This window comes from Ochotona curzoniae, unplaced genomic scaffold (genome assembly GCF_017591425.1).
Source record: "Ochotona curzoniae isolate NIBS_2020 unplaced genomic scaffold, NIBS_Ocur_1.0 contig_3190, whole genome shotgun sequence".
In the NCBI taxonomy this organism is placed as follows: domain Eukaryota; kingdom Metazoa; phylum Chordata; class Mammalia; order Lagomorpha; family Ochotonidae; genus Ochotona; species Ochotona curzoniae.
The window spans coordinates 20,852,236-20,924,324 of record NW_024465751.1 but is presented as its reverse complement, the minus strand read 5'-3'; the positions used below and the strand labels follow the sequence as shown (position 1 = coordinate 20,924,324).

Below are 72,089 nucleotides of genomic sequence, written 5' to 3'. Positions count from 1 at the left end.
ACATACTGCCAAATCGGTTTTCTAAAGTATTATTTGACATGTCCCCAGTCACACAAAACTGTTGTATTTGCTTGATGCCTTTCTGTGCTTGCGGGATTTTCAGTCTGTTTTCTGCCATGCTCATCCGTGAGCAGTGCATCCCAAACATAATCTCATGCTTTTTGTTTTGTTTTTGCCATCTGTATGCCTTCATTGGGTAACTGCCGGTTCAAAGCCTTTGCCAGAGCAAGCATTTGGTCTAGTGGCTAAAATGTGGTTTGGGACATTCACACTCTATTTGAGAGTGCCTGGGTTTAAATTCAAGCTGCACTCCCAGATCCAATTTCTTGCTAATGCAAGCCTCAGGTGGCAGCATGATGGCTCAGACAGTTAGGTCCCTGCCACCCACGGGAGATCCAGGCTGAGTTTTAGGCTCCTGAATTTGAGCACACCTAGTCCTGGATTTGGTGGGCATTTGGGAAATGAACTAGCAGATGGGAACTCTGTTTATTTCTGTCTCTTCCTCCCCATTTCCTCTCTGTCTCAAATATCTGTTTCAACAAAAAAAGATTTATATTTGAATAGGACTCACTGTAATTCCACTAATTCATACCTGTTTCATCACCTTTGTGATTAACTTAAAAATCATTCAATTAATAGAAAAACATGTTTTGGGGGAAGCTCAATAACCAATTCAAATGAATTCATGGTAATTTTTTATCTTCCCCAAACCACACCTTTCTAAATTTCCTTATATTTTAAATAGTTACAGACATTCCTCAGAGTAATATATTAAATATCTTAATTATTATTTTTTCTTAATCAAAAGAAGTTATTATGGTTCATGAAATTATGGGAATTTCAGGAGATGGTATAAAATGCTTTCCAGATGTCCTTTAAAATTGATGATTGCCTCAAATACTCATGCTGACTTGAGACAAACAAAATAGGGCTCAAGAAATGATTCAAGCATCTAAGCTATTAAAATTCAATTGCCTATTGACCCTAGAATGTTACATGCCAAGAGAAATGAGTTGGAAAATGCCCAATAACCATCGTCTTTCTGGAGGTTCCAAACATTATGACTAAGTTATTTCTGTAAGTCCAGCACCAATTTCTGCTTTTTCCATAATGTTTAAAATATGTCACCACTGTACGAGATTCCAAAGGATTCATCTGTATTTTAAGCTATGGGTATAATTATTTAAATCTGACTTAATAAAATAAAGATGGTAGAATATAAGGTCCTTAGGAATATTACTGAATTTCTACTTCTTTTACTAATGAAAACTTTTTTCACAAGTAGAAATTTAGTTTTATGTTCTCTAAAATAGGATTAGTTTTCCCACCTCTGTATCATGTTTTAAATACCTGTGTGCTGCTTTTAAAAAACCTGTCTTTAATACAGCACCCAAACTTAAGGCAATCCAACATATTCCAGTTTAAATGATGGATTATATTATCCTATCTGAAAAGCAAATAATAAAAAATCAAACATTCAACAGAGCAAGTAAATCCATGCCAATTGTGAGACAGGAGAAAGCCCTGTGTCATCATCTAAGCATGAAGTAACAAGATGGAATTTTTTTTTTAAATTTTATGATATAATTCCATAGGGTCTGGGATTTCCCCATCCATAACCCCAAGGATGGAATTTTCTAAAGTACCATTACTTACAAGCTTAAAGGGTATTGCTGGAATAAAATTATTTGTGAGCTAGTCTTTCATCAGTACAAAAACCAGAAGTATACATGTTTTGCTCTAGCTTCATTCTTATTTCTTAGCACAGTACTAAGATACAAGAGATACTCAATAAATATTCCTCAATTGGCTCAAAGTCAATCTATCATCAAGTCCACAGGCTTGGGAGTCAAACAAGTGTGGATCAAAATTCTACCTCACAGAGGTAGAACTGTACTGAGAATATGATTACAGGCTATATTAGCCACATTATTTCATCTTTTAAACTATTATAAGGCACAAAATTAATAAACTACTTGTTCCACAAATCAAATTTACTTTCAAAAGTTAAAATTACCACCAATGAAGGTATGTGAGCTGAATGGTTATGCTTTAGCCTTTGGAAAATCATAAAGAAAAGTTTGGGTACTTGGGACAAGATAGATTAAGTTTATCTGTGTGAAATGAACACATTAAGGGGGCAATATGCTAATATTTGCTTAAATTCAAATTCACTAATTAAACTAAATTGAATCGAAAGTGTAATGATTTATCAAAAGTATTATTATAAATGTTTGTATATATCATTAGTTCAACTTCTGTAACATTATCCTAAATCAAAATTCAGCGAAAGCCATTGACTTTCTTGAAATGATTACAACTGCAAAAGGAATAACCTGCTTCCAAAGTTACAGCAGTTTCGGTACAATTCTTGTACACCAACATCATTCACTACAATTTTGAGAAGAGTTTTGGCAAAGAAAACTGTTTTGTCACATTATAAAATCAAAAGCATAAAATGAAATTTATGCATGTTCTACTAACCCAACTATATTATATATATGTGTGTATGTATATATATATATGTATGTGTGTATATATATATATATATGTAATACACACACACACACACACTGAAACAACTTGAAGTGAAGACTGCCAGAAATAAAAAAGAAATTTTTTGAGGGGGGTTACTTTTTGAAAGGCACCGTGACAGAAACGGGAAGGGAGAAGAGAATCTTTATCCCCAGTGGTTGCAGTGGTGAGGGCTGGGCCTCGGCTAGTGGGCTCTCAAGGCCAAGCACTGAGCCATCTTCTGTTGCTTTCCAAGGCACACTAACTACAGGAAGCTGGATGGGAAGTGGAGCAGCTGGGACTACAGCTGCTGGCAACGGACACTAGCATTGCAGGTAGTGGTTCACTGAGCCACAACACTGACCCCAAAAAGTGCAATCTAAAGGGACAAATAAAAAATAGCAGACTAGTTAAAAATTAACAGTTGGGTGGAGGCACTGTGGGTCAATGGGATAAGCTGCCTCTTCCAACAGCCGCATCCCAAATTGGGAGTTCCAATCCAAGTCCCAGCACCTCTGCTTCCAAGCCTGCTTTCCATGGATGTATGCGGGAAGTTGCAGATGAGGCACCGCCCACATGGGAGACCTGGCTGGAATTCCAGGTCCTGGCTTCAGCCTGTCCCAGCCCTGGCTGTGATGGCTTTTGAGCAGTGAGCCAGGAGATGAAAGATCTCCTCTCCCTCCTCCTTCCCCTTCCTCCTTCCCCTTCCTCCACTCCCCTCCTTTTCTCTCTTTCAGGTAGATGAAAATAAATTCTCTCTTGCCTTTCAAGTTGATAAAAATAAACAAATATATTTTAAAAAATTAATAGGTGGTTTAAAATACAGGCAAATAAACATGAAGATATTAATAAAAGGAAAATTCAAAGAAGAAATCACTAAATGGGAAAAAGATACTTTCACACGCATGTTTGTATGACATAAGATACTATAAAAAACAAAAATAACTATAAAAGTCTTTGTATAAAATTACACAGTGGTGAAATACAGAAGTAGAATCTGTTAGAATGTGTGAGAAATGTGTAGATGGAAAATTTTAACATGCGGCTATAGACTTTGTCATATCAAATAGAAAAATAAAGTCACATATGACCTCACATCTGTGAAATCTAAAACAAACAAACAAAAAAGCTAAACTCCACAAAGAGTACAATGGTGGTTATCATGGGCTGAGGGAAGGGAGAGAATGAGATGATGGTGTTGCTCAAAGTGTAGCAAGCTTCTGTTAGGATGAATCATTTCTGTAAATTTATAGTACAGCACCGTGAAGGCAACTAGCCTTCGTGTCCTTGGAAACTGCTGAGAATAAATCTTGAATGTTCTCATGACAAACCCACAGTAACTATGTAAGGTGATGGACTGCTGCTCAGATTAATTGGGAGAAATCATTCCACAGCATATGCATACCTACATCAAAACTCCACACTGAATACCCTCAATATCTACAGTATGTTGTCATTTACACCTCAGAGAAAGCTCTCACAAATAATTAAATTGCCTGTACATTCTGCAAACGTTTCATACCATTTTTCAAAAGCAACCAAATAATATCCATGTTCTGACCTTCAAATAGCCAAAAAGAACATATATATATGTATTCTACCAAAATGAGTTACAGCAGGGAAATTTTTAAATTACACAGCAACATATTTTTAAATTATACTAGAAATTTAAATAAATTTTGAAAACTATAAGAAAAAGGTTTTTAAAAAAAGTTCAGTTGAATTAAAGTTTATTGAATATAGTCAACATTTTCCAAAGCGACAAACTCATCACTTTTAATAATAAAAATACACACAGACACCTACAATGAATAAAAGTAGACGAACTTTCAATTCAAGCAGTTACAAAAATAAGGTTTCCTTCTCTACCTAAATTATTATGGGAGTTACTCAGGACTGTATACTCTTCCTAATCTATTTCCAGGCAATTTCATCCATTTTTTTTTCCAGTTTCATTTGTCATTTAAATAACAGGTGAGGGGGCAGTCCTTGACCTAGCAGTTAGGTTCCCAGTGTCCCATATTAGAGTGCAGTTTTTCAAGTTACTCTGCTTCTAGGCCTGCTTCCTGCTAATGCACACCCTGGGAGGCCATATACGGTGGTTCAAGTAATTGAATCCTTGTCACCGACATGGAGACCCAGACCCGGTTCCCAGCTCCAGGCTTCAGCATGGCTGACTGCTATCGTGGGCATTTGGTGAGTGAACTGCAAGCCTGGAAAGTGTCTCTGCCATTCTATCCTTCACATATATACACACAGATACAATCACTTGAGAAGATTTTTGGTATTACATAGTAAACATAATTATTCAGGAAGACTATCACCTACCAACTGTCCTAATAAGCATAAACTAAGGCATCAGGAGACAAAAATATTTACAGTGGCATTATACATCATAGTAAGAATCTGATAGTAATTTAAATAATTACTAATTAAATCATCTAAATGTCCATGTAAGTTGTGGGATATTTTGTGGGATATTTACACAGGGAATCACCCTACACAATGACAGACAGTAAGCCACGGGTATATGTATCCATGTGAACAAACCTCAAAAATGCAGTGTTTAAGCAAGAGAAGTACATGCAGTGTGGTTCCATTCATAGAAATTTCATAAACAGGCAAGACCTAAAAACATATTGTTTAGTGGTGCATATTATTTAGCAGTTAAAAAAAAAAAAAAACTAAAGAAAAGCATGCAGGAGAAGACTAGCACGGCAGAAATGCTGAAGCATCTGGGCTAGTAGAGTGGAAAACTTCCCAGCTGTAGTACCAATCTTAAAACTGCACACATGGGCCCGTCACGAGAGCGTAATGGTTAACGTCCTTACCTTGAACGCACCAGGATTCCATATGGGTGCCGGTTCTAATCCCAGCACCAACACTTCCCATCCAGCTTCTTGCTTTTGGACTGGGAAAGCAGTAGAGGACGGCCCAAAGTCTGGGGATCCTGCACTCATGTGGGAGACCTGGAAAGAAGTTCCTGGTACCTGGCTTCAGATCGGCATAGTACCGGCCATTGCAGTCACTTGGGGAGTGAATCATTGCACAGAAGATTTTCCTCTCTGTCTCTCCTCCTCTCTGTACATCTGCCTTTCCAATAAAATAAATAAATTTTATTTTAAAAAATGGCACACATGCATTTTCATATATTTTTTCTTAGTTGGATATATACTACATTTTACAAATACTTGCCAAGAAATACTTTCCCAAAAAGCAAACGCTCTGAACATACCAGTGTATACAACAGAGCTTTTACTCTTTGTGGCAAACAGAAGAATTCACTCTCACTCAAGCAAAAAAACAAATTTCATAAAATAATGAATATACTCACTGAATTTTTCACGGGTCCAGATATCCTAATTTGACCTATGCAGACAGAAGTGATGTTCTGATTATTCTGCCATGGAAAGCTCAGTGCGGCTGCTCGGAGTAACTACTCTAGCTGGGTCCATTGGAATTGGGAATTGTCGCCAGAGTTCCTGGACACTGTGTGACTCCAGTCCCCCCGCCAGGGTAAAATGCCTGCAATACCTGCCTGCTTGAGACCACAGATTCAAATGATTGAAAATAATGGGTCAAGCTCCTTTGCTGGACTTCTTGGTACAAACTTCTTTGAGGATCCCTTCTTGCGGTAGCTTCAAAGGCGAATGCTGTCTTCTGAAGGGATGCAGAACAAACATGAGAGTCTACAAAACACTGTTTCAAGATTATCTCTTCCAAACATGTACATTTTTTCTTCTTTATACATATATATATATAATAATCTTACTTAGTTGATTAGGGTACAAAGGTCAAGGGAAAGTGGGTAATTTCATTGTTTCCACACTAATATAATCACTTTTCCCCTCTGTATCTGGGGTCAGAGGAGAAACAAAGGGAAGAGCCCCACCCAGCCTCCCACCCATCCCAGGTCTGCGATGTGAGGCACGATCCGATGGTCCTGCTCAAGCAGTTTTGATAGTTCAACAGTTCTGAATTGCTGCCAGTCTCACCGTTTCAATTGCGATGAAACCTATTCAGAATCCACTGGCTGACATAGTCTCTTCATGGTTGGGGTTCTGAGATCAGCAGTTCATTAGGAGTGATCTCCAAAGAAACTTCTTCTGAGATGATCCCAAACCTGATTCTTGTGTGAGTTCGCCAGTGCAAGGTCCAACATCGTCCATTGCCCCAATCAGCTTATGTACATGTCGGCACTGCAATTTCTGGGTCAGTTCTGTTTCCAACCCTGTCTTCCACTTGAACTAATGGGTGTTGTAGTCCAGCTCGATCCTACCCATGTCATACTCGGTCCTCAGGCAAACCGATGGGAGCTGAAGCCTAGTTGGGGTGACTCCCCATTACCCCCACCAGGCCTGACCCTACCCTGGTTCCCATGCATGCCAGTATGTACCGCAGGCTTGTTCAGTCTGTCCGACATCCCATTTAGCTCCTGTGCTTGTCAATGGGCATTGAAACCTAGTTCAACTCAACCAACCTACTACCCAGCTCACACATAGGTGTGAGCAGGTGCCTTTCTGTCTAGCCACTCCTGCCTCTGTTCTGGTTTTCATGCTCTCCAAAACATGTACATGTTTTGAAAAAAAAATGTTAAGATTCATTTATGTTTTTATTCTAAAAGTCAGGTTTACAAAGAGGAGAGACAAAGAAAAAGATTTTCCATCCTCTGGTTTACACCCCAAGCGGCTGCAACGTTCTGAGCTGAGCTGAGCTGATCCAAAGCCAGGAGCCAGGAGCTTCTGCTCTTGCAGGCCAAAGACTTCAGCCATTATGTTACCACGCTGGGACCTACAAGTAAGATTTATAAGTACTTTCTAAAATTATTGACTGCTATTATGGATTAAATTGTGTGTCCTTAAATCTTTTTAAAACTAGCAATACAGATGAAAAATGGGGGGAAATGTAAACAGGCATATTCAAAAATCTTTTAACTAGTCATTATATATATACTATCAAAATGGTATCTCTGATTAAAAAATGTAAATTAAAAATTTTAATATGCATGCTTCATCTACGAAATGTAATTTAATGAAGGATACTATTTTGTGTTCTGGATGTTCTACTTCCAATCCAGCTCTCTCTCTGGTCGTGGCGTGGGAAAGCAGGAGAGGATGGCCCAGATCACTGGGACCGCGCACCCTCATAAGAGGCCTGGAGGAAGTTCCTGGCTCCCAGCTTCATGTCAGATCTGGCTGTTGTGGGCATTTGGGAAATGAACCAGCAGATGGATGATATTTTCTATCTCTCCTTTTCCTGTAAAGATACATCTTTCAAATATGAATGAATAAATAAATCTTTAGAAAGATAAACAAAAAAAAACCTAAGATCTAATATTACAGATTAAGAAAGGAAAGTGATACATGTAGACATATCAAGGAGCTTGATGAAAATGATTAACTCTGCTTCCAGAAACCTAACTAAGAACACAATTAACACTAGGAAAATGTCCATTGCACTGTTACCTATACTAACAAACCATTGCATGGGGTATTTATTTATGAAAACATTTGTTTAAAAATATAAAATATTCATAACAGCAGAAAGAGCTGTAAGTATGCATGAAATATCACACATTGGAAATATTATAATCAAGTAATATATGTATATAATACCATGTGAAAATTGTGGCCTACCAAATTTATAAAGTATATTTTTAAATTCTAAATTTAACTAAATACAAAATAAGGATAATAAGGGATTAGAAGAAAAAAGATTATAATGTCCATGATAATAATATGGGGGATTATGTTTTTTGAAATTTGTTTTACTTCTCTTACATATGTTTTTGTCATTAAATCTATTTTATATTTAAGCACTATATATTAATCATATAATCATAAAAATCTGGTATTAATATAACAAATATTTGCCACTAAATGGTGGGATTAGGGGCAGGTTTCAAGTTTTACAGAATCTCTAATTTTGCAACCATATTTTACACACAGAAAAGGTACTTTTCACATGATAGTCTCGTTTCAGAGGTCAAGTGAAGACATTGAAGGTCTTTTGCTCTCACAAAAACACGAGCTACCTTTCCTTTCAGAGACAGAGACCTCCGGGTGAGAGTTGGAAGATGAAATAGTTTAAACACTGATTAGTTTCATCATTATTTTTCAGAATGTGATTTTACAAGGTGCCACAACTCTGCTTACTAGAGCATTTGCAGCTAATTGCTTGTAATCAATTATTCTAATTGTGTCCTCTTGGACCACACAGAGTGTATCTAATCCTTCCTTCACATCCTTTCTTCAAATATTTGAAACTTTTTTTTTTTTTTCATTTTCCCTAGGGTCTTCTCCAGGCTAACTATCTCCAGATTCCTCAACTATGTCTCACGATCCTGTGTCTCCTCTACTCAGATGCTATCTCTCACATTCCCCTGTTTCAGACAACCAGCAACGAGGAAGCGCGATTGACCTCCCATGATAAAGGAAGAAACATTGATTGTCAGATCCATTTTCAGCATCACCACTGTTTCTTAGCAGAGTTGATTAGTTTTCTTCCTTTGAAAGGTGAATGTATAGGAAATTTTCTTTCAGTAACCTCAACAAAGTTTAGGGAATGCACTTTCCTCAATTACTTAGGCTATCTCCTGAAGTGGTGCAAGTTTTGATCCTTTTGTGTGCTTTTCTTGCTTTATCACCTTCGTTATGACTCAGTATTTACTTTCTGCTCTGGAACCCCATGATAATAGTGGTAAGCAGCTCACAGGTTATTCAGAATTAAATACAGAACACAATTCAGTCACAGTGCTGGAACAGGGAAAAGTCCTGATAACTTTTTAAGTGTGAGAGTTTACGTGCATTTAGAGTCACTGAAAAATATACTTCAAAATAAATCTATTTATGAAGGTAGCAACTTGATGTTATCAGACAGCAAAAGAATACAACAATTACTAACAGAAGTTTTTACAATGATTGATTTCTAAATTCTGTTGGATGATTTAATTTAAAACAAATGTCCATCTTTAGGAATTCAAGTTAATGGTCATAGAATCGTATTGTAAAGAACAGAGAAAAATATGATGTGCAGATCCACTTGATAGCTTGATGGGGGCAAGGAAGATGCAGTTTTATAACCATGTATTGTTTACCTGCACATAACACAAGCAGGAAGAGGCTGCTGAAGAACAAGTGGGAGAAAGGTAAGAGAGAATGAGTGCTGGCCAACTTTTGTTCAGAGCAGGCACTGTGTGCTTGTTTTATGAATTGTCTTCTTTACTCCCATGACGTGGGACCTGGAAACACTCATTTTGGAGGTAAAGTAACTTTCTGAAGGCCACATTGTTTAAAGAGAGGAGGAGCTCAACCTAGTTCTTAATATCGCCAAGTCATTGTTGACCAAATAGTGCTTGCAACCATTAGATAGGGTGAACAAAAGGATGGGGAAAGAGCAAGGTCTTATGTCACGGTAAATGATTACAAACATGGAGTGGGTATAGAAGGTAGAATTAAAAGTGAAATCTTTGGTGTTTGTACTTTGTAAGACAATATCCACAACATGTTAAGTTCAGAAAATTGGGAAATCTAGATTATACTAAATCAATTTCATATTACAAAGGAATTGAACCCTGAAGGTCAACAGTAACAGTTACAACACTATGTGGCATTCTCAGTCCTTTTACTTCTGATTTTTTTGAGAAAGCTTAACAAAACAAAAAGATAACAAAAACTTTGCACTTCTTTCTTATTTTATACCACCACGGTGATTTTTTTAAAATCTGATTTCAGACAGGCTTGCTTGCCTTAATTTGATGAAATTTAGAAATGCGAAATGATATTAGCCATTATTTCCTTAAATTCTTGCACCGAAGGAGACCTTTCCAGACCCAGCAGCACACATGCGCCTTGCCACGTTCACTTTCAGAGATTGTGGAGTCTGGCTGGTGATACCGCCTTGCCACTGCTTTCTTCTTGTTGATACACACCTGATTAAAGGCTACAGGATCAAAGAGCAAAGCACTTACTGCAAAGTGCTGCAGACCCAAAAGCTCATCAGTGAATGGAATCACTTAAAACTATTTTAAAGGGTCATCACAGTGAGGGTACTTATTTTTAGAAACAAGTTTTCTTTTGATACCAAGAAAAATGTTGGCCATCTCCCTTATGTTTATAACAGCATTCCAATTTAATCTTCAGTTTAAAAATTCTTTAATTATTGCACAACAGTGCTTTGTTGATTGCACAATACCCATATCTCTGTTTGACACGAAAATCTAGACTTTTCCACAAGTGAGGGTGGTATGTATGTGTTTTGGCAGTGGGATGCTTGGGAGTACATATGTGATTATAATTTATAACAATGATGTATGTTAAAGTTATGGTTTTTGTTATAAATGTAAATGTAAAAATGTCTGCCATAAAACATTATATATTTACCAATTGCCTAGATCCTTTTCTAGAAATGTTAAAGCTGGAAAGAAACAAAATATTGTGTAGGTATTATTTGAATCTGTTCCAAAATTTATTCTGCTGGACTAATGCCCTTTTTAATCTACCACTAAAAGTCATCAACATGAGATGAATAGGTGTTGGAGCTATTCATAGGGAAATGATTAGAACCAAACAGAAAAAGATCTTCAAATCTAAATTTCCTTTGATGGATATCATGAGTATCCCTGAGAAATCTGGGCAAACAGATGCCAAAACACATACCCACAGGTTTTTGTTTTTGTCTAATCCTGTATAAGAACCCAGCATAATTATTCTTTATTTAAAAACAAAAGCGAGGTTGTAAGAAGAAATATGTGGTTTAAATATTGCCGCTTTATCATTTGTGCAGCAAATAACAATCATTGCATTTGTTTCACTTTTGTTTGTGATAAAATTAAAAAGTTAAAAAATAAAAGAGATGCCATCTATTTAAATTAACTGTGTGTGAAAGGGAAATCTATTGCAGACAACTCTAAATCTTTATGTGCTTTAGGTATACCTCTTTTGAGGAAACACATTGTAGTAATAAAGTGTTAACTTTTTAATCTTCTCTTGGCATATTATTTTACATAATTTAAGGGTGAACTCTAGGAACAAGCAAGCAAACAAACAAAAAACAAAAGGACTTTGTTGGTTCTAGAAGACAAAACAAGGGGGCGAAAAACCCAGAGTGAATTAAAACACACACACACACACACACACACACGTCTTGCTTCTCTACAATTTAGTCATTACAGTAGAATATATGTTTCAAATGCACAAAACCTCGAGTCTCCTGGTACAGCTTGTGTTACCATCTCTTGTTCCACTGGCATTCCTACATTGGAGCAGAGTGTTCTTGGGGATAATTTCGCTGAAAAAAAAAAAAAAAGAAAGCAAAGAAAAACTACAGTTCATCCTTGTTGTCTATTCAAATATCTTAAACAAATCCTTCAACTTTTCTCCTTAAATGCTCTAAAAGGAAACAATCATTTTTAAAACTTTCATGAATGACAATTCACCTGAACTTTTCTAATAAAAGAATGTGGCGTCTTCTAAAGTAAAAAACATTGTTACTATTGAACAATGCTTTTTGTTTTCACTTCCTAGAAAATGCACCCATCTCAGAATTCCTTAGATCACTTATGCGTAGACAAGGAAAGGTTGTTAAATGACCTTGTATGTAAATCTGAAGACTAACACCCAATAGACATTTCAAGGCTGTTCTGAAACTTATTTAAAATAATATAGGTGAATGTTGAGTAAAAGTGAATATATTAAATGGATTTAGAACATTATTATTAATTAGCTTTCATTGGAGTCCTACAAATCTTGAAGAACTAGGCACAAATCCTAGGTCAAAACAGCTATTACTACACAAGTAAGCATGTTGTCTAATTATGTCATCTAAAACATGATGCATACTTCTCTTGGTGATTTCTAAATCGGTAAAATCATCCACATTCCACCACCATCTGCAAGGACTGGATATATTCACTAGCAGAAATTTGAACTTTTACACAGAAATGCTACCAAAGTTTCAAAATTCAGGCTAATTCCAGCATCCCAAGTTTGATGCTTTGACGGTTAGAGCTGTGCATGTAGTACCAATATACTGATCTTTGAACACAAAGCTTCTGATCTGCCATTAAGATTCATGCTTTATGCTCTGTGATGTGCTTTAAGCTCATCTGCACTCTTCTCAGATCTCCCTCACATCCAATGGCATGCACTTAAGAAACAGTTGGCAAAAGTTCAAGGTGCAAGAGTGGTTAGGAGTGAAGAAACACGAACTGGTTTATGCAGAGATGGACCAACAGGCCAGGCCTCATTGGTCAAGTGAACAGATACACAGCTAATTCCTGTGCTTCCTTTTTATGCAGTGCATATTCTCACAGGAGTGGAAGCCAGAGTGAATCTCTGCAATATTTTTTTCTGCCAGACTGTTTTAATGGTTTAAGAAATCATTCGCCTACCCAAATGAATGAATGGACAGCAAGCGAATCATCTTCTAGTATATATCTATTATGTTCCCTGGGAGGGAACAAATTATGACTGCCTGAGGGACAATGTAGATAGAATCAAGATAACAAGTGTTCAAATTTAATGTAACCCAGTAGTATTTATTCCTCTAGGGAAGCTGCCAGACTGCAATACTGACTGACTTTCTGTGCATAAGCCATGCCTCTAGTCTTCTAACAGCTGCCTTCTAGCTCCCTTCAATGTGGAAATCATAGAGGTATACCTTTAAGCATTAGGTCTACTTAAGTGTATTGACACACTTAAATATGTTTGGTTTATTTACCTGGAATGGTGCTTAAGTGCTCAAGCTGTTTCCCAGTTCAAACTTCAAACAACAGTCTCCTCGCTCCCCAATTGTCTTCACAACACTTAAAAACAAAATGAATCAATCTGGCATTGTTCTTCCAGTCTCATCAGACTAAATGGAAGCCAGCAGCAGAGTCACAGTTTTAGAACCAAAATAGGAGATGCCTTAGATTAATGTTATTTCTTGCAGATTCTAACAGTCAAACAGTTTATTAAATACATGAGATGAAAAATTAACAAAACATAACAGTGTTTGTGCTACCTCTCCAGGAAGTTAGCGCTTTTTTGGGGGATGTCTTGATCTCCCAGAGAATTAAAAACGAATGGGAATAAATTATGCATGGGAAACACACGAAACAGTTTAACAGAGGGATGCTTTTTAAGAGTCTAATTGAAGCCTCCCTGAAAGCTTTAAACATTTCAGTCCAACAGATCCTTTGGCCCTGACCTTGACTACTTCTCTTGCTGTTGGTCTTTACTGCTTGGTATTTACTACTGGCCTTTACTGCTAGGGCAAAACTGTTCAATTGCTCTCAAAAAGTTTACTTCACAAGTGACCTCTTCAAAGTACTTGAGGGTATTTGAGGACACCAGTACCACTTTCCTTTGTTCACACTTGCACCAGCACTAAAGTCAGCACAGAGATCCTATCTGAGGATCAACAGCAGGTGAAAAAGAAGACAAGTTTAGAAGATTGTAAATTTGGAAGTCCTAATAGGTTTGTCCAGCTGCTTTTCTGAACGCTGGGAAGGTGACAGAAAGGAGAATATCTGAGACCACTGTTGTATCTGCCTCTCAATTTTTAATCCAATCTACCAAGAAAAACAGGTTAGACTTTTCCCAAATTGTGCTACTTGATGACAGCAATGCTGCATGTCTACGTATACTCACATTGTACTTTCTATATTGCCTTATGTTTTACCATTTAGATTTAAATTGTGAACTGCTGGAGTTACCAAAATTTTCTAATTTTTATTATACTGTGCAGTTATTTGAAAGAGACTGATTTTCCATTTTCTGATTCACTCAAAATACTGCCAGGGACAGGCCAGTACAAATCCAGGAGCCTGGAAGCCCATCTGGGTTCCCCATGTGATAGTCCATATGTCACCACTTGCTGCCTTCCAGGCACATTATCAAGGAGCTTGGTTGGAAGCTAAGAGTAGCTGGGATTCAAGCCCTCCAATATGGATGAAGATATCCTGAACAATGCCTTGGCTTGGCCTGTTACGCCAGTCCCAGTATTGGTTTTATCCAGTTATTTAGGTCAGTAATCCAAATAGTCAGGCCATCTGAGGTTAAGGCCAGCTCTGTGCTGATGTGTGCCGTGGGAGGCAGCAGCTGATGGCTCAAGCAGTACCCGCCAGCTATGTAGGAGCCTTGGAATGAGTTCTTGCCTTTGACCTGGCTGGGCAGCTGTTGTAGCAGGTATACTGGGAATAAATCAAAGGATGGTAGACCTCTATCTGTGGCTTTCAAATAAATATAATCAATGCATTTTTAAAAAAGAGTGACATTGTAGAATATGCATTAACCATTAACCAACTAGGTATAAACATCAATCATGTAATTAGAAGAGTAAATGATATGGAGACTGAGGCTTTAACAGAAAAATCTAACATAGTCTGAGTTAAGGGAAAATGTCCTGAAGAAAGGAAAAGTCATGTTTTCCTTGATATTTGAGAAGAATCTGATGGAAAAGTGAAGCAGAGAAGAAACATACACATGAATGGGAAGGGACAAATGCTGGGGCAAACAACGCATTCCTAGGGAGGGGGAGCAGTGCAGCAAACACCAAAGCAGCAGCAACAGTGGCACTGTAGAACAGTACTTTTCAAAGATGGACTGGTACCAGACTGTGGATTATAAAATCCATTCATGGGCACAATCATTACACAGACCAGAGCTTTAAAAAAGAGCTCATCACATATAAGGACTAGTAGGTGGCACTGAATGAGGCTGAGGCAGCTAGCATATGTCAGGCAGTGGAAGCCATGCTAAGGATCTGTTCCTTAGAATAATGTGTAGTCACTGAAAGGTTTAGGCAGGAGAAAAGACAATCAGGTTTAAAGTTGAAAACATCACTGAGATTTAAAAATTCATGCAAGACAAAACTTTTTTCCAACCAGTATTAATAAAATTCATACTTTTGACTATTAGTGATAATGCCTGCAAAATACCAATGAAAGAGTGATACTAAAAGCTTAAATAAGTCTAACAATAGAAGACATGGGTAAGAAAAATATAATTGTACAAAATAATGTCTAATTTTTATTCTATAACAAAAATATGACTATGGCAAAAATAAGTTATGATAAATACTGAAATGAAGAAGTTCCTCACATTCTTGAGGGTGGGATAGCAGAGACACAATTTTAAGATTTTAAGTTAAAAACATGCCAAAATGTCTAGGACACCATTAAATAGAAGTGAGCATTTATCCATTTAACCATTATGAGGAAGAAAAAATGAAGCTGAGGGCAGGATCAACCCATAAGGCAGTGAGAAACTGGCAAAAGGAAGAAAGGGATAAAAAACAAAGGCAAGGTAGAGAAAGGAAAAGCAAATCCCTAACGAATCAGTAATCACCACGTGTGAAAGCACTAATTCTGCTTAACAAACCAGAATCATCAAGCTAATTCCAAAAATCAGCAAATTATGACATATTAAAAATGAAATGTCAACAGTGAAACAGAATAAAATACATCAATACGGATGAATCTTAGCATTGAGAAGTTACTGAATACTGAGAACGGTTTACTATCTAGGTTGAAAATAAACATTTTTTGTTAAGGATACATGCACATGGTACATACATACATAAAAGGGATTACTAACACTAAAGTCACAATAGTTACTTTTCAAAGACTGAAAGGAAAATGCTACCAAAGGTTTCAAAGTTGATAAGACCATTCTATTTCTTAAGCTGAATAGTTAGTACAAGTTATTAGGTAAAAAGCATGTTGGTTTTTCTTTACACTGGACATCAACTTTTTTGTATTACTCACAGTGGTAAAGAAAAAATGCAGAAATGCACATGCCAAGAATGCATAAAGCATTTAAGACATGGCAAACAATGTGAGCTTCAGGAACGTCTGCTCTTTGATGTGGCTGCAGACATAAATGTGTAGAAGGGTCTACTACTGGTGAAAGTTATAAACAATAATCACTTATATTAGCTTGTTCTGTGTTCAGAATCTTACTGGAGCACTTTACCTATCAAAAAGAAAGATTAAATAACTCCCATGCAAATGTCAAGAAGGCATTTTTATAATGAAAAACTGTTAGTTGTAACACTAAAAATACATTATACACACTGCCTTTCAAAATGGTACTAGTAAACCATTAGGTTCAAAGGGCAGCAATGTAAAAAGCAAAAAGGCATAGAAAAGGTGAGCATTAATTATTCATATGATGGAAAACCTTGAAGGAATAGTCTAAGCAGAACAAAGTCAGAGATGCTCAGCAGAGCTTTGTTATGTTCCAGTAACACTTTGTGTGGGGCTATCACCAATGACTTTACTTACAGGAACAGATGCAACGCTCTTTTATTGGAAGAAAATGGTGCCAAGAAATTTGAAGTTTTATGGATCAGGGCCTAATCACAACCTACTAATACCCCTTTGGACCTTTGTAGTAGGGTACAGTGTAATACAATCTAAGTCTTATTTACCACTCGGTACTACCAATAATCTTCCCCCAACTCCAATTACGTACTTTCACGATGATGAATAAAACAGCAGCACTTGGTTTACTCTCACCAGTCTCTTAGCCTGTTCCAGGACCTTAGTTACAGCGCAAGTACCTACCTATACTACAGTCAAGGGTCAGAAACCACAGCACATGCCGCTAGGATCTCTGTGATCACAGCAGTTCTACTAGAATGCAGCCACAGCATTTACTTATGAAGAAAGGCTGTTTTGTGCTACAAGACAGTTGGGGTAATCACAACAGGGAACATATGGCCTGTAAAGATTAAAATATTTACTATCTGGCCTTTTTACAGAAAACTTGTAGATGTCCTTCAAATCAAAGTTTAGTATTTAGGGAGATCTTCACACAGAAGCAATTAACTTCTTGTCTCTAATCTCAACTGAGTTTTGAGATTGACCTGATTAAATGTCAAAATAAAAAAAGAACTATGCACACATTTCCACATGTATATAAATTAAAAAAAAAAAAAAAACCTTTTATTTTGAAAGGGAGATTCACAAAGATCTTCTATCAGTTGGCTCACCCCTGCCACCTGGCCACAATGGCCAGAGCTGAACTGATTCTGAAGTCAGGGGCTTCCTCTGAGTTTCCCACATGGGTGCAGGGTCCCAAGGACTTGAGTCATCCTCTGTTTTGTTAAGCAGGAGAAAGGATACGATGCCCATATGGGATGCCAGTGCTTGAAGGCAGAGAGTTAGCTTGTTGCGCCATTGTGCTAGCCCCTTATTTTTGTATTTTATCTCTTACTGCAACAGCAAACAAATTTCCATTGATTGGGTTTTAATTCAAAGTGAAAAATCAAACTACTTCTATGTAATGAGACCCACCAAGGACTTCACAGCTCTCCAAACACTTTGTGTATCTAATACAGTATGTGCACTGTACGTAACAATCAGCGGAGCATTTATAACATTCAACCTGTTCTCCAACTTAGTCTACAGAGGTGAAGCTTGGGAAACTAAGGAGGCACTTTAACTAAGAAATAAAGGAACAGCTTTACTTGTAGTTCCCTAAAACATCCTTTTGTAGTTAAATGCTTAAATAATGTGCACTATCAAATATTATTCAACAGTAAAGTCACAAACTACTGGTACGTACAACTCAGACAGATCTCAAAGGTGCTATGAGTGAAAAAGAAAAGCTAAGCTCAAAAGTTAATATGCTAGCTACAGTTGTCGCTTAATCCCTGAGCAACTGATCCCAGGAGCCCTCAGATATCAACATATGCAAGCATTCAAGTCTCCTACATAAATAGTATAGTTATCTGCATCTAATTTACTGTATACTTTATATTTCTGGATTGCTTAGAATAACCCAATCCATTGCAAATGTCACACAGGTATAGCTGTTCTCCTGTGCAGTTAAAGGACTAATGATAAGAAAAACAAATTCAGGACATGATTAGTAGAGATGGCACAATTTTTTCCCTTGAATATATTTAATCTGGGGTTGATTTGATCTGATGTAAAGCTTGATGAAAGAGAGGGTTGGCTCATGTCCAGTCATGTAACATTCTCCTAAGGATGAAACTGCAGAAATAGAGAATAGATTACTGGTTGTCGAAGGTTGTTGCAAGTGGAATGAGTGCGCAGCAAGGGCATGTCTGCGACATCAGGTCTGTATCTTGACTGCAGTTAATAATCACACAAATGCACACACTGTGAAATGGAACAGAGCTATTCACATGCCGTGAACTAATGTCAATATTGTGGTTGCTGTTACATAAATAACATAAGATGAACAAACTGAATGATCATGCTACCAGTTTAGCAACTTGGTGTAAATATGTTACTGTTCTAAAATAGAGAATGTACTAACAGCACAAAAAAATTCACAAGATAAATATGACCAATTTTATTCAAATTCTCCAAAAATTTTTACTCAACAAGTTGTTTTGAAAATGTATGTCACTCTTCATACAATGGTTTCATTATTTCATTTTTATTTTATGCCTTTTCATCTTTTCTTTACAGTTCTTCAGTAGAAGCCAGAATCTTGAGTTGCCCAGTTAGGAGCCTAGAAGTGAGGAAATCGACAGCATGAAAAGAAAAATACTTTCTGAAACAGTCAACAGGAAAAGGGAGGTAACATTTACTTCAGCACTACTACTGCCAAACGGCTGTTAAAACTTTGACTTCTGTAATCATTGAACATGATTTCCACAGCAAAATATGACCTGAACTGTGGAATTAGTGAGTATCCAAAATGGGTGCAGTTTATACCCTGGCAGCCTCCCTTCTGATACAGTTCCCTGTGAATGCCCAGGGAAAAGCAGAAGGTGGTCCTAGTGCTGGGGACTCCATCACACATGTACAAGACCCACAAAAAGCTTCCGGCTTTGGCCTAGCTCAGCAGAGGCTGCTGTGGCCACATGGGGAGTGAACCAGTGATGGAAGATATCTTTTTCCTCTGTCTCTCCCTCTCTCAAATTAATAAATGCTTAAAAAAAAAAGAAGAAAAATCAACTGATGTTTGGCCAATTAAGAGAACAGAACTACCAACACTGAAACAATAATCACAATCCATAAAATTTAATCAATGAAGGTCCTATTCCTCAATGACAACTTCCTCTCTAGCTGTGTACAATTATGTCCAAAGGGAATTAAAGATGGCTTTAGACTGAAAATCACATGTGCATTCCAAGTGCCTTCAATATTTAATGTGTTATATTGCTCCTCATACAAGGATCAGTTATTATTACTGGACTTTTTATTTTTACTTGAAAGGCAGAACACACAGACTGAGAGGCACGTGCTGGCTTACTACTCAACAGCTAAACATGGCGCAGATAGACTTAGGCCCAGTGGGCCACGGAGAAAGGACCCAAGGAGCAGAGCAGCTCAGTGCTGCCTTCCATGGTAAATACCAGCAGAAAGCCAAACTGAAACACATGCAGGACTCCATCCCAGGAATCCCAACAGGGAAGTGGTCAGCTGCAGCAGCAGCTTAACATGCTATGCCAAAACAAAGATTCCCCGGAACTATCCTTGAGATTTATAAAGGACACGAATTTCAAAGACCCAGGAGAGGACTATGCATGTAAACTATCATTTGCCAGTGTAAAATGATGTCTTGAAATCCCAGAGGAAACTAGTTCATAAAGGCATGAGTAAAAGAAAAGAAAAATATTTAAACTAGGAATATAGTTTTTTTCTAGTTTCCTTGAGTAAGGAATATAACAAATGCAGGAAAAACATTCAGTAGTTTCTTACAAAAAATGCTCATTCTCTTAAGTAGAAATATAAAGTCAAGTACAACTGATAAGATTTTCAAATAGTATTCAAATAACAATTATGTCACGTTGTTGCTAAACTCCAGACAAAGTAGAAATCCTGCGATTCTTACCTCAGACCTACTATTCTGATTAAGTTTCTTCTCAATATTCATGGCCAACATCTGGCTTCTGAAAGAAAGGCTTTTGGTCTTTTCAATCACCTGCTGATAGGGTGAGACTGCATTGTTACCCATAACCACATGACCCTAAAATGAAAACAGGCAAATTAGTACATTTTTAAGGGTTCACATGCTATTTGCTTATTTGAAAGGCACAGTGATACAGAGAGCTTCCACACCTACTTCTTTGTCTCTCAATATTACTAGGTCATGGTGAGGATGACCTAACAACATGGTCACACATTTTTTTTTTAATCATATGACACAGTTTTATATGTACTGGGATTACCACCACCCCTCCCACAACCCTCCCCCCCATGGTAAATTCCTCCACTGGGTCACACATATTTTAATGTATCTGTAGAGGGATGACAGTATTTATGCAGTTGAGGAAAAACAGGTTATTGCTATTGCCTACTATATTACACATAACCAAGTGAAAAGAAAGTGTTCTAATGAAAAATTCCCAGGGTGAAGTAGGAAAACACAATACTCACTAATTTAGAATCGATCTTGGCATCCAGTCTTGCATTCCTGATCAAATTCACAATCCACCGCTCGGCTTCTTCTGGAGTCATATTCAATTTATCTGCCAACATGCTAATTTTTGTTTTAAAGAGTGAAAACAGTATTTCAGTTCAATGGTCACGCAAGAGGTTTCTATGTGCACAGTATTTGACCCTCACTTTAATTTGGACTTACAGATAATTTCCAGGTAACCTCCAAATTGCGACTGTGTGTATTGCTCATATTTATGCCTATTGCTTTAAATTATTCCATTTCACTAAAATACACAATGGGATCCCTATAAGGAAAGTACCATAATCTACCTACAGAAAACTTTCCAGCTTCTAAAATAGTACCTTACACTTGGCAGGTGCTCAGTAAGTAATCTAAGGAAGTAAAATATGATGTGCAATGATTATAGAAAGTAAACCCTAAAATAAGAAGCATCAGCAATATGCAGAATCAAGCGAAAAACCTCACCCAAACTACTAATGTCTGTAGCATAAACTTTTCTCTATAACTTAGGGCTCCTGCGTTGGAGAAAAGAGACATACTTATCATATACACAGACAGAGGACAGGAGACCAAGAAGGGGAAAGAAGAGGCCAAAAGCCACCAGAGTCAAATAGGCCCTGATTGAAAATGGCTTCTGTTCTCACTCCATCTATACTCTGTAATTTTCCATTTTATAATCAAGTTTGAAGAGGCCCTTATGCAAAAGTCAGAAGACCGCTGGTCAGTATTTAACATCCAAGGGTAGAAAGTGTTAGCAAACGCATGTGTGAGTATTTATACACAGTTATTATCTGCCTTGTCTTCCCCGAAGACACTATGTTCATCCTTTCAACATAACGACTGCTTTGATTACAACAATCAAAATATCATTAAAATAATTTCTTGGAATATTATAAACTAAAATTCTTGATCTCTGGAATGTACTTATCCAGACCACTGGTAAATATGTGCTGAATTCCCTAATCACAGAGGTTTCAAAGGTAACCAATTTAGTTAAGACAATGTCTTAGTGGAAATGTAACTTTACTATCTTTATCTGTTTACTGATACAGAATTAGCAAATTTCATTTGAAATAAAATTCGGGGTTATCAACATGATATTCTAAATATATGAACAGATAACCATTTAAAAATTTTCCTTGGATGGCTCAGAGTTAAAAAAAATATCACTACTAAAGAATACAGCCAGCTAAACCACACCATCCTCTGGAGTTATGTATTAAAAATTTGTTACTTATATCTTATATTTTTGAATTTTGCTATAACCACACACTCACAACAACTACAAAAAATGGTAAGGAATGACTATTATTCCACATGGACTTAATAGCACATCATACATCTATCCTGATGTAGGAACCTGGTGTGGACTTCAACTCGAGTGATCTGCCCAGTTTTTAATGCCTGACACTTTAGAGGTGTCCACTGTTTGAATCTTGCCCATAGCCACCCTCTACCCCACATTTAAAAAACTTAAAATTTGCAAAAAGGGCATGGGGGTACAGTGTTTCTCATGTCTCATTACTAACTTCTTCAAGTAATCTGGCATCCAAGCACAATTTATTAGAAATACTGCTGATTTGGGCCCAGCGCAGTAACCTAGCAGTTAAAGTCTTTGCTTTAACTCGCGGGATCTCATATGGACCGGTTCCAATCCTGGTGGCCCCACTTCCCATCCAGCTCTCTGCCTGTGGCCTGAGAAAGCAGTCGAGGACGGCCCAAAGCTTTGGGACCCTACACCCGCATCGGAGATCTGGAAGAAGCTCCAGGCTCCTGGCTTCGGATTGGCTCAGTTCCAACCGTTGAGGCCGCTTGGGGAGTGACTCATTGAACAGAAGATCTTCCTCTCTGTCTCTCCTCCTCTCTGTGTATCTGCCTTTCCAATAAAAATAAATAAATTAAATAAATAAAAATAAACTAAAAAGAAAAAAAAAACCCTGCTGATTTAAGCACCAGGATCTGCAAACTTCTGGCCAGGTTTTTTACTTAACAGCATACTCAATTATTCAGCATATTCAAAGAAGATTACCAAGTCTTTTCTAATAGTATGCCATAACAACAAACACAAAAAGATTGAGTTTCAATGTAAGAGTGGGAAAAATGGGGAACAAGAAAAAAAAAAGACAAAGAAAATAAAAACTAAATGCTTTGTGTGAAAATGGAAAACTTTCACTAAAATTCCTAACGTCTGTAGCAGTCAACAATAAGTTAATTCAGAAATACAAGTTTAGTCACCGAAATCATTTTGAGAACAATTTACTTCCATGATACAATTTTCCTATAGCATAAATGAGCATAATTCTAAATACAAATTTTGCAAGAACAAGAACTTAAAGATAATACTATAATGTAAAATATTACTTTAAAAAGTAAGCAAAAAAGAATGACTTCATAAAGAAATACAAGAGCAATTGGAAAATACCATCTTTTAATAAAAAGCGTTATCTTACTATAGGAAAATTATATTAATGAATGCTCCAACATATTTATCATACACATTCAAAATATTACTTCCATACTTTGTTTTATCTGTAATTGAAAACTGGTCCAAGGATTATTTAAAACAGCTCTTAAATTTAGACATACACCATGTCTAATAAATTATTCAGCAATAAATTCAACTACATTAAACCACATTGTAGTAATCTTTTTTGACAGACGTTACATACTTTTTGGTAAACAGATTTGAGTCCTTATTCTACAAATCTCCAGGGCTGTATATAAACTGATAAAAACATTCTTAATAAGTATTCTTACAAAAATGTGACTATCACATGTGTTAATAGGCATTTAATAAAAAAAAAATCTATTAACAGAAAATGTTCCAAATCTCAAATGGAAGGAATTGTTATATAAACAACCATAGACTTTAAAATTGTGCTATTCCATTCAAAATTTAAAATGCGTCCTTTGGGGAAAGGAAAAAAGGCAACACACATTTTTCACTTCCTCCCCCCCAAAAGGCAGAACATCAAATAACTGGAGGTTAATTAGAGGCAAATGGATCCGTGTAAGCCTATGAATGCAGTAATTTGCCATAACAGATATTCCACGTGTATGGAGTCTGAATTAGGATGTCTGTTGCATTTATAAAAGCCTAATGTACATACATTATTTTCAATTTCAATTGCAGTAATTTTACCCTTTTAAAACAGCTTTAAAATTGAAGACTACTGTTTCTAATGCATTATACTTGAACTATTAAATCACTGATTTTTTCACTCCACTGCTCTAAGAGTCTGCATTTCAATGCCAAAGTCATGGTGACCAAATAAAATCTTTTGTGAGTCTGGCCGTACACTGGAATAGCCACCCCCAAGTCAGGCACAGCAGTACTGCTCTTCATCACACTCTTACCACACTCAATAAATCAGTGTCAAAATTTTAGGATGGGCAGGTCCCAATCCCCAAGCAAAGGGCAAACAAATAAAGCTGGAAGATTTATGAAAAAACCAGGAACTCTGGATTTCCAGGATAAAGTATTCTTCAGGGCTCCTTCACAGCAGAGGCCATGCTGGAACTAAAGGACGCAGATGTTCCCCAAGATTGTTAGAATTTTCTAGTGGGAGTCACGTTTTAGTATACCCACTTGGGGTAATACAGACTTGACTTTTGCACTGAAACAACAACTTCAGAGCCTTTGGAACCATGCTATTTATATGATCCCTCAGAAAAGGCAAATGGAATGACTGGATGAGAGAAACTAGGTGGGGACTGCCGAGTAAACTATATGAAAGGACGATGCTGATAGGCAGCATTACCAAAATGCCTGAAAAGTGGTGAAGAAGACCACACACAATAAAGGGTCAGAGCAATGTATAAATTAAGTCTTTGAGGAGATTTTTTAAAGTTTTAAAACAAGAATAACAAAATAAAGCTTGTTAATGCCTATGAACTGTTGTGAACAGTTTTATAGCCACATTACTGAAGTGCTGACTGAGAACACAGAGCAGGCCAAGCCATTTGGCAAATCACTTTTTTCTTTCTAGAATGTAGTCAACCAACACAAAAATTAATTCAGAAAAATTCTGGTAGTAACTAAAGATTAGAAGTGATACCATCACTAAAATTCATCAAAGGAAAAACTGCAACTCATATAACATCCTGGTGTATGTAGGGTACAATCACTTTTGCAGGGGGAATGGATGCCATGGTACTCTGGGCTACTCAGGGCATGAGGGCCTACTTAGGGTCAAACAGGCTTGCCCCTCATCTCTGCGTCTCTGTTTCCTTAGTTTCCAACGTGAGTGGAATCCTCTGATGTTCAGTATAGCTGTGAGGCTGGCAGCTGAAGCTCACTTTCTCAAGCGCAGAACAGTGCTCAGTAAAAGCCAATGCTTGGGCACAGGCAGTCTGTGTAAGATAAAATTCTACATAGACTCAAACACAGAGCTAGACACTTAGAGGGGATTTTAGCGACTGGCTCAATGGATAACAAGGTACAAGGAAAATACAGACCTGGTAAGATAGTTTCTGTTATAAATAAAATACATTGATCAATGTCTATGAGTAGAAGTTCCTCAGCTAAAACACAATAAAGCTGTGCTCTGTGATCACAGAAATATTAGTAACAAGAACAGGGCTCTGCTTTGATCTAATTATACACACCCAAATGTGCATGTTCATAGATCACACACCGGAGTTGAAAGCCATGATTCTCTAATCCGAAATGTGAACGACTTCTGAGGGGTTAATACTGGACAATGCAGATACAACATTTCTATTTACTGACCAAGTTCTATGGAAGTTCTACTCTAGATGATTCCATAGTGGTATTAGTGGATCAGAAACTTAAGATTCTACCCTAATTTTAGAAGAACACACATTGATTTATGTATTTTCAATTGTCTAAGTTAGTAAAGCACCCCGTAAGTATCCTCAAAAATGCATTAAAATAGAATTCTATTATTGGAAAAAAATAATTTTTTTTGATTTTGCAAAGCCATTAGTTATTTAAAGTTAAAGTAGTTTAGAGAATTCTGCATGGTCAAAATTGCAAGAATCAAAGAAAAATCCAAACATTTACATTACATATATCTAGAAATGTCTTACAGAATGACGTCATACAAATGGTTATGATGCTTCTAGTCCATAACCTTCTTGAGATGCATGTGCAACCCTTAAGTAGGCAGCACAAAAAATTTTACTGTTAATAATCATTTCATTTAGTGGCTACAAAGCCACTTGAAAAACCTAGATCCCAAAACAGAATGCTTGAGAGACAATTCCAGCTTTCTGGTAGGGTAGCAGGTGACATCAAGTACTGTGGTTCTTGACACCTCCATGGGCGACTAGGATTATGTTCTGGGCTCCTAGCATCAGCCTGGCCCAGAACTGGCTGCTACAAGCATTTGGCAAATGAAATGGGATAGGAGCTCTCTGTCTCTCAAAGAAAAGCCAAAAATAAACAAATGCTATAAACCGAGTCCTAAAAAGTAAAGTAAGACTCAATAAAAGGCAAGAATTAGAAGGAATCATATTCACTCTACTGGAGAAGTAAATACTTAAAGCATTATCATGGACAAAAACGCAAGTTTGGCTAGCACATTTTTTTCATGTTACAAATACTTACACTGCACTGGCACTAAACTATACAAAGAAACCTAATATGTTAGATGTTCAAGAGCCCCACATATGATGTTGTTTCACAACAACTTTATGTTAGGAATTTGAAAGCATTCTTTAAAAAAGGAAAAGAACTTTTACATTGTCTGCAAGCTAGAGAAAAGTACTAATAAAACTGAAGTCAAGGATTCAATTGCCACAGAAAAATCCAAACACTCGCCCTATGCTTCTAACTGTGGACAACCACTTCAGTAACAACCCACTAAAATTAGGGAAATATGGATCCTCCAGCAAAAACAGATGACATTAAAGAAGAAGAATTTGGTCTACACAATTCCTTAGAGGCAAACATTAAAGTAGGAAGCTTTTTTTTTTTAAATTTATGTCTGGCTTCATCTGTGGCCAATCGGCAGTGGTTATTTTTCAAACTGTAATACATAAAATTAGTTTCTAATAGGTTATGTATATTTCACAACTTTTCCCAATAATATTTTACACAACACAGAGAATTTCAACTAAAAGTCACCATAATTTTTCCATGTTTCAACATTTTAGGAAGTCACAGCAGTTTACTATATAAGCACTCAAATGTAATTAAATAAAACAAACTCAATTAACAGAAATGATTACCAAATGTAGTGGTCTTTCAACAAAATTTCTGATTTACTAAGAGCTAACTCTTGAACTGTTGAAAACCATTTTTAAAAGTGGTTACTTCATTTCTTCTCCCCGTATAATGGTTTAATGGTATTTACTCTTCTTCAAAAAGGTAGTTAACTGTCAAGTAACATCTTTTAGAAAAATGATATGCCACACATCATGTAAGCTAAAGATATCTGAGTCTGTAACTCCTTAAAAGGACTGTTAAAAATAAATTATCAATATTTTTTTCCTTTTTCTAAAAGCACAGGAAAATCAAATTAACTGGAATAATATTAAATACAACTAAACAGTAAATAGAAATTTCCAGGCCTTTAAAACAACAGAATACAAATCAACACAGGGCTTACTTACTTAATGCTGATACATTGGTGAATACGACAGAAAGTCTCAAAAATGAAAAGACGGGCATTTTCAATGAAATCTTCAAGACAAGCCACCAAAAAGAAGTCATTCACAAGCACCTGTGTTATAATAAAAGAAAAATATTAGTATGCCAACACACATTTTTAAAAACTTGACTCAAGATTTTTACTGTTCTCATTCACTACCATCTAATGATAGCTTTATGCCACAATACTTTTGCAAACAAGATCTATGCGTGTTTCTAAACAACTTAAATAAGCACTGAAAGAATACTGCCAAAAAAAGACATGTTTCCTTGTTTCATGGATGCCTTGGAGTCAAAGCACCTTTTTGACAAAATAGCATTGCCCTGTCTATATCCTAGTTAAGAACCCTAAAAATGACTTAACTTCTCCAAATACTTAAAAGGCTGTAAAAAAAGAAAAGAAAAAAAAAGATTATAAAAGGAAGCTCAAATTCTACCTTTAGTATAATTAAAATAATTAACTTTAACTATTCAAATGCCCTCACTGCTGGGTCCACAATCAGCCCGAGATACTCAGCATGAAGAACAGACACTGACACTTACATTAATAAAAAAAGAAATATCACATGCATCCATAACATGGATTTTCATATTGAACTCTACTCATGTTTTAGTGCTTCAGAAAATCACTCCTCAGTGAATTTACATATTTTTCCTTTACATAAATAATAACTCAACCTGTCAAATTTACTTATTTTGTGCCAAAATTTGGATTCAATAGATGGATGTGATGACTGGTAATGTATGAATCTGGTAAAAAGGAATTAAAATTTAGCAAGTAAGCTGTTACTTTAATTTCCTAAATCTTGCAAACTAACATATTCAAAACAACCATGATCTAAATCTTCCATTTGCTTAAGGAATTCTAGTTTCTACCAAACAAGGCATCAGTTATAAAAGCTATAACTACAATAACTGGCCTCACAGCAAATATTAAATGCAATCATGTGAACATTTCTCAATAAGCACAATTAACCTTAAAGCAAAATTAAGGATCACAGTTTTGATGAGCAATTCAAAGTAATCACCCTGCATATATGAAATATATACATATTTACAGTATCTTCAATGTCTCAACAAACCCTTTTAATGAAACAAACGTCTACTTGGCAATATGTCATCATGAAGCATTGAAAAATAAACACAAGGGCTTACCACGGTGGTCTAGTGCTGAAGTTCTCCCCTAGTACACACTGGGATCCCATATGGGGTCGGTTCTAATCCCAGAAGAACCACTTCCCACCCAGGCCCTGCCTGTGGCCTGGGAAAGCATTAAAGGACGGCCCAAAGCCTTGGGACTCTGCACCCATGTGGGAGACCTGGAAGGGGCCTCTGGCTCATGGCTTAGGATTGGTTCAGCTCTGGCCTTTGTGCCTACTTGGGGAGTGAGTCATCAAACAAAAGATCTTCCTCTCTGTCTCTTCTACTCTGTCTATCTGCCTTTCCAAGAAAAAGAAAAAGAAATAAAGCTTAAATAAATAAATAATTAATGTTTAAAAATATATAAGCACAACTATTTATAATAATCACTTTATTATGTTAATTAAGATGCAACTCTACAACATCCAAATAACTAAGAAAGCTATTAGTTTAATAAAGTAAAACTCTGTACTTACCGATTCACATTCCCTCAGCTTTTTCTGAGCCCCGTCAAAGTCAAAGTTGACATATAAGCATTCAACAAATTCTGTAATTGGGTCTTTATAGGTGTAAGATTCCTACCAAATTAAGTCATAGGTCAGGTTGCATCTGTTTCAACATTATTTAGCATATACTGCCCCTAGATTATCCCAATTTTCCTATTTTCTCCACAGTTCCCATCAATTTCTAGTAAATTACTATCATATTCAAGTAATAGCTTCTATACTGATTCTAAGGGCATGTCTTCCAAGCCATGTTTTCTACAATCTCATTCTAGAAAAATTCCACAAGCTTTTGACCAATTGTCCATTAGTCAGTAAACAATGGTAAACTTCCCCAAGTACAAAGATAACCTTGCCTTATGTGAATGGTAGTAACTTCTTTGTGCTTAATTTATTCTTAGATCAAATAAGGATTTAAGTTCTTTTTCCAATTATTGCTGAAACACTAAAAAACAACTTATAAGGCTGCAGTTTTAATCAATTTGGGGACTTTCAATAACTGCAATTTATATATGTCATCCTCTGAAATGAGGCTAATAATGACTCCTCTATAAGCAGTTCCACACACCAGATCTTTCACTTTGTGGTAACACAACACAGGAAGTAATGTATTTTAAATTTCCTCTTAGATAGTAATAGTCATTCAGATCACACCTGATGTAAGTTTTACACTTAAAGACAGTAAATGTCCATGAGAGTCTTCCTCCTTTTAAATTTCACCTTAGTACTTCCCTGCTTTCTAACATTTCTCTCAAGGAGTTTTACTTTAAAAAAGGAGAGCAGCTCTAAAGGTTAGGCATTTGAAGAAGGGATTAAGGATGAATTTTTACCTGTTGAATAACTTTGACCAGGTCTTTCAGCACCTGCCGGCGTTTTCGAACATCTTTGTTTGTTATGACTGCCGTGGTAAGATAGCGGAGAATATGTGGACACATTGTCTGAATTGCATTAAGATATCTAAGGTGAAAATACAAGTTACGTAATAGTAACTTCACTTCTAGATCTACAAACCAATGAGTTAAAGCAAATTCTCACACAGCCTAGTGCACTGCACTATTTCAACAGTCTAAGACCTACAATACTTTAGGGCATTTCCTTGAAGGAGAAAAAGAAACAAATCCAACTTCAGAAATCTAAATGATGAAATGCAGAGAGTAGTCCCCAGTTTGGAGATGGGACACTCATTTTCAGGCCAGGAATCCTATGATCAATACTGAGTAACACTAGTTTTTGAGGGTCTTCACATACATTTACGGTAAAGCTGCGTGTTCAAAGCACTCAAGACTATCAGTAAGTTGGTCCCCAGCACAGACCACTTCCTGCAGTTCACTCTGTATCAACCGCTCTCCCACACATCCCTGGAAGCCTAAATCCTTGCTATTTATATGTTATACTCTGACTTCATTTTATCTTCAATAACTATAAGAATGCGTTTATACATACATATCTATTGACATATACATCACTGAACTATATGTATGTTATTTTTAGATTGATTTCTTCAGCTAAAAATATCTTTCTACAAGTATGTCAGAAGATGACAAAGTCGGGAAAGACTAGACAGTAATTATCTTTGCCTTTGTGGACAAAACACAAAATGTAAAATTATGATATAGGTACTTATATAAACAGAAAGTAATTCTAAAACTTGCTATTAAAAAATTGAAAAACAGCATTTGAAAATTTTTAAAAATGCAGACTTCAAATGAAACCAATGAAACTTCTGTTAGGACAATTTCACTCCACTGGGAGGGAATCTATCAGTTAATACTGCTCTGCTCTAATGAGATTTTACATATTTTATCTTCAAAGATGTTTTTCACACAGACAGGTACTATTAAATATCAACAAACACTTGATAAGCTTACATTCATTTAATAACTCTGTTTGCTTAGAAGGTGTTTGTATAATTCTGTTTCATTCTTCCGGTGCTGCCTTTTAACACGTTATTACATGTTCTAGTTCAATTGCAGGTATATGAATTTTGGAATAACAGAAATTTCTCTTGTATTTGCAATATGGGCTGAAACACTCTGCAGTCAAGGGTAGTTTCTGTCAATCACAAAATGTCAAGTTCACCTTAAATCAACATGCCCCCTGTTTGTCAACTCTTCAATTATTCTAGTTTGAAGCAATTTTCTCTAGACAGATTTCTTTTACTGCCACAAATCAGTATGATTTAACTGAATAACCACTGGGTATAAGGTATCTTCCTTTACTTGGCTACCAAAAAAAAAGACTCAAAACGTACTTTGGGAACAGGGTTTAACCTAGCAGTTAAGGGCCTGGTACGACAGACAGCCTAGTAGCTAAATCTGCAAACTGCAAGTTCCAGGATCCCAAATGGAAGCTGGTGCTCTCTACTTCTCATCCAGCTTCCTGCTTGTGGACTGGGAAAGCAGCAGAGAATAGCCAAAAGCCTTGGGAGCCTGCATCCATGTGGGAAAGAGGCCCCTGGCTTCGGATCTGGACACTGTGGCCACTTCACTGAAGCAATGGACAGAAGATCTTTCTGTCTCACTTTCTCTCTGTAGAAATTTGCCTTTCCAGTAAAAATAAATAAACTTTTGAAAAACAAAACAAACCCCTAGCAGTTACGATGTACAAGTCTGTCTCAGGAGAGTGCATTAAGCCACCGCCTGCAATGCCAGCATCCCAGCTTCTCCTCCAGTCTGTGCTAGTGGGTCTCAGAAGGCAGGGAGGATGGCCCAAGTGTTTGAGCCCTGCATCTACGTAGAAAGCCCAGATGAATATGCCATGAATAAGCCATGGCTCATGGCTTCAGCCTGAAGCAACCTTGGTTATTTCAGTCATATGGTGAGTGAAGGAACAAACAGGAGCTCTCTTCGTATCTTTGACTCTAAATAAATAAGCCCCCCCCTTTCTTTAAAAAAAAAAAAGTGGGGGGTTGGACAAATTAAGTTTATTTTGGTGAAAAAATTATAAAAACTATGCTATATTTTTTCTAATCTGCAAATTTATTTTTTAAAGATTTATTTACTTATCTTTTTATTGGAAAGTCATACATATAGAGATGAGATCTTCCATCTACTGGTTCAACATCCCCCCAGGTGACTGCGACAGCCCAAGCTAAGTATATCCAAAGCCAGGAACCTGGAGCCTCTTCCTCCCCATGCGGTGCAGGGTCCCAAGGTTTTGGGCCGTCCACATCTGCTTTCCCAGGCCACAGGCAGGGAGCTGGATGGGAAGTGCCGGGACTAGAACCCGATGCCCATATGGGATTCTGGAACATTCAAGGCGAGGACTTTAACCATCTACTATACTGGGCCCTCATCAAACTGGAATCTGCAGCGCTGCAAGCAGAGCTAAGCCACAGGAACACAAACTCAGATCTCTCACTCAACTACTAAATCTATGTAAACAAGCTCACTCTACAGACACCATAACTGGAATTTCACAAGATATTACATCTCATTAAAAAATTATTTAAAATATAAACAGCATGCTTGGGTTGCAGGCTATGTGCAAACATGCCTGGGCCAGATTCATCCCACAGTTTGTACAGTATTATCATTCCCCAAATCCCAAAATGCACCCAGGATCCCATTCACAACGAGCTTCTGACTGACGATTCAACTCTGTGGTTATCTTTCAGAAAAACACTGATGTGACTAAGTGGCAAAGTGAACTAGCTGCTTTTCTCACACAACATTGTCTTTAGAGAAAGATGGGCAAACAAAGCTGTGTAGAGTTGGGGTTTTGACACATTTTTTAGAAAATCAAGTGAGCCTGTTCTTCAAGATAAACAAATTATAAAGTTAGATTTCAAGGACAAAAAGGAGTATGAAAATTTTGTAAATGTCACTGAGAGTGTGACAGCTTTTTTTCAACTAAGTTTGGTATGCATGCTAATGACTGTGGTCTTTCGGCGTCACATAATGTCAACACCCTGGGATATCCGTGTAACTCATGGGACTGGGATCTCCCAAACAACAAATGTAAGATGCCACAGAATTTTGCAGAGGCAAACGACCCACTCTTTTTACATAATTACCCATTCCAGATTTAGATGAGAAAAAAATGCAGGTTCCATATCACAAAGAACTTTAAAAAACTACTTAATCAAGTTTCGCTGTATCACCAGGAAGCAGCATTTCTCACTAGCCGAGTACGCTCCAACAGAGCAGTGAAGACACCACCTGCCCTCCATGTGCTAGTCTCACTCTTGTCTCTGGCCCCTGACTCCAGCTCCCATCAGCATGGAGCCCGGCAGTAACTGGAACCCTACCACCTGCAAGGGGCTGGCTTCCTGCCCTCCTGCTGCCCGCTTCAGGCCCAGACCCAGCTTTTTGCAGGCAATTGGGGGAGTGAATCAGAAGTGTTCTCTTTATTAACAACAACAACAACAACAACAACAACAACAACAACAAAAATCCATACTTCTCTTATCCAATTAAAAAAAATCATATCACAATAGGTTAAATAAAAGCCAGGCATGAAAATCCTGCTGCCAATTAACTTAGCAACTTTAGAGGTCTACCAAAATCAATTTACTATATTAATGGACAAGTAAATACTAACTACACTTTTAACATGTGTAAATATATACATAGTGAAATAATAAAGGAAAAAAAGATTCTCAGGTTATTTATATTACATCCCTTAAAAAAAAAATCTTCCTTATATGAAAGGCAGTGATTAGAGACAGACCTTCAAACCAAATACTTCCAAGAGGGGGGGACTAGGGCAGGCCAAAGGCAGGAACCAGGAACTGATCGGAGTCTCCTCCGAGGGTGGCAGGCATCCAAGTCCCTGGGCCATCAACTCCTGCCACCAGAACTATGCAGCGGCTGGGATGGAAGCAGGGATGCTGGGTCTCCATCCGTGGCACTGGCAAAGGAGATGCAGGCATCCCAAGTAGCAGCTTAACTTGCTACGCCTCAATACCCACCCCTAATTAGAGTTCAATTACAGTGACTCTCTATGCTAAACTAAAACTAAAAGCTTGAACAAAACAAAACCACAATACTTTTGATTCTGGTTTCCTCTTGTAAAATTTGATTTTTACCTTAAATTTATGGGATTTTAATTATAGTAACTTTCTATTTCCGTGTATCTACAACAAATGACTATTCTAAAGAATTACACACTGTTCTAATTTCATAAAAGCCAGAATGTTGTCAGGTATTAAGTGATACTATTTTCCCCTTACTTGCATATAAATTTTTTTCTGTGCACCTGAATGCTCAGTTCACCCGTAACAGAAAAAAATAATAGAGTGAGTCTATTAAATACTAGCATAGAAGCTAATTCCTGCTTGAATTCAGGCAGGCTTTCTTTATCCCTAACCCATTCACTAGATAGAAAGATTGGAACCAGCTGTTGCAGATAGTATCAAGTCTGTTCATTCAAGACAGGCACAGATCTTCTCATTTCTGATTTTACAATATCCACCAGTACTTAAGACCTTACATGTTTTAATCTATAGGAAAAGAAAATACTGAAGATATTTATGCCATTATAAAAATGTCTTCTCTGAGCCAAGCTGTGGTGAAGTAGGTTACACCATTGCCAGCAGCACCAAATTCCCATATGGGTGCCAGTTTAAGGAGACCCAGAAGACTAGAAGACACTGCTGGCTTCAACCTGGCTCAGTCCTGTCTGCTGTGATCATTTGTGGAGTTGATAAGCAGACTGAAGACTGATCTCTGGCTTTCAATCTCTCTATTACTCTGCTTTCAGATAAATAATAAATCCTTAAAACAAAAATCTCGTTTGAACACACCCTTTATTAATCCTTCTCCTTTCTATTAGGAGCATGGATAGTTTAACTTCATACAGATTTCAAGTATTCCTAAAGCAACCTTAAATTTACTCTAAGATTTCCTGGTAATCCTCAGATAGGAACAGAACACTCTAATTCTCTTAGCTCTTAAATTTCTTGTAAATTACTGATACATTTTTTTTCATGTGTTAAGTCTTCTAGAAATTCATTAAGCTTTGTTTTGCACAATGTATCCATAGGATACCTCCAAAGTTACTAAGTTTACTATTCCACCTCCCTTTATGCCTTTCCCATTAGCTTTGGACTTGCCTATGGATTAGGATTTATTTAACTTCTTTGGATAGCAGGCAACCATCTCAACATTCATCATAAAGTACATAAACACAACTGGCTGATACCCCTCCTGTCAGCAATGGCATCCCATACAGGTGGCCAGTTCATGTCCCAGCTGTTCCACTTTCCCACCCAATTCCCTGCTTGCGGCCTGGGAAAGTGGTGGAGGAAGGCCCAAACCCTTGAGACCCTGCACCTGCATGGGAGACCCAGAAGAAGCTCCTGGCTTTGGAGTGGCTCAGCTCTGCCCATAGCAGTTGTTTGGAGAGTGAACCAGTAGATAGATTATCTTTCTCTGCAAATCTGCCTTCTTCAATAAAAATAATTGTCTTTTTAAAAAAATAAAAAGAACTTTCAAATAAGCAGATCTCTCACACCAGGAAATTCAAGCATTAAAGGATAGTACATCTTAAGCTTTAAAATTTCCATGCAATGTCAGATATTTAAAGCCAAAATTATACAATAACTTACTGTGGCTGGTAAAGGAAGAGATCAATAATGTTATCACGACCTTTGGGGTGGTTGAAGAAAACAAACAGAGACCAATGGATGAGCCACGTTCGCTGCTGAAGAGACTGCAGTGGAGAACTCACAGACTGTAAGTTAAAAAAAGAATGCATGCATTGGAAATGTTAACATATGTCAAACAGACAAGAGAATATCACTGCTCTCAAAATTATAATGAAAAACTAGGCCCTTCTAAAGGCATGCACGAGGGACATGATGAGCAGAGATGGGTCTCCTTCATGTTTTCTCTGAAGCAGAAAGGATGTCTCACGATACTACGCTGGCTTTTGAAGACAGATTCAATCTGTCCACTACACTATTCCTGCGGAGGTTGTAAATTATAATATTTTCAGACAACATTTTAAAAGCAAAGACTTTACTGAACATTCTATTCGGTAAATGTTACTGAACATTCTGTAAGTGGTTTTATTCAACATTAACCGGGTATGAAAACTGTCATGCTCCATGACTTGTAATAATAGGAAGCACTAACAACACAGTGTCGTTTTCACTGGCAGAGAAGAAAGGACACATTAGGATGCAATAGAAATGAACATTGAGTTCTTTTCTCAAGAGTTCAAAGAATTAAAGCAGATGTAGTGAAATTAAACAACCGATCCAACTCACCATGATCTTCGTAAATCAACTACAACTAATCTGAACATTTTGCTTGTTTCCCTTACCAGAAAGCCTGAGGAACATAATCACAGAGATTCCCTCTTAAAAGGAGGAACTTACATTGTTATCTATGGTCTCTTTTAATCGTGTTAGGTCTTCCATGGCTGCATCCCAATTCTGCATTAAAATCTCAGAGGCCAGTTTGCCCCAGAGTGAACTTAGAGCATTTCTATCTGTTGCAGGAACCTGTTGAAACAATCACAATTAATTTTATTCCAAATACTCTGTAGAAAAAGATCATGTACATTTCATATCCCACATATTTAACCTGCCTACTGAAAGACCTGCAGACCTCAAACCTCCTGTTAGCTAAGTCTTTATGGATCACAGTGTGAGCTCATTCAACAAATTTAACTTGGAGGTCTTTTTAAGACTAGGCCAGAAAATAAGTGACAACTTTGACAACTAGCAAAACACAATGTCATTTTTAGAGTAACCCATCTCAGACAATTATACATAACCAAATTTCAGAAACTTAAAACTTTAAATTCACATGAAGTCTGTCAGTATAAACACTGGAATGAATTATGAAACACTTGATGTTTCATTCACAATGTAAAAGAAATTAAGTGTAGAAGAAAAGACTTTGAAGTTATGACACAAATGCAAAGAATTATACAGAGGTAGAGAAAAAAAAAAAGACTGACAAGTAAAAAACAATTTCTGTCTCATTTAAAAATCCAAAAAACCCACAAATCCCATGGGTAAACAAAGTATCTTTTCCCAGTTTTATGAGCAGCACTGGAGCAGGCAGCTTAAGTTGTCCAGAGTTTTATACTGGACCATCCCTATCTCTTCTCTCCACTGGCAAGAGTGACAAATTCAAAATACCTATAAAGACCAGGAGAGTAAGAAAAGTAGAGCAAGGCAACAGAAGCAGGTAACATGACTGAAGTGATCAAGTGTGCAGCAGAAGCAAGCAAAGGAACTCAAGGGGAAACATTTCCACACTCCAAGCTGAAATTCTGAATTGTCCACTGAAGCACTTACACAGTATTCTACTTATATACAATTACAAGTTCTGCACACTCTTTGCACAGGATCCAAAATCCAATCGCTAAGTATTTGGCCATACTACCTCTTCAATCACTTGCTAAATGATAAAAATGGAACCATCTGTTTTAGCTTCCTCATCTACAACATGAGCATGTTAACAGAACAAATCTCGGTTATACATTTTAACCGACACAATCCAAGTAATGACTACATGATTACTTGCTACATTGTAAGGATTTGTTAAAATGTGAATTACTATCAAAAAGATGATGAAAATGTCAACATTCTAATCTTTGGCAATCCTGATATGCATTGCCTATAAAGAGATTCTTCCTTTGATGGCAGCAATTTGCTCCAACATACTGAATAACATTAAGCAAGCAAGCAAGCTCTAAGAACTGGAAATGGTACATAATATCCATCAACAGATGAACACATAAACAGACCATGATGTATTCATAGAATATAATACCACTTAGCTGCAAAAGGAATTTACCTTATGATATAGTCAATACCACGAGCTAATCTGGTATTTGCTACTAAAAATAAGCAAGACACAAGCATTAAATATTTTCATTACATTTACAAGAAATTCTAGAGGGTTAGTGTTGTGGTGAGCAGGTTAGCCTGCCATCTGCACCTCTGGCATCCCGTCCGAGCAATGGTTCAAGTTCCAGCTACTCCACACCCAAACCACCTCTTTGCTCATGTGCCTGGGAGGCGGTGGAAGGTGGTCTGAGGGCTTGCGTTCCCTACACCCACAGGGTGACCTGGGTGAAGCTCCACATCCTGACCCAGGATTGGCTGTCGTGGCAATTTGGAAGAGTGAGCCAGTAGATGAAACATTCTCTGTCTCTCTCTGCCTATTTCTTTGGGTAACTCCACCTTTCAAATCAAATCAAAACAAAGCAAAAATAAATTCTAAAACATACAAAATTAGTCTGTTAAGAATAAAATAAAAAGACATCCAACACCAGTGGTGCAGTATGACTAGCACGTGAACACAAGAACATCTCTGGGGTAACACAAGTATTGCTCATCGTGATTCGATAATAACCACACAGATACACGTGTTTTATCGAGATCTGGTGAAAATGCCATCGATTTTAACATAATTATTTCCTATTTCCAAAACCAAAAATTCAAGACACATAAATTTCAAACTGTAAAATATGAACATGTCAGAGAATACAAAGCAGATACTAACAACAGGAACTTCAGAATCAAAAATTTCAGTCCAGACTATGAAGTGTCTGAAAGTTAACACTGTGCAGGCTATCAAGTTATCATGGAAAATTTTACTTTCAAACAAAATGAATGACATGTAGATATCATATCATATGACAGTAGATACATTTTTCAACCATCAGTCTAGATTAAAAAAAACTACAAACATATGACCACAAACAGTCCTAGCATCTTAAAAGTCTTCTCATTTTTGTATAGTTGCTATAGCACCAGAATAAAGGCTCTAGTGAGGGGAGATTTTTAAATAAAAATTGCTAATAATTTTTAAAAGTGCTCAGAAATTCCTATTAAATCTGGTTCATTTATTCTGAGTTGAGACATCTAGAGGATGAATCAAAGAAATATCAAAAACAAAGAGAACATACCTAAAAACTCAATATAGGTTTGACACAAAATTATATGCTGGCATCACACAGTTTTAACTTATGCAACACTGACCTACAGTGGGTCACTCTGAGAGTCAAATTCTAACCTCAGATCATAGTTACAATGGCTCTTTCATAGGTTAGGTTTCCCGAACCATAGGGTTAAAAGAATGAAAAACTAACAGAAAAAGAATTTTAAAATTAGAAATGAGTAAACCATTAAAAAAAGAAAAACTTTCTCATCCTAAATCATAAGCAGGATTTTCATATTTTGCTATCAACAAAATTTCAAATTTAAGGCAAGATTAGTGATAGGAACTATTTTTTAAAAACTTTAGCTATATTAGCTGCTGTAAATATATTATTAGAAAGCCACCAAGCACAATTTAACTCAAATGTTTTATGCCATAAGAAAGGTAAAAAAATTTTAGGTGTATTCCACATCACTTTTAAATGTTATCCAATCACCAAATATTGACAGATTATAATGTAGAGCATATTATTTTGTGTTCAGGTAACATTATTCAATCACTTAACCAAGATGTCACTTGAGCTCCAGACCAAGATTTGTTAGAGCAATGCAAAAACTTAAAACCAATCCAAAATTTTATTAAGACAGAGAACTAACCCATATTTTCACAATGAATAAAAGTAAACATAAAAAATTACCCAAACTTTTAACAATCAACCTACCACCTGTAGAAATGTTCAGACTAATTATACAACCAGAGTGTATAAAACATGTAATAATACTAACATAGAATGTGATATAAGTGTTAGGATAAAAGCTTTTTGTGGCAGTACAGCCAAGTTTTTTAAGCCCCAAAGTTTCATGTGTACTACTCTGGCTCAACTCCATGTCATTACAGTTGGCTCTTCATACCAACCTGCTTTCAAGGGTGGATATGCTAGAAGAGTTTCAATATCTGGATTTCTAGCAGTTACCTTAAGTTTCCACGTTTTAGCAAAATGGCACATTCACTTACTGACCAGCAACAATAAATTTACTGTGCTGGAACTCTAACATGACACTAAATCTTCATTCTCAAAATTCACTCCCAGCATTAACAAATGATATGAATAACCAACTCTTTTCATGTACCTGTAATCATACCAGGCTTCTGATTTTACAGTCCTGGTTCAAGCTGTTTACACTTCCAAAGTAATCAACTTTTGCTCTCTTAATTCTTTGGTAATATTCAAAGTAAAACTGATGGAATTTTCTGATAAACCACTACAAATCTAGCACCGCTGGACTACCTTCAACTCACTTGCAAAATTAACTACTGCTAATCTGCTAAATTAAGGATCCATCCTAAACGCAACATAAAATTTTTCTCAAACTGAATTTAGAAATAAACATAAAAGCTTTATGTTTTGAAACTAGCCTTACAAAAACAGCACGTATCAATTCAAACGTAAGAATTATCTAAATCAGTTAACACCTCCCCACAAAAAAAACAAAATTTCTTTCTCAGAAAACAAGCAGACAGCAGCCAATAAACCGTGTGTGTGTGTGTGTGTGTGTGTGTGTGTGTGTGTGTGTGTGTGTGTGTGTGTGTGTGTGTGTGTGTGACCTGCAAGACGGAAGCAATAGAAAAAAAAAAAGTACCAGAAAATAAAGACAAAGGAAACAAAATCTTACAAGACTGGAAGATAGAAAGTCCACCTCATTAGGATTTTTTAAATTCTAGTTTTAATTAAGAGAAATCAGAGATGAACTACTTTCTAATTAACTGAGTAAAAATCTATAATTTCTCAAATGAAAGAGCCCTCTGCCTGCCCTGTATCTTACTCACCAACACAACTGCCCAGGATAAAGGCTGTCAACTGAAAGGCCTGATTTGTATTCTGGCTTCATACCACATATACCCTAACTAAAGCACTAAAACAACTGAAGATAATAACCAGTTTTATAATAATATTCAACAGAACCATTTAAATTCACACAATCAAGCCAAATGATTGATCTTTAAATTGTAATAGCTAATGAGAGAGGTAAACACAATACCTCAAAACACCCTGAACCTGTTTAGAACAAGTTCAACAAATCGATAGCCTGAATTAAAATTAAAATCAATTCATTCAGTAATATTAACCCATTAAATTCAAGTTTTAAATTGGACAAACATTTCAAAGTTACCACCAATGGCATCTTTGCTGCTGAAATTGTGTTTGTGCAGATCCTACACACTGAAGAAAGGGACATGATTAAGTACCTGGGGTACCACTCACTGTGCTAAGCAGTAATACTAGAATAACAAATCTATTACAAGACAGAACTCTGCTAATACTGATAATATAATAAATGGCTACTACTTTCAAATTTCAAGTTAAAGCTTGCTCCAACTTAAGAAATAATTTTACATTTAGGTTTTACAATGGTGGAAAGGATTTCTTTTTGACTATATTTTATTTCAGCGACTGCTGAAAACTTAATGAACAGATTCAAATCTACATACATGTTGAGGAACCCAGGGCGCCCTACAAAACAGAAAGCCAAGTTTTATTAAAGTACTCACCAACACTCTAAAGAAGTAAAGGTATTCTGCCGCTCCGGAGTAATTCCCACACTCATACTGGAATTTTGCATATCTATACAGTGTGTCTAAATATTCTTGCCTAAACTAAAAGGGAGAAAAAAGTTGTATTTGTCAATTTCCAGTTTTAAACTTTAATTCACATTTCTTTAAGCCTCCCCAAGAAATCAATTTTTTCAAAGGTTTCTAAAAGTTCCCCTTAAAATATACTTCAGGAATTGATCAATTTAATACTCAGTATTGACCTCAATGAATGACGACTTGTAACGACAAGTACTTTTACATGATACAAGCTTGAAGCAGAGCTGATGGTCAATGTATGTGGCCCTTACCTTGCAACTTAGCTTAGCCAACTCGCAAGCATGTGCCTAATATATCTGTATAAACAACAGTGTATCTTTGTTTTCTGTAAAAATTGAACCTCAAATCATAACTTTTAACGTTAATAACATAATCAAAGTGAGTGAAGAAATCGAAGTACTCTAAAGTAGATATAACCAAATCCATTTAGATCTGAAAGAGTAATTTGCATGGAGGTTAGCAAACTTGTTCAAAATCTGAACCTGGGTCAAGACCTTCCCAGAAACAGTTAACACAAGAGAAATAGAACTGGGTTTTTAGGAAAGCCAACAAATTTGCAAATTTGGGTATTTATGAAGACCTTGAAACTTTTCAAAACTTTAACTATTATTCAAAGCAAGAGTTAGCTGTTTTTATTTATTTACCAACATAAGATAGACTATGTGCTAAAATATTTAGCTTGCTGTTTGCACTAACACAAAACGTTATATAGAACAGTTCAAAGGCTTAGATCATTTCTGTCAGTTAAAGGTGTACACACCATTCATTTTCTTATCAGCACCAATTTTTAAGAACTAAAGTTTCAAAAATACCAGGAAGCATTCAGATTTCAAAATTATCTTAAGTCATGTAATGAACCTATATGTAAGAAACTCATCCATAATCAACTTTATAAAACATGCCAACTGGGGCCGGCACGATGGCTCTGCCCATATGGGCGCCAGTTCACGACCAGGCTGCTGCTCCACTTCCCACCCAGCTCCCTGCACAGCCTGGGAAAGCAGTGGACAATGGCCCAAAGCCTTGGGTAGTGCAGGCACGCGGGACACCCAGAAGAAGCTCCTGGTTTCCGGCTTTAGATAAGCTAGCTCCAGTTGCTAGGACCATTTGAGTGATAAATCAGCAGATGAGAAAAGCTTTCTCTCTGTCCCTCCTTATCTCTGTAAAGCTGCCTTTCAAATAAAAATGATACTAAACAAAACAAAACAAAAAAACCTTTATAGAGTATTTGTAAAAAACACTTACACCATGTTTGTCTGCCAGGTAATCAAACAGCATCCGACCATCCCTTAATAAAAATAAAAACAAAAAATGACTATATTTCATATGCCACAGAAAAAGTTTTTATTTACCTACAAGTTATTATTTACCTACAATCACTTCAAGTATCTTAATATGTGAACACTAAAAGACTCCTAAAACATTTAATATTAGCGTAAAATATACACATACACTGAATACTTTATCTTTCTTTTTCAAAGACACAGTTTTGGGGCCACCAAGCATCATCTGAGCTGTCTTTCCTCATCTAGCTCTCTGCTAACACAGCTGGGAGTTGTGGACGACAGCCCAAACACTTGAGGAGTGCCTACCTTCCACATGGGGACCAAGCTGAGTGCCTGTTCCTCGCATCATTTACCCAGCCCTGATCACTGCAACCATTTGGGGCATAAATCGTTGCATATAATATGTTCTTTCTCTCTGTAACTCTGCCTTTCAAATAAATGAATCAATCCTTACAAAAAAATATACCAAAAAAACTTCAAACTACAACATAGTGAAATCTTAAAACTACTCCTCCAGTATATATATTAGTAGGTATAAACTGTCACAATGGTAATACTTAATTTTAGTAGATTTTTAAATATTCCTAACACTACAAAGTGTTCATTAGTAATAATATGAAGTTGACTAAGCTGGGTAAACTTACTTTGGAAGCCAAACAATAAGTCTATTTCTAACTAAATGGAAGCTGGAAATAAAATACTATCAGTTCCACACTATCCTCCTCGGGTGAGGTAGCAGATGCTCTAAGTTTCTGATTGGATGTGGCAGGTAACACATGAACGCAGGTCTCTGTTACAGACCGGGAGCTTCATCAACGAAAGTCTCTGCTGGTGAATGGACGAGCACTGTCCTATGCACCTCAGCATGTCTGACAGCACCCCTAACCTTAACTTGCTAACTGAAATAGCATCCCTCTGGTTCTGACAACTACATAAAGTCTGAATTAACATTTGTACTAATCCAGACATGACAACTTTTGTCAAGATTTTTAAGAGTCAGCAAAAAAAGAGCTGCCCCATCCGCGAATGCATTCCCCAATGTCTGGGCTTGGAGGAAGCTCGAGCAGCCGCGAACTCAATCCAGGACTCCCACATGGGTGGTGGGCGCTAGAGACATCACTGCTGCCTTTCAGGATCTGCTTGAACACAAAGCCAGAGCAGACACATCCAGAATCAAGAATTAACTCACTTACTCCAATGTGGAACACAGGCATCTTATCCAGTGTCTCTCCACCAGACTTATTAACTGTCCACCCTGAAAATAGAATTTTCAGAATTTAAATTAGAGATTACCTGGTTGACTGCATTTGCCTTGTAGTTTCTGGATCTTCAAACATCTTCACAATTGGTTCTGTTTCTGCCTGAAGCTGCTTCAGCTGTGCAACAACTGTGGTTCTTTTTTCCCTCAGAGCTAATTAAAGATACAGAAGAGTACTACAATGTTAACAAACCACAGTGCTCACAGACAGGAGAAATGTCAGTTTATTAACATTATACTTATATTTATTCTCAATAAATCCACATGCCAGGAACCATCAAGCTGCCTCCGATTCACGGTACCTTCTTTCTAGCACTGCAAAGGCACAGAAATAAGAGGGCCTGGTGCAGAAGTGGAGTCTGAGGGGGGTAGGTTGGAAGCAATTAGCTATCCTTCATCTCCACATTTCACACAGAACATTTTAAGAGTTTTTCTGCTTGTTCTCATTGAATTCAAGTAAATATTACCCAAAGTTTCTGAAAAGAGACTCAGAGGGGGTGCATATTATCAATTTATATTCAGTCAGCTAACTCTTTTTACTGTAGTCCAATGCTCTAATCTTTCAAACCACATTCTACAGTTCCTTTTTGCTACAACATGCAAAGCCAGAGAAAACATACTGTAGTTATCCACCTTAGATTAAGGTTTTACTGAAACTTATAAATTCACGTTTTCTTCACAAACTAAAATTTAAAGAGATACTGCTACTGCAAAAAATACTGTAATTCAAGTTAATAATTTCGACATTATATATTTGGAAGTATATTCCAAAACATTTATCAAATACAGAAGATGATCTGTGTTTATATTGAGAAATGTCAATTTAAACAGTAAATTTTACTTCTCTATGGAGAAGCATTTAAATGCCACCTCCACATAAGGTTAAATTATTTCCTAAACTAGTGAAACCATTTTCTTTTGTTTTTTAAATGTAGTATCTATAAACAAAGATAACAAGGATTTGGTAAGCTCTAGTTCCAAGATAGGGTGCTAGGCCACACCCAGCAGTTTCCAGTTAAGCAAATCTGGGAAGGGTCCCAAATTTGCATTGCTAACAAGCTCTCCCAGATGAGCTGTTGAGGCTTGGCCCATACTTAAAGAACAGAGGCTATAAAAGATGCCTCTAAATGGAAAAAAAAAAATCTAGTAAGGTGATATATTAACCAAAAAAGTTAGTTAACCAACAACTTTGGCATTTTCAGCTACTTCTAAGGAAATATCTAAACCTTAAACACAACTCTAATAAGACATACACTGGAATCATCTGCCAACCATGCCACAACACACTGAGGGGGAGAAAATGAAATACTTCAAAAGACCTGTAATCTTCGTGGTACCTTTCAAACAAAGAACTTTAAAGCATTCAAATAATTATTAAGCCTTTTGGTTGAAACTCTTTATTGAACCAAAAAAGTTTAATCCCAACCTCAGGACATAAGACAAGCTTCAGTTCTAATGCCAAAACTTACCGTGAGGGATATCATCTGAATACAGGTTTTTGTATACATCCATAGCAAAGTCTACCATGTTGGTATCGCTGAGAAGATCCAACTTCCCTTGCAGTAACTCTTTTTCATTATATATCTGCAGGAGGAAATTAACATAGTGAAGTTTCCCAAACAGATTAACTTTCCTTGGTGAAACACTTGGTGAAATATTCTTTTGTTGAGACCCAGAAAAAGCTCCTGGCTCCGGATCAGCTCAATTCTGGCCATCGCGGCCACATACGGAGTGAACCATCCGATGGAATATATTTCTTTCTGTATTTCCTCTCTGTATATTTGCCTTGCCAATAAAAATAAATCTTAAAAAAAATATTCTTTTGTCATATTTCCTATTTATCTTTTACATTCCATGATTACTGTCTCTCTTCGATGTGGTCTTAACTTACACGCATTGTTTCTCAGTTAACAGTTGCAACTCTTTACCCACACAACTGTAATGAACTAGCACCCATTTTACAAACCAATCACATTATATGGAGTATTCGCTTCACCAAGACTTCAAGAAACATATTTATCCCAAACAGAAAATATACACAAACTCACACAACATTAAACACATTAAAACTGTGCAGATTTCAAATCTTAAACTCTTTAAATTCCATTTCTTTTTTTCTTGTTTATTTATTTATTTATTTATTTATTATTTTTTCATTGGAAAGGCGGATATACAGAGAGGAGAGACAGAGAGGAAGATCTTCCGTCCAACGATTCACTCCCCCAAGTGAGCGCAACGGGCCGATACTATGCCGATCTGAAGCCAGGAGCCTCTTCCGGGTCTCCCACGCGGGTGCAGGTTCCCAAAGCTTTAGGCCATCCTCGACTGCTTTCCCAGGCCACAGGCAGGGAGCTGGAAGGGAAGCAGGGCTGCCGGGATTAGAACCGGCGCCCACATGGGATCCTGGGCGTGCAAGGCGAGGACCTTTAACCACTTGCGCCACCGTGCTGGGCCCTAAATTCCATTTCTATAGGGCCCAGCACGGTAGCTCAACAGGCTAACACTCTCCATGCAGGCAGCAACATCTTGTATGGGTGCTGGTTCCTGATCCAGCTACTCCATTTCCAATCCTATTTATGGCTTGGGAAAGCAGCAGAGGATGGCTCAACTCCTTGGACCCCTACACCCAACAATACCCAGAAGAAACTCCTGGCTCCTGATCGGCTCAGTTCCAGCCATTGTGGCCACTGGAGCGAACCAGTGGATGCAAGATATTTCCATCTCTCCATTTCCTTCTGCAAATCGGCCTTTCAGACAAAACCAACTATATCTTTTTAAAATAAACTCAATTTTTTCATAAGCATTTTTAATTAACTGCATATACAGAACGTCTGCAAAACAGAAAAAGCAGCCAGTCCAATTGAAATGGCTCAGATTTTCACAAGCTCTTCATAAAAGACTAGCAAAATTGTCAACAAAGGTTCTCAACCTCATTAATCCTAAGAGAAATACACGTCAAGGGGTCTAGGTTGTGGTGTAGCGCGTTACAAAGCTGCCAGCCATCTAGCAGCCCATAATGGAGAGCTGGTTTGGGTCCCAATTGCTCTGGTTTCCTATCCAGGTGCCTGCAACTGCCCAGGGAAACAGAGGAAGATGAGTCAATCACTTGTATCTGCAAGAGGAAGCTGAAGCATGATGGAGCTTGGGGTTTTACAATATCAGCAGATGGAACTCTCTTTTTCCAACTCTTCTAACCTCTCAGCCTGTTAAAAGCTGTACATAAAAACAAAACCTGATAACACAAGGTTTGGTACGGCTAAAGATGAACTGGAATACTCACACTCAGCTGGCAGAAGTACATTTTGGAAAACCGCTATCACCTAAAACCAAACCTACTTTTGAACACTGCAATTTTGATCCTTGGTACCCAGAAGAAATGAGCACACATATTCATTCAAAGTTCAGTTCTGAAAATGTTCACAGTAGTACTACTTACTAGCCAAGCCCACTTGTGTTAGAATGGACAAACCATAAAATCCCAAAGGATGGATTAACATTTGATATTGAAGAAAAAAAAAAAGTGAATGGACTTAGCTCACCCTCACAACGTTGAGTACTGGCGGGGGGTGGGAAAACCCAACACATGAAACAGTGTTGTCTACGCTGGACCAGAAGAAAGGCTTGGAGGTTTGTAAAGTTTTATTTATTGAGCCAGATGAAAGTCACACAAATTATGCCATTGTTCACGTCGGAAATATCCATGGACCACCATTTTTATGTTGGTACATTTTATGAATCAATGTCACACCTGGTAAGCTTACTTTGTCCTATAAAAATTCTAATCTTAGGCAAAAACATTCTTTTTCATCATCTCTCCTCACTGCCTCTCTATCAGTTTCCAATTTGCAACATCTGAATTACATCAGCTCCATGGAATACTACTCAGCCATTAAAAAGCATGAAATTCTACCATTTGTAACAAAATAGTCCCAACTGGAGGCCATTATGCTCAGTGAAATAAGCGCCCATCCCAAAAGGTGTCCTGGCTGCCCCACTTCCCATCCAGCTCTCTGCTTGTGGCCTGGGAAAGCAGTAGAGGAAGGCCCAAAGCCTTGGGACCCTGCGCCTGTGTGGGAGACCCAGAAGCTTCTAGCTTCCTGACTTCCAACCAGCTGAGCTTGGGAAGTGAGCCAGTGGATGGAAGATCTTTCTCCCCCTCTCTCTGTATTTCTCCATTTCCAATAAAAATAAATAAATCTTTAAATAAAAACCCCTGTATAGTGGTAAACAATAAATATATTTTCTAAAAAATCCCAAACATGAGATTTATCTCAGAATGAGCAAATCAAATAGAGATGGTATAAACACTTATAAATACACCTTTAAAGCAGTAAAAAAAAAAAAATTAACACAGGTTTAATGAGAAGGGAATTTATTTTTTTATTTTTGATCTTTACATAAGGAAATCATTTGAAGTATTTCACTTGGAGGCATAAAATTATCGTTCTATTATTGTAAATGCTTGCAAATATTTATCAGCAAAAAAAAAAAAAAAAAATAAAAAAAATCCCACTCAGTCTTGGCTGGCAGACCATACAAAAACAGGCAGGGTCTCCCACTTGCTCCCAGAGTGAAGATTACTAATCTCTGATCTATCAACCTCTTGAAAGTAGCTATTACTTTTCAAGAAAGCAACAATCTCATTCCTGTCATCTCCAGCGCTGCTGTCAAAAGCTTTTACCCAGCAAGTCACCTCCAAGGGTTCAGAGTCGCTCCCCTCCACCACTGCTATTACAACGCGTCAGGAGGCTGTATCACTTACCCTATTTCTGTTTTTATTACCCCTTTGATCCTCAGAACACAGCAGCAAACCAAGTTCCAATCCTCATAGAGCTTACTCTCCAACACACTATACATACATTAAATGGTTTCATTATTTTAAAAATTGAGTTGTATTCACTGGCAAGGCAGAGGAAGAGGCGGAAGCTGGGGTCGCTCACAGAGCCAGGGCTGGAGGCCAAGAACTCGGAGATGGGATGTGGACAACCCAATGAACATCCTAACCTCCTAACCAGCGTAGCCGAGTGACTGTCCTCAAACTGCCTTCTCAGTGTACTACCTTCATGGAGCACAACAAGGACTGCATCCTAACTCTGTCATTCAACTCAAAGCCACTTCTTCACAAAATCCACTTCGCCAATCAGTAACAGAATCTTCTAAATTCTGGTATCTCTTGCCAGTACTTTTCTCACATGTACTACTTTTTGTCTCCTACTGTAGACAACTCCAAGACAGGTTAAGTATTTCAGTGGTGAGGGGCCTGTTCCCTCCTCCTACCTTGAACTTCTGTTACACAGTCCTCCATTCAGCAAACGCCTCCTAAGGAACTTGGGCACCTGACTCCATCACTCCCACTTCCCACCGATTCTGAACTGTCACTGGCAGTTCCAGTCTCGGGCTGTGAAAAGCTTGTGTACATTTCTTTCTTAGGGCTGACTTGTAAAAACAAAAGTGTAAAGAACACAAAAACACGTTGTTGAGGACAGGCCAAGCACTCTTGCCTTCAGAAACGGCTAAGTGATTTCAAACATGGCTTGTTTTCCCCGTCTTCATGGCTGGTGGACTCTCCTCACCAGAAGTGCATGCAGGTTAGGCTAGCCCGCTCAAGCTCTCACACACAGCTCCTAAGCGGAAGAATCAGGCCAAAACGCTGTCCTTTCAAGGCAAGGCTTTCGGAGCCACCAGACAATTACTGGATATAACGCTGCTATTTCCTATCGCCAGCCACTTCAACGTCACACACAGGCCTTAGGGTTCTTTCCAACATAAGGGTTTTACCTGTATAACGACCGTTAACTAATTGAAACCTTTGCACTATTACCAATGTATACTCACAGGAATTGCTTGCAGAATTTGAAACTTCTCCACGTTACTACTGTTGGAACACACTAAAGTATTTCACAGATCCTGAGCTTCCTTCATAACCTATGTTGTAATTGCCCTCTGGGAACAGAATCTTCCTTTTTCTGAACAAACTCTAATTCCTTCATCACAGGAATATTACTTGATTCCAAACATCAAAAACGCATCAACTTTCCAAAACACCTGGTGTGTCAAAGCCCAACATTTCTTTCAGTCCTATCTTTACTAAAAGTTCAGTAGCACATTTAGGCCTGACATATGTTTTGAAACGAGGTTCCAGAATGACATACTTAGTCAAGCTATCCTGCGTTAGTAACTACACGAATGTTCATGACCGAAGCAATCACTTGGAGGTGGCAAACGAACGCAGAATTCAGGTTTGAGGGGTAGCGTCTGGATTTGTGTAGCCCCGGTCCCCATCCAGGAAGTAGTTACCGAATGTAAGGGGCAGGGAAAACTTGACCGGAAAAAAATCTCACAGCTTCAAGGAAGTTACACTGCTATATATTTTACGTCTAAGAACGCCGTTTCTCACGGCCCGGCACACGAAGCCCCAAATCCACGGCCACTCCGTGGGCCAGCCAGGCCAGGCACTTCCGCAAGCACCGACGCCCCTTCCCCGCGCCCTGGCAGCCCGACCACCCCCTGCCCGGACCCCCGGCATCTCTTCCCCTCCGTCCCCGCCGAATGCAGCCGCGCTGACGGGACAGGGCGGGCGCTCCCCGCCCGGCAAGTTCCCACGGCTGGGCCGGGACCACCCTGGCGGCCTCCTCACACGTGCGGCCGGGCCCGCAGCCGCAGCCGTCGCCCGCCGGCCTTGCCCCGCAGCCTAGCCGCTGCCATCGCCTCCCTCGCGCCCCGAGCCTCCTCACCTCCTTCACCGAGAGAAACTCCAGGAGCGGGAAGACCAAATGCCGGTCCAAAAAGTGAGCGATTCGAGTAGTCAAGTCGTACTCCGCCATCTTGCCAGGGGAAAAGGGAATGCGTTCAACTAAAACTTTATTGGTAGAGCCGACAACACAGCGCGGTGCGCATGCGCAATGGAGGGGCGTGGACCGGAGCAAGCGCGCGGGGAACAAAGAGCGCATGCGCAAGAAGCCTCCCGGCCGCTCCGGGGCGCGAGCGGCGGTCACGGTTTGCTTTTCAAGTTTGTGTTGATTTTTGCTGCTGCCGGTGCTGTTAATAGTCACTGAAAACGAAGAGCCGATTGCCAGTGCAATGTCGATTCCGCTAGAGTCCAAGGACAAGATGATGAGGATGTTGCTCTCCGAGAGAACAATCAGCTGTCGTTTAAGTGTAGCGTACTGGTTTTGTAAGTTGGCGAAAGGAAGGCGGGCTGGTCGGCGGTTCTGACCTAATGGTCCCGGCACCGGCTGGGATGTGCATTCCACACGTCGGGTTCCGTCCCCAGCCGGGCTCCTCCCTGCAGCTTGCTGCCGAGACAGGGTGAGGTTCTCCTTGGCCCGACCCGGGGAGTGACCCGGTGATGGGCGTGCGTGTGCATGGCACAGCAGTCAGCGTGACTTACATGTCAAACCCTGTGTCTCAGAGCTGTATTGAAGGGGCCGTGGAAGCCCTAGGTCTTCTGGCGTCTCCCGGATCTGCCCTGAATCACTGAGCCCCAGCCTCACAGATTTTCTTTCAGCCCCTTGCCTGTTTCCAGCTTGGCCTCACACTGAATGATCTTCCGTTATATTTCAACAGATGAACTTATCTCGTAATTTCGTCAGTCCACAAGTTTTTTTAGTTACCCTCATATACACCTACCGCATTGAACTTCTTAATTTTATTTATTGTCAGTCTGTCCTGATTATGGGGGCTTTCAAATGGATAATGAATTGTATGAATTTACTTTTGAGCAAAATATTTTTGAAATCCAAGGAGCTTGTTATACTATGCTTTCTGGACATGAAAAAGTTTTGCCCCAAGATAAATACCTTGGGGGACGGAGAATTGAGTTATTCATTTGAAGAGGCAGGGTTACATGGAAACAGAGACATCTTTCCCACCTGCTCTTCATCCCTCAAATGGCCAAAGTTTCATCCAGGCTTCCTAGGTTGGCTCAGGGGTCCAAACATCTGGGCCACTGCTTTCAGAGGCCCATCAACAGGGAGAGAAACAGGAGAAGAAGCTCCAGGGACTTCAACCAGCACCCATACAGGATGGTGGCTCCCCAGGCAGCGGCCAACATGCTGCATACTTGCCGAAATATACACTTTTAATTCAATTTTTGCTGCCTTTTCGAAGTATGCTTGTATAATATTAACTTCACAAGGTCAAGGATTTTTTTTTAAAGATTTTATTTTTATTATTATTATTTTTTTTTATTGGAAAGGCGGATATACACAGAGGAGAGACAGAGAGGAAGATCTTCCGTCCAATGATTCACTCTCCAAGTGAGCACAACGGCCGATACTATGCCGATCCGAAGCCAGGAGCCTCTTCCGGGTCTCCCCAAAGCTTTGGGCCGACTGCTTTCCCGGGCCACAGGCAGGGAGCTGGAAGGGAAGCAGGGCTGCCGGGATAGAACCTGTGCCCATATGGGATCCCGGGCATGCAAGGCGAGGACCTTAACCACTGCGCCACCGCACCAGGCCCAAGGTCAGGAATTTTATCTTTTTTCTTTATCTAGTCCCTAAAGAATGATTAGCACATAGCTGGCACTTAATATATACTTGTGAGTGGATATATGAAAGAAGGATGTGCTTTTACTTTGAAGTATAAAATTACATAAAATTTATTGAGTTTTTTGGGTAACTACCATAAATGGATTGTGAAGAAGCGACAGGAGGGAAAGCAGCTGGCCGAGTCTGGAGTTCTTGCAGGCTGGGTGAGGGCTGGTGCTGCGTTGCAAAGCTATCTTAAAGCAGAAAAATGGTAAGATATAAGATGTATTTTGGTAGTGAAACTGATAGGACCTGCTTTTAGATTGGATATTTATAGATTGCAAGAGTAAAGGTAAAATAAAGAACAATAGTCTAGAAATGCTGCCCAACAATAAAAAGGGAAAGTGTTTATACATGCAACTTGGATGAATTTCCAAATAATGCTGAGTCAAAAAAATCAATTATCCAGGGTTGCATATTATAACAAAAATCCAAAATAATAGGAAGAACAGATGACTGGTTGCTGCAGGTGACAGAGGGGTCAGAGACGAGGGAAGGCGGGCGTAAAGGAAACAGCAGGATCCTTGCAGAAATGAGGTCCTCAAGAGCTTCACCGTTTCCATATCCTGTGTGTGCGGTTGCACTAAAGTTTTTGGTTAGCTTTTTTAACATTTATTGAGATTTAATTCACAAACCATACAGTTTGCCCATATGTGTATCTGAATATATATAAACGTATGTATGTATATATACATATACACATGTAACATTCACCAGCACCCCATTAAATTCTAGAACATTACATCACTTCAAAAAGAAGCTGTGTAGGCTGACATCGTGGCTCGGTATATTAAACCACAATGCCAGTCTCCCAAAAACTAGTTCAAGTGCTGTTTCACTTTAATCAAGCTCCCTGCTAACTGCCCAAGTGGTTTGGCCCCTGCCACACATGTGGGACACCTGGATGGTATTCAGGAGCCCGGCTTGGCCTTGTGCAGTCTTGGGCATCGTGGCCATTGGAAGAATGAACCCGCAAAAGAAAGTGAGTTCACTATCTTTCAAATAAACAAATCAATCTTTTGAGACAGTGTAATGGCATAGCAAGCTGATATTCCACCTGTGAGGCCAACATCCCGTATAGACATTGGTTGGTGTCTCAGCTGCTCTACATCTCATTCAGCTCCCTGCTTGTGGCCTGGGAAAGCAGTGGAAGATGGCTCAAACCATTTCTCCCCTATACCCACATGGTAGACCTGGAAGAAGCACCTGGCTCTCGGCTTCAGATGGGCCTGCTTGCAGCCACTATAACCGTGTGGTGAGTGTGCCAGCTGATAGAGGATCTCTGTCATTCAAATAACAATAACTCATTTTTTTAATGACGCCTTGTAACCTTTAGTAATCACTCCCCTATCCTGTCATTCTCTGAACATCAGCCCAAAATAAGTACTTAATGCCTTTCTAGATTTCTGTGTTCGCAATATTCTTATAAATATGATTATTTAACATTTTGCTTTTTGCATCTTAACTTTTTTTTACTTTGCGTGGTGTTTCAAGGTTCATCTAAGTTGTAGCATGTATTGATACCTCAGTTCTTTTTACGAACGAATAAAATTCTGTTGAATGGATACACTATATGTTGTCTAAGCCATTCATCTGTGAGTGAAGATTTGGATTGTTTCCACAAACAAGCTACAATGAATGGTGCTGCTATAAACATTTGTGTACAAGTTTTTCTGTGGACCTGTTTTTCAGTTTTCACAGTGACACAGCAAGATTGCCAGGTCATGTGACATCACAGTTAAATATATAAATAACCGTTCTCTATAATAAATGCATAATATTGGCATTAGGAGAAACTAGGTAAAGTGAACACAGAATTTCTCTGTATGATTTCTTACAACTGCATATGAATCAACTATTTCAAAATTTAAAAGACTAATGAGTAAAAATGATTCCTAGATCATGGCTTAAGTCACTTCCTACGTAAGCATTGTGGTATAGCAGGTTAGCATACCAATCGTGACACTGGCATCCTATTTGGAGTGCTCATTTGAATTCTGGATGTTCCTCTTCATAGTAAAGCACCTGAGAAGGCACTTGAATTTGGCCCAGAGTACTTGGCCCTGTCCCCATGTGAGGGTCCAAGATGCAGTTCCTGGCTCCCACTTTTAGACTTGCCCAACCCAACTTCTCTGTTGCAGCTATCTGGGGAGTGGGCCAACAAACGGATGAGATTCTCCTCTGTCAGTCAGTCTTTCAAATGAATAAGAGAATAAATAAATATTTTTTAGAAAGGGAAATTATGTGTCTTCTGTGAACAGTACATACAGAGCAGTGTCACAAGATCGTGTATGGTTGACAGGATTAGAAATCTGTTTCAGTCAGAAAAGAGCCATAGGGATGAAGTCTAGTAAGAAGATAGCAGCACTGTTCTGGGGCAGTTGCTCTAGTTGATCTCTTATGATACATGCTACCTTGTATAGGTGTTTTCAAGTGTTTTAGGGGTGGGGTATATTCTCTGTCATGCCATTTACAGTAATTGTTGGAAAAACAAATTTGATTAAATGACCATAAACCAGAGAATATAGTATAGGCTGTTAAATTGCGGGTTTTATGTATATCTATAGATATCTAAATGTCCATCTCCAAATGTCCACTTAACAGATGAATGACCTGACAAAATTTGTGCGTGTGTGTGTGTGTGTATACAGATATATAGACTGCTGTGTGTGGCCTATAAGAGTGAAGAACATGCAGGGTTTCTTTTTTCAATATTACCTAGTTGTCTATATTAGTTGAAAGGCAGAGATATACTGAAAAACAAATGGATTGGGCCTGGCACGATGGCCTACTGGCTAAATCCTTGTCTTGCATGCCCTGGGATCCCATATGGGCACCAGTTCCTGTGCTGGCTGTTCCACTTCTCTTCCAGCTCCCTGTGTAAGTCCTGGGAAAGCAGCACTTGTGACCCTGCATTTGCGTGGGAACCTGGAAGAAGCTCCTGGTTCCTAGCTTCAGATCAGCTCAGCTCCAGTCATTGCAGCCATTTGGGGAATGAACTGGTGGATGGAAGATCTTTCTGTTTCTCCTTGTCTCTGTAAATCTGACCTTTCAATAACTAAACAAATAAGTAAATCTGACTTTCCAATATCTATCTATCTATCTATCTATCTATCTATCTATCTATCTATCTATATATATCTTTTAAAGAAATGGATCTGTAAAAGCTAGAGCTGGGTTAGGCCAAAGTTAGGTGCTTCAAACTCCATCCAGGTCTCCCATGGGAATGACAGGGATCCAACTACTTGAGCCATCACCTGCTGCCTCCTCGGGTAAGCATTTGTAGGAAGCTGGAAATAAAAGCACAGTTGAGACTTATACCAAGGTGCTCCAATATGGAATGTGGCCATCTAAAAATGGACAGTTTTTATTTAAAGTTTTCTGTGAGTCCAGTGACAAAAGCTTCAATAAAATATAGACAGGAAAAGAAGTAAGCATTAAAAGGAGTTATTGTGAGAATCAATCTCCCAGCGTAAATGAGCCAGGGCGTAGAAAAGGAGCAAGTAGCAGTACAGACCTTCAGAAAAGAGAATAGAGTGTCTTTGAGAAGCAGAAAGAAGATACAATTAAATTTGACCAATATTTTAAATCTGCATTGTATTCAAGGGACTAAGTGATGATGCTAATAGGAATATATAACCAGTAAGAGCTAGTCTTTAGTCATAAGAGCTTTCATTCTAATAGATGACAATTATTAATTCATCCAACATAAATTAATTATTGCAATGTGCTAAGCATTGTCCTAGTTCCTGGAAATACGGCTATAGAGGAAACCAGCTACTGTCCTTTTTCCCCTTTGGAAAAAAAAAGTATTGTCAACTATTCTCTTTAAAGAAGCTTATATGCAAGTAGAAGGGGACAGAGTCAAACATATTAATAAATATATTCAATAATATGTATGTTAACAAATATATATACATATAAAATCTTGTTAGATGGTAATAAAGTGCTATAAAAAGTCAGGTAAAGATTAGGGAATGAAGGGAAAAAGCTTGTTAAATAAAGTAATCAGAGAGGACTTGTATGATAAGCTAGGATTTGGAAAGAAACATGGTGAAAGTGAGGAAAGCTGTAGTTATCTACAGGCCCATCCCATGTAAAGAAATGTTTGGAATCAAGATGCTGAATTGGGGCCTGGCTTGACAGCTCAGCTGGCTGAGTCAATGCCTGTAAGTGGCAGCATCCCATATGGGTATCAGTTCACCTCCTGACTGCTTCACTTCCCACCCAGCTCCCTGTTTGTGGCCGGAAAAGCAGTGAAGAATGACCCAAAGCCTTGGGACCCTGCACCCACATGGGACCCCCAGTGGGGATTCCTAGCTCCAGATCTGCTCAGTTCTTGCTCTTGTGGCCATTGGGGGAGTGAACCAATAGGTGGAAGATCGTTTTGTCCCTCCTCTCTATAGATCTGCCTTTCCAACAAAACATGAATTACAATAATAATAATATGCTATGGAGAAGTGTGCTAGATTCCCTTGAAGAAGTGCTGGAGGAAATCAGAGAGGCCATGTAGTAAAACCTAGCTGCTTCAGTTTGTAGAAACATGGCACTGTTCACATCAAGTAGAGAGAATAAAGAAGGACTGGACAGTAGCTGGAGTATAGTGGTGTTGGAGGAACCAAAAGAGAATGGTCTAAGCAGTAAGGAGCAAGTATCTCCGGACGATGACTGAGTGAGCCTATTCACTTTTGAACATATGCATATTACTGATGATCTTAACCAAACTGCTGCCAGTGAATGATGACTGAAAGATCATTTGTAGTGAACTAGAAGAATGGACAATGGTGTTTTGTTTTGTTTTTAGCAATATCACAAGAAAAGGAGAAACAATGGCTCCATAGATGTGGGATCTAGAGAATGCGTTCTCAAAGGGTGAGGGTATGTTGATAATCTATGCTCAGTAGATCAACAACTGACATGGAAGGGGCAGTATTATGAGCTACTCTATGGCAAATGGGCATATGAAAAGAGCAGGAAGGCCAGTCAGGGCCCCAAGTAAGTAATGATCATCAATGGAGAAGGTAGGGAGGTTTCATGTACTGAGACTGCTGACTCTGACCATTCATAGGAAAGAGAAGGTTGCAGGTGGCTCAGGAACAACCGCAGCATCACAGACAGAAGAATGAGAAAATGTAAGAAATGCTGTGGGGGCTGGTGCCAGGCATAGTGGGCTAAATCTTTGCGGCACTAGTATCTCATATGGGCACCTATTTGTGTCCTGGCTGTTCCACTTTTTTTAAAGTTTTTGAAAATTTTATTTTTGATGATGATTACATAGTTGAGAAAGGGGCATGTCCATGTGGACCACTAGGGTGGGAGAGTTAAGAAATAGAAGAAAATATATGAGACTCTTATTTCCAATTTTCGTTTTCTTCTTCCTGTATCTGGAGGAAGAGGGGAATCAAGGGGAGAAGCCACACCTAGCATCCTACCCACATCAGTACCAGTGGATGGGGCACAGTGTCATCCCAGGGTCCCTGATGGGGATCATGTTCCACGGGCACTGCTCAAGTTGTTTTGATAGTTCTGAAATGCTGTTGATTTCATTGCTCCAAGGATGAGAAAATCCTTCCAAGATTCATTGGCTAACACAGTCCACCTTAAAGTCTCCATTTGCCCAGATATTTGCTGTCAAAGCTTGGCTGGGAGAGTTGTCCAGTTTATTCTTCCATCCTCTGTTTTAGTACTAGATGTCTTCTGCATGCCTCGATGAACTGTCATATCCCCTATGTGCATCTGGGCTGCCATCCACTGCATTGTCTTCAGCAACTGAGTAGGCCCAGTTCTGACACATGCACTCCATGGTCACAACTTGCAATTTTCCCCATGGTTGGAGTTCTGAGTCCAGCAGTCCAGTTGGGACAGGGGGTAGTTTCTGAAAAAAACCATACCCCAGAACTGACTTCTGTGTATGTTGGCCAATGTTGGTTCCAGCTCAGTCTGTTACCCACATCAGCCTACACACACTGGTGGTTGCAGTTATTGGGTTAGTTCATCTCCAGCCCCATGTCTTTTGCAGACCAGTGGATGCTACAGCCCAGCCCAACCCTATCTACCACATACTCATATACCAGTGGGAACTGCAGCCCACTCAGAATGACCCTACCCACCATAACCCTCACCAGGACTGCCTACAGTCCCAGGTTCTTTGCATGCCAGAATGTGCAGCAGATGGTCTGGTCTGTCCTGCATCCCGTTCAGCTTTTGTACACACCAATGGGTGTTGCACTGGCTCTTCCATTTCTAACCCAACTCCTGGTTATTGCCAGGTAAAGCGGTGGAGGATGGCTCAAGACCTTGAAACCATGCACTCATGTAGGAGACCCAAGGGAAGCTCTGGCTGATGGCTTCAAAGCAACTCAGCTCCAGCCTTTGTGGCCATTTGGCAAGTGAGCCAGCAGATGGGAGATTCTCTCGCTTTCTCCTTCTCTCTCTCTCTATTTCTCTTTGTCTGCTTTGCACTGTATCTCTGCCTCTCAAGTAAAAATAAAATTTTTAAAAAGAGAGAAGTGTTTGTGACTGAAAGTTGGAGTATATGGAATTTGGGGGAACATGACAAAGAAGAAATACCAGGATCAAATTGTAGGAAACGTGTGAGGAAATGTGTATCAGGTCATGAGGAGCCTCCAGATAGTTTTCAGCATGGCAGTGAATAATCGTATCTGAGCTCCAGGAAGATAATTCTGACAGCTGTGTGGACAGTGGGTTGGAGATGTGAAATACAACCAGGATGTGGAAGGTTTTCCAAACCAGACTGGGAAACTTGGATTTGATCAGATAGGCAAAGGGAGCTACCCATATTAGTTTTAAGATAGAAAAATACATGAAGACAGTAATGTTTTGTCCTTCAAAATTAAACTGGAAATGATTTAAAAGATGGATTAAAGTGGTGACAAATTGGAAACTCTGCTGATGTGCCTGGCTTTGCCTCTGGAATTTCCCCTGCCAGTTAGTGAAAATATCTAGTTTCTTTTTGCAAGAAAGAATTAGCTCCAAACATGGAAAATCTGACACTTTTCCTTTAGGCTCTTCCTAGCGCTTTAGTTAAAAAAGATATTACAGAGGAAACACAAATGTTATCTAGGTGGTTTCAGGTAAAGACTTTTATTATTCTTATACAGGGTACCAAAAGTTAATGGAAAATACAATTAAAAGATAAGCTTATTTTGGTGCAACAATTTTTAAATGCAATAATGATTTTTTATAGTATGTGTGCTTAGATTTATTTTATCCATTTGAAAGGCAGGGTTAGAGAAAGAGAAGGAGAGAGATGCATCTTCCATCTTGGGATCACTCTCCACATGGCTACAACCGCCAGGGCTGGACCAGACCAAAGCCAGGAACCAGAAACTTCTTTAAGGTCTCCAAGTCCAGGGACCAAAGCATTTGGGCCATCTATGAATGCTTTCTCAGGCAGGTTGATAGGGAGCTTGATCCAAGGTGGGGCAACTGGGACTCAAACCAGTGCCCAAATGGATTGCCAGAGTCACAGGTGGCAGCTACTTGCTGAATCACAGCACCAGCCCTATATAATATATACATTTATAATACATATTTTTGATGCTTTTTCTAAGACACCTTCATGTACACATGTTTAAAAAATGTTTTGCACCAAAATAAACTTACTTTTGGTTTTATTTTTCATGAACTCGTTGAAGATCATCAAGTCAAGGTTGGGAAAAACAACACAACCATCCATTTCAGCCTTCAAGAAGTTTGTAATTTAGTGAGAGTAACAGCATGTCAGCTGTAAACTAATTGTAGTGGCATATGAGAAGGTCTTCAGGAATGCTCCTGGGAGACCAAGGTGGGCAGCAGCTGTGATTGAGGTCATTCAGATGACGGAATAGACCAGCACAGGAGATGGGAGTAGTGGCTGAGAGGTAATCAGAGATACAAGGAAGAGAGAGGTGTGGTGAGGCGACAGACTAAAAGTCAACAAGAAAACAGTAAGAGTCACTGGTCTGCAGGACATAGTTCAAACTTTTCAAAATAGCCCACAGAGGCCTGGGCAGTTTGGCCTTGACCTGTCTATGCAGACTTCACGTTGTGTGACTTGATATTACCTACGCTATCCTCTCATCACAAAAAGCTTCTCAATGTCTCTGGTCACATCTGTGTGCCTCCTCTTCACCCTACCTAATATATGTGTCCTGCTTAGCCAGCTAAACAGCTTTTTACATAGAGATGGCCAAATGTTACCCTCTAGCCCAGAGACACTGGCTTCCAGAGACTCCTGTGTGAAGACACTGAGAGAGGATGAAGTCAAGGAGAGAGGCAGCAAAAAAACAAAAACCAAACAAACAAGCAAAAAAAACCCACACCCTCTTTCCATTTCATTTCATACTTCCAGCATCTAGAATTACAAGCAAATTTTAAGGAAATCTGTGGTACTCTTTTTTTTTTTTTTTTAAGATTTATTTATTTATTGGGCCCGGCACAATAGCGTAGTTGTTAAAGTCCTCACCTTGCACGCCTGGGATCCCATATGGGTGCCGGTTCTTATCCCGGCGGCCCTGCTTCCCATCCTTGAGAGACAGGAAGATCTTCCATCCGATGGTTCACTCCCCAAGCGACTGCACTGGCCGGTGCTGTGCCGATCCGAAGTCAGGAGCCAGGTACTTCCTCCAGGTCTCCCACGCGGGTGCAGGGTCTCAAGGCTTTGGGCCGTCCTCAACTGCTTTCCCAGGCCACAAGCAGGGAGCTGGATGGGAAGTGGCGCCCATATGGGATCCCGGTACTTTCAAGGCGAGGACTTTAGTCACTAGGCCATGGCACCGGGCCCTGTGGTACTCTTTTTATGCAGTCTTAATAAAGGAATATGCTACTTGTAATTTTGTAAAGTATAAAGTCAAAAATTCTTACTGCATTCTATATTGTAACCTTCCTCAGGAGCTCATCAGCACACATCCTCTCAGCCCCTTAGCTCTACACAAACCAGCCACCTTGTTTCCTGCTTCTTTAATAAAGTTCCTTCTGTTTCAAACCTGCTTCTGCCCCTCTCATCCCATGGACCACATCTTCGTTTTTGAAGATGTGGATGATGCATCATCTGTCCTGGTCTGGAATTGCTGCTCCCTCCCTCTTCCTGCCCCAGCAGACTTTTATCTCTCAGTCTAACTTTTTTGTAATATGTTGGTTTCCTCCAACTTGACTGTGAGCTTCTTAGTACTAAGAGCTGTGAATCCCTGACATTTCAGATCTGATCGCTGTCTCAGCTTCTGGCCCACAGCAGGCAATCGGTACTCAAGAACCGAAGGGATGTGTGTACAGTCTATTTAATCAAAACTATTTCTTGAAAGGAGAAGTTCCATATTTTGCAATAGTATAATGAATATCTACCTTTACAATTGTAGGCACATTTTTACTGGTCAAGATGTTCCTGTTGGCTAGTTCAGTATCTCTCTTAAACATTTCCATGTCTTAACCACTTCAGCACACTGCATTTTATTGTGTCTGCCTTCTTTAGCTATATTTCCAGTTCACACATATTTTGGTTTCCTATTCTCCACCAGAGTGTTAGATTCTATGGATTAAAAAAAATAATTTTATTACAGCGCCCGGTGCTGTAGCCTAGCATGGGTGCCGGATACAATCCCGGCAGCCCTGCTTCCCATCCAGCTCCCTGCTTGTGTCCTGGGAAAAGCAGTCAAGGATGGTCCAAAGCCTTGGGGCCCTGTACCCGTGTGGGAGACCTGGAGGAGGCTCCTGGCTCCTAGCTTCGGATTGGCACAGCTCCAGCCGTGCGGTCACTTGGGAAGAGAATCATCGGATGAAAGATCTCCCTCTTTGTCTCTCCTCTTCTCTATATATCTGACTTTCTAATAAATAAATCTTTTAAAAGATGGTAACAGTGAGGCAGAAGATAGAGATGCAAAAACCAACAGTTACACTGAAGTCTGTTAAGGACAATCATGGGAGAAGCACATCAAATTTTAAGCAGAGTGACTGAATTAGACTAAAAGCACACACTTGTCCTAAGGCTTTTAAAAGTCTTCTTGTTATTGTTGTAGTTGCAACATAATGATTGTTTCACATCTCTTCAGAAGAAGACTTTTTGCTGACCTTGTGCCCTGGCTCTGGAGGGACCTACAGGAACACCCGATGCACTGATGACACCCCGATGCCTGGGTGAGAATTTCCAGAAGGCTCAGTGCTGCTGTCGTTAAAGAAGGTGCTTTTGGAAGACTTTAATCCCCTCCTTTCTTCACTTACCACCTCATATAAAGCCAGGATTGACAGCTAATTCCACTCCAGCTCTGAGACTCTGTAATATGTGAAGGGAAGGATGCTGGGAAAAGTGAACTATTACTGTTGCTTCTCATCTGTCCCCGACACCCTGGAATGTGGCACCTCCTCCTCCCTGGGGACGTGGTGATTCTCAGTAATTGGGACTGCCTCAGAGAATCCTGAGAGCATCGTGATGGATTTGGGAGAGTTGACAAGGTAATCTAAACCACTATCCAGTTGAGAACGTGATTAAAACACTTTGTGTCTCTGTTTAAATTCTTCTGATCCTGTACATCTTTTATAGAATATTCTGTCTTTATTATCTATCTTTAAAAATTCCTGCAGGAGGGGGAAAAACCCTACCACCTGATTATCAGATCAACGTAGTTAGTTTAACACACTTTTTTTTTTAAAAATAAAAATACGGTGATACTGAAACACATTATAGGTTTTCAACAATACTTCATCCTTTCAAGATGAAGGAATTGCACAAAGAGCTAAATACTTGTCAAAAGTGTCCTGATCCTAGGGCAGGCGTTTGGAACCGCAGTTAAGATGCTGTCTGTGGGGCTGGAATCCTTTCTTGGAGTGTCTGGAGTTGAGACCCGATTCTGCTCACAATACCAGCTTTCTGCTAATGCAAAAAACGTCAGGTGATGGCTCAATGCTTGAGTCCCACCTGAGTTGCAGGAAATCCAGCTGGAGTGCCCAGCTCCCAAGGCTTGTGGACACTCAGGTAACAGATGAGAGATCCCTCTCTTTTTTCTCCTTCTCAAATAAAATATTATTTTATTAAAAGTCTGTTATTTTAAAAAGTATTTTGTACATGCCATACAAGACCTAAGTGAGTCCACAAAAATATAAAAACTTCTTAGAATAAAGTTGCAAGTCCACAGCAGGTCCAAAATCTGCTTTTAGCTTGCAGATGCTGGAAAAGCATCATGTATAATTGTATTAGCTGACTTTGTCTAGCTTCATCTTGTTCACATTTTAAGAATAGTTTCTTTTAGGATTTTTTTGTTCTCACTTTTCATTCCTTTTAAGGCATGATATATTATGTCCATTTGCTGTTATTTTAATTCATCTTCATTACTGAAATTAATTTACCTTTATTTCTAATTCCGTCCTGAGTTCCCTTACGCCAATATTGAGTTTTTCTAGTTCTGACTTACGATATCTTCCATATCTTGACTGACTTTATGCATGGATTTGAAAAGGCAAGCTTTTCAAAAAAAGCTCACCTGGCAGTCAAGAGTGGCACATTGCCCTGGGGAAGGAGTCTGTGGACACCGTGGAATGGGGGCCACTGAGGGCTTGTTCTGCTTGTACTGGGATGTTTCTGGTGACTTCTATGTACCAGACTACTACAACAGCGGGTAATCTGAAGAGATGGGATGGGGTGGATCAGATGGGGCAACTTGGAGTGGGTCAGTTCAATGTGGGTATGCATAGAAGTGAGGCTGGGAACAGACTAGGATGGGCTAGGTCACAGTACCCACTGGGGCTTGAGGGCTTCAGAGCCATGTTTTGGAGCCATATTAGTTGGCTTTTTGTTTTGTTTTATTTTGCCACAAACCCAAGATGCCAGACATAATAAGTGAGCCACACGAGAGGCCTTTATTTCTGCTACTTCTCTAAGCATCGGGCAGGGACAAAGTGGGAATAGAGACAAAGAGAAGGGCAGACAGAGACAGCACAAGAAGGAAGGAAAGACAGGGAGAGTCTGACAGACTACTCCCTGGTGGGAGACAGCCCAGGACCACTTCCACATGGCAGAATGACCCATGTGAGCGAAAGGCTGCCCAGGGTACATAGCACCGGGCTTTTATGCATTTTAGGTGTGGAGGATAGGGGAGGCAGCAGCTCCCCTCAGTTTGCGCTTGCTTGTGACTGACGTGGCATTATGGAGGATTTTTGGCATTTAAAACATTTCTGGATGAGAGTGTCTGACCTCAGCAAGGACAGCATTGAGGCTGGTGAAGCCCTCTTGTGGTACTGGTGGCGGAGCAAGGCAGAAGGGAGAGAGAGCACTGAGACGCAGTCCACTGCTGGGTAGCTAGAGGTGACCAGGTGCTCCTGGCAAGCGGTAAGTTCTCTTGTCTTCTGATGCACTCAGTTCCTTCAGGAGTCACTTCTGTTCAGGCAGGTCTGATAGGGGTTTGTTGGGGTTACCCTGACTCAGCCTCAGTGCCCACCAGCGAAAGCTGAGGTTGGGGGCTGGCCAGGTAGGATGCAATAAGCCGTAGTACTTTCAGGAAGAGCTGGCACCAGGGGCAGTCTACACAGGGCTAGGCCACAGTACAATCTTCCAGATAGGCTCTGAGTAGTCTTGAATATTCAGCGGATGAGTTGTCCCTCAAAGCTCTATAATTCCTTCTCTTTTAGCCACTTATTTATGCATAAGCTTTCCATTTTAATCTCATTCTCCACTTTGGTTTGAGCTGTCTTTTAATATGCACAGGTGATGAAACTACAGGTATTTTTACAGAGTAAATTCTAAACTCTTTAGCAAGGCCTGCACAATCCTCCATGACTGTGGCCTTTCTCCCTCTGTGGAAAGATTTCATATCTCTTAGCCTTCAGACTCAGGTCACTGATCATTTTGGAGTGCTTTTAATCGTGTACACACACTTCAGACTTCATTTGTGTGTGTGTTGTTGCATTTAACTGTATCTACCTAGACTGGCTTTCCCAGGTTTTTTTTCCTGGCTAATTGTTTAAAGATTTTTTGCACTTACTTATTTGAAAACGATAATTACAGAGATAGTACAGGAGAGATCTTTCATCCACTGGTTTATTCCTCAAATGGCCACAACAGCTGCAGCTGCACCTGATCCAAGTCAGAAGGCAGGAGCTTCTTCTGGGTCTCTCACATGGGTAGCAGGAGCTCAAACACTTGGGTCATCCTTCATTGCTATTCCAGGACATTTGCATGGAGGAGCATCAGAAATGGAACAATGGGGCTATGAACTGTTGCCCATGCGGTTTGCCTTGCAGGCTGTCACCTTATTGCTGTGCCACAATGCTGACTCCTAGTCTGGCTTCCAGACTAATGTGTGTTTCTATGAAATCACACACCATCTGGTTCTTTATCTTGTCATTTAGCAGGCAAACTGTACATATTATCTGAAAGAGTATACATTGTCTCCACTTGACAGTAAACAAGGGGCAGTACACAGATATTTGAAAACCACACAGGAAATGAAATTAAAAGGTAATTTTATTTGATGAAAAAAATCTCAAAAATCCATCTCTTGGTAGTTTAACCATGCTGAGCTTCATTCACTGCTTTGACGTATTGAAAGAAGGCATCCATGTTGATGACTCCGGAATTCCCCTCTCTGACACTGGCATCTCCTCTGAGCTCCAGATCACTCATTCAGATCTTGGGTAGCATCTGCTCTTGTGGGCCTCCCAAGAATGCAAATCAAGATCCAGCCCTGAGCTGGGATTCCATTTCTTGATCCATGGCATGCTGCTGTTACTGCCAGGAAATCAGAGTCATGTTAGCCCATTCTGTTTTGTAATTTCCCGAACATCACATGCATTTCATTGCAACTTCTGAGGCTATCTCAGCTGCCTCCTTCTCGCTCCTACCCACTGTCACTGAGCCAGTGCAGGCCATATTATTTCTCATGTGAAGCCACTGAATACAAATTCCTAACTGTAATCTTGTGTCCATCCTGGACAGGCAAAATACTTGTTGAAAACGAGAACTTGGTTATGTTATCCTCCGCTTCAAACTAGTGCAAAGCTTTCCAGTGATTTTAGCGTTAAAGCCGAATGTCCTCGGGTTGCACTGTATGCTGAGGTTCTTCAGTTTGCTCACTGGATTCTTTAAATTCCTCCACTTCAGCCGGCTTCTCGCCATCACCCACTGATGCTGCTTCCCGTGGCTGAAGGCTCTGCGCCGTCCTCCTTCCCTACACTGAACCAACCCTCACACTTTACCTTCAAAGTAAATATTCCTCTACTATTCTTTATAATAACATTACATATTATCCATGCTTGCTTTTTAAACCAAATGAAGACACACTGTATGCATCCTTAGGTAACGTATTTTATGTTCAACATGCTGAAAGGAATCTTCCACTCTGCTGAGTGTATTCATTTGCTCATTTTCATTGCTCTAAAATAGTCCACATTTCTGAAAAATCTATCCTGGAGGTGATGAACTTTGGGGCTTTCAGTTTAAGGGTACAATGGATTATATAAATGGTGTTGCTGTCAACTTTCTTGTTCACGCTTCTGTAATCCAGTTTATAACAGTTAACATCTAGGGCCCAACACGGTAACCTAGAGGCTGAAGTCCTCACCTTGCACAAGCTGGGATCTCATATGGGTTCCACTTCATGTCCCAGCTGCCCCACTTCCATCCAGCTCCCTGCTTGTGGCCTGGGAAGGCAGTCAAGGACAGCTCAGTGTTTTGGGACTCTGTGCTCATGTGGGAGACCCAGAGGGGGTTCCTGGCTCCTGGCTTTGGATCAGTTTATCTGTAGCCATTGTTGCCATTTGAGGAGTGAATTAGCAGATGGAAGGTCTTTCTCTTTGTCTCTCTTACTCTCTGTAAATCTGCCTTTCAAATATAAGTAAATAAGTCTTTTTAAAAAAGAAAATAAAAAACAGTTTGTAACTGTGAAGTTCGGCAGTTAGTGCTAAACCGTTTTTAAAGGAACATTCAAAATTTCGCTCTCGCCAAGTGAATATGGGTGTTTTTGTTGCTATCCTTACCAATACTTTTCAATTTGTGCTAATCCGATAGAAGCATATTTTACATACAATTCTTGTTATACATTGATCTTCTTATAAAATAAGAGTGGGGTCTACTGTTTCCAAAACTTACCAACCAGGCCCTCTTGGCCCAGTGCCCTTCTGCAAAGTGACTGTAGCTCTGCCGTTAAAGAAAAAAAAGGACTACTGTGTGTCTCTTCCCTCTAAATAGTACTGACCCTGCAATTGTTCTGATTTCTGATTTTGGAAAGCTAGCAGCTTCCACTCTCATTCTCATGGGATCCAGCCACTATAGAAATAAGCTCAGATAGACTGCCGAATGATGGAGGGATGTATAGGAAGAGAGAGGCCAACTCAGCATCTAGCTATTCCAGCACCCCAGCTCAGGAGCCAAATACGTGAGGTCAACACAGCCTTTCAGGCTGAGTCAGGCCTTCAGCTGAATGCAGTTGCATGGGTAGCCCTCGTTACGCTTTGTAAAGAAATTGTTATTTTCCAGAAACAAAACTGTAGAGGTTTTTACATGCAGCAAAGGGTAACTGCATCAATCAATCAATTAAAAGCTTTAAACATCCTTATATCAACTATGTCCGTTTCTTTCATTTAACTATCTTAATATTTTAGGGAACAGTGTTGTGGTATAGTGGATAAAGCTGTTACCTGTGATGCTGGTATCCCATGTGGGTGCTGGTTGGTGTCCTGGCTGCTCCATTTGCCACCCAGCTCCCTACTAATTACCTGGGGAAAAAGCAGAGGATGGCTCAAGTCTTGGGCTCTTGGTACCCACGTGGGGGATCCAGAGAGGGCTTCTGGCTTCAACCTGGCACAGCTCTGGCCACTGCAGCCATTTGAGGAATGATCTACTAAATGGAAAATATCTCTGTGTTTCCCTCCCTCTCTCTGAAACTCTGGATTTCAAATGCATAAGTAATTATTTTTAAGAAAGTGTCTTAAAATATCTTAAAATTATGCACAAAATGTCTAATGTAATTTTATATTTTATTATAATACATTTATATTTTTAAGTATAAATAAATTCTATGTTTAAAATTTAAAGCAGGCTTAATAAAATAAATTATGATATATTGAGAGAGGGACAGAGAAAGACAAGAGACATGGAGGTTTCACTTGTTAGTTCACTCCCCAAAAACCCACAAAGCTCCACCCTCCACTCTTTATCCCCCCCAACTCTCCATCCCTGGGCTGGAGCCAAAGTCAGGAGCGTGGAATGCAACCCAGGTCCTCCCCAGCGCGGGCAGTGACCCGAGTCATCCCTGTAACTTCCTGGAGTCTGCATTAGCTGGCCGCTCAACTTGGGAGCCGGAGCCAGGAATCCAACCAAGGTTCTCCAACCCAAGACAAAGTCTTCCTAACTGCTAGGCTAAATACTCCAACAGGACTTTTAATGACAGCGGATATGGCCCATTTAAACAAAATCGTACAAACAGAAAGAGCACTAGGAAATATATTAACAATTATTTGAGTATTTTGGTTTTATTTTTCCCAATTCTTTGAAAGTTTTATACTGAGGGCCTGGCACAGTGGCCTAGTGGCTAAATCCTTTCCTTGCAGCTGCAAGCATTACCACATAGGCACCAGTTTGTATCCCGGCTGCTCCACTTTCCATCCATCTCCCTGCTTGTGGCCTGGGAAAGCAGTAGAGCATGGCCCAAAGCTTTGGGATCCTGGGAGACTCGGGAGAAGCTCCAGGCTCCTGGCTTTGGATTGGCTCAGCTCTGGCCTTTGCAGCCACTTGGAGAGTGAACCAACAGACAGAAGAGCTTTCTGTCTTTCCTTCTGTCTGTATATATGCCTTTCCAATAAAAAATGAAGTAAATTTTTTAAAAAAAAGTTTTATACAGAGAAAGGAGAGACAGAGAGAAAGATGTGTCATCCATTCGTTCACTCTCCAAATGGTCATAGTGACCAGAGCTGAGTTCATCCGAAGTCAGGAGCCAGAAGCTTGCTCTGGGTCTCCCACAATGCTTTGTGGTCCATAGGTACAGGATCACAAGGCTTTGGGCCATCCTCCTGTTTCCCAGGCCATATACAGAGAGCTGGATCCAAACATGGAGCAACCGAGACCTAAACCCATGCTCCCATGGGATGCCGGTGCAACAGAGTGGAGGATTAGCTGTGCGCCACTGCGTTGGCCCAAATGTTGCTGTTAAAGTGGGAGAAAATTGCTGTCAAGTGTGACATGCTCTGAAGGAGGACGCACACGTGCAGAGTAAACCATCCAGGCTGGGACAGTCTGCTTCCGCTGATGGCAATCAATTCAAAGTTCAGGAAACAGATTCGAAAACTAGTATCTCGTTCTTTATTTTTTTTTTGTTTAATTAAAAAGAGAAAAGAAATTTTACTATTTTTCTCTTGGAATTACTTCATAAGAGAATTGTCAGACATTTTAAAGGTAGGAAGATTAAGAAATTTTATGAGTAACTCAGTGTGTTCATTTTCATTTTGCTATGGACTGTTGGAAATTTTCTTTGAGAAGCTCTGGCTCCAAGAAAAGAAAAATAGTGCGAAACCTTAAGATTACCCAGGGATAGTAAATGTCAGCCATATGGTTATATTCTAGCTCAGTAAGAAAACTCGTAGGCTTCTAAACTAAAATTATTTTTAAGGTAGTGAGGAATGAAACGTCTAGAACCATTAGTCAAGTTAGTGTTCTTTCTGGGACAGTTTCTCTGAATAAAGGTACTTATGAATTAATTCAATATTGCCAATATCTACAATGCCATGACACACTTAGATAGCAGAATGTTGGACTTGTGACTGATGTTGAAGGGCTGCATTAGTGTAATAATAATAATATGGGGGGAAATGTAGGGGTGGAGAGAATGGGGAGGGAAAAAGGGGAGATGGAGGAGAGAACTCCTATACCTACAAAACTATGTCATGGAAAATAATAATAAAAATGCAAAAACAATGAGCCACCAATGCTGAGTGTCTGAGCCTGTGGCCTGGAGATCCATGTTCTTCACAACATTCACACAGGAATATTTTGAAACTACACTTCAAGAAAAAAGTGTTTCACAAATTTTCTACCATGATGTATCAACTTCTGTACCTTAATCTTGCTACTGGTCACATGGCTAGATGCAAATATTTAATAGAGAAATACATTATGGGCTTGGTGCCATAGCCTAGCAGCCGAAGACCTCACCTTGCATGTGCCGTGCCAGGATCCAATATGGGCACCAGTTCTAATCCCGGTGGCCCCGCTTCCCATCCAGCTCCCTGCTTGTGGCCTGGGAAAGCAGTTGAGGACGGCCCAAAGTCTTGGGACCCCGCAACCACTTGGGAGACCCGGAAGAAGCTCCTGGTTATTGGCTTTGGATTGGCTCAACTCCAGCCATTGTGGCTGCTTGGGGAGTGAACTATTGGATGGAAGATCTTCCTCTCTGTTTTTCCTCTTCTCTGTATTTCTGACTTTCAAATAAAAATAAATAAATCTTGAAAAAAAATACACTTATACATTCCATATAGGTAAAAAGTAAAATGAAACAAAATGCTAATGATTATGGAATGTTTTTATAATAATTTAGCAAAATACATTTATTATTTACTAACTTGATTTATACTGGTAGTCATAATTTCTGTTATTTCTTTATACTGAGATTATTTTGCATTTTTGTCAGCAACCTTGGGCAACAGTCATTTTAGAAAGAATCCTTTACATATTTTTGGTTAAAATAGTCTTGATTTTTGGTGGGAAAAGTATTTGAGTTTATAGCCAAGTTTGTTTGACTGCTGTTGGGTTTTTGATGTAGATAAAATCCATTACTTTAGATTTTTAAAATTCTCTAGTTCTTTAGAAAGTTGAGGATCCAAGTAAATGATACTTTCAAACTTTAAATTTTTTCCTGTGAATATTAAGAAATAAAAACTTATGTAGAAAGAGAAGAAAGAAGGAAGGGAAGAAAGGAAAACACAGAAAGAAAATGGGAGAAACCATTGCCTCAAGGACAGACTATTCCAGTCCATCCTCTAAATAAACTCACTCAAATAGCTTGACATTTCACATTTTGATTCTTAGTTACATCATAACTATTTATTCTTCTATTCCCTTTTAGAACTACCTTCTTATCTGTATCACAACCCAGGTAATGCTTTGTGCTCAATCCTATCTTGCTATTGTCCTTACCAACTTGTCTTCTCAAAGTGTTAGTATTTTTAAATACTGTATGGCTGTTTCTGTTTTGGAAAGATTCACGGTGAGGAGAACACTTTTAACAATGTGTGGCCTCTCCTTTTGATCCTTGATTTATCACATGCCTTCTCAAACCTACTAGTGCCAGAAGGAGGCTTGTTTCCTCGGGTGTTGCTGCGTTTTGTGGGGATGAAGTGGTCAGTCGCTCACACTGTGTTGGACTATCTCTGGAACATTGAGCATCTGGATGCAGCCGTCATCA

At 39.1% G+C, this 72,089-nt stretch overlaps 1 protein-coding gene across 1 annotated transcript; it reads right to left on the bottom strand.

The window, feature by feature from the left end:
- Nucleotides 1-18,809: 18,809 nt before the first annotated feature.
- Nucleotides 18,810-51,100, bottom strand: EIF3E (eukaryotic translation initiation factor 3 subunit E). The gene is made up of 13 exons (XM_040979410.1): nucleotides 50,917-51,100; nucleotides 45,652-45,766; nucleotides 44,218-44,335; nucleotides 42,884-42,926; nucleotides 41,540-41,644; nucleotides 36,469-36,594; nucleotides 35,695-35,819; nucleotides 29,975-30,101; nucleotides 29,118-29,219; nucleotides 27,465-27,574; nucleotides 20,861-20,963; nucleotides 20,316-20,450; nucleotides 18,810-18,986 (listed from the first exon to the last, which is right to left on the bottom strand). The coding sequence occupies exons 1-13, from the start codon at nucleotides 51,004-51,006 to the stop codon at nucleotides 18,948-18,950; spliced, it is 1,338 nt and encodes a 445-aa protein (XP_040835344.1). The 5' UTR covers nucleotides 51,007-51,100; the 3' UTR covers nucleotides 18,810-18,947.
- Between the last annotated feature and the right edge of the window lie 20,989 nt (nucleotides 51,101-72,089).

Bases quoted from the DNA above. Each gene is read 5' to 3' on its own strand.
- EIF3E (XM_040979410.1), bottom strand. From the start codon at position 51,006: ATGGCGGAGTACGACTTGACTACTCGAATCGCTCACTTTTTGGACCGG. The intron at 35,820-36,468 runs GTAAGTTCCTCC...TTTAACTTACAG, and splicing joins AAGAGACCATAGATAACAAT to TCTGTGAGTTCTCCACTGCA. The intron at 20,451-20,860 runs GTGAGTATTGTG...TTTTCATTTTAG, and splicing joins CCAAGATCGATTCTAAATTA to GGTCATGTGGTTATGGGTAA.